At 38.9% G+C, this 60,948-nt stretch overlaps 2 protein-coding genes across 2 annotated transcripts; one reads left to right on the forward strand and one right to left on the reverse strand.

Annotated features, from left to right (window-relative positions):
• The first annotated feature begins 14,038 nt into the window (after positions 1–14,038).
• On the forward strand, positions 14,039–43,311 carry oxtra (oxytocin receptor a). The gene is made up of 2 exons (XM_057844805.1): positions 14,039–15,111; positions 39,293–43,311. The coding sequence occupies exons 1-2, from the start codon at positions 14,211–14,213 to the stop codon at positions 39,544–39,546; spliced, it is 1,155 nt and encodes a 384-aa protein (XP_057700788.1). The 5' UTR covers positions 14,039–14,210; the 3' UTR covers positions 39,547–43,311.
• Positions 43,312–51,198: 7,887 nt separating this feature from the next.
• cav3 (caveolin 3) lies at positions 51,199–58,202 on the reverse strand. Its single transcript, XM_057846503.1, has 2 exons — positions 57,930–58,202; positions 51,199–51,916 (listed from the first exon to the last, which is right to left on the reverse strand). The coding sequence occupies exons 1-2, from the start codon at positions 58,044–58,046 to the stop codon at positions 51,575–51,577; spliced, it is 459 nt and encodes a 152-aa protein (XP_057702486.1). The 5' UTR covers positions 58,047–58,202; the 3' UTR covers positions 51,199–51,574.
• Positions 58,203–60,948: the final 2,746 nt, after the last annotated feature.

Raw genomic sequence — 60,948 nt, forward strand, 5'->3', positions numbered from 1 at the left:
GGCTTTATGCAGGTAGTCAACAGGTGACGAACGAGTTCCATTCCTACGCTGGCGACGTAACATGAATTCCGCGTAAATCGGAATTACCCCTTTAGGTACTCGTAAATCTCAAAATATCTACCCCAAAAGCATGTATTATGTGTAATTATAATGTCCTCGCCAAGATTTTGGTGCCAAGTCCTAGCCAGACAGCGAACTAAACTGAAATCTCTTCCCTCTCTCTCACTTGGCTGCGCGACTTCTTCGTGGGAGCAAATGCGCTCTTCCTCATGTATACACATGCGCTCTTCTTTATGTGCGCAAACACGTTCTTCTTCGTGTGTACATGCGCTCCTACTCGTGTGCGGAAGTACTACCCGCTCTACGTTTCTTGCGCCAAAATAAAAGTATACACAAAAAAAAAATAAAAGTAAATACACATTTCGCCAAAGGTCGGAACAGTCATGTTAATAAAATCAAGTAAAAAAAAATGAGATACTGTGAAGTACAATAAGGTCTACGCGACTTAAAAAAAACAAAAAAAAACTAACAAACAACGACTGGAGACAAAATGGCAGACGAGACTCGGGCATCGTAAAGTCAATATTACTTCACGTAAGTCGGGTAAATCGTAACCAAGGGCGTAGGTTTGGTCTCAAGATTGGTAGGGACGATATAACAGCACTTTTTGCTCGGGATGGGACAATAATAAGACCAAACAGATTGGGTGATCGGGGGTCAGGGCTACATTTCTCACGAATATGAACCTAATTAATTGATATGTTAAATCAGGGGTGCTCATTACATCGATCATTAATTAATTATGATTATGTTGTGTTGTGTGAGCAACATAAGAGTTTATGCAGCACCCGTCTCTCTCTAAACAGCCTCCTACTCGAGTTTTGCAGGTTAGCAAGTTCACACAGTTTAATGTTATGCTAGCTCTGATGCAGGTTGGACTTTCAGTAGCAAAATTAGTGGTGTGTTTCCCACCTCCACAACATTGGCATCTTTTTGAATTACTCACAGTGTCTGCTACTGGCCCCAAAAAATCTTCGAGTATCCCTCCTCTTCGAAGAGGCTGGAGGACACGGCATGTTGTCGACACGTATTTCTGTCCGGGGTGTGTGCGTGTGAGCGTGCGTGTGTCGTGGGAGGGCCAAGTCATCAGCCAATCAAACGTACGTTTGAGGGGGGAAAAAAATGGACCGGCACATTCAGCAAGTGAAAAGGGGTAAATGTAAATTTGAACATAATGAAAATAATTCACTTAATATTAGTATGGTCAATTCTATCCTGACAACATATGGGAAGACGATCTAAATTACCTGTAAAACTAAAGTCCTTAGGTAATGCAAATAAGGTTGCTGAAAAGTTGGTGGGGACAATTTGAGCATCCTGAAAAGTTGGTAGGTTTATGTCCCTACTGTCCCTATGCAAAACTATGCCCTTGCCCTGGACTACTTGTATATGAAAATTTGGTGGGTGCAAAAATTACATATAGAAACAACCACTTACATTCTCAAGGACGATTTGGCGTTTTTAAATTAACCTAAGATGTTTCTGAAATGTCTGTGGAAGCCAGAGTACCCGAAGAAAACCCACACAGGCATTGAGATCATGCAAACTCCACACAGAAAGGTCAAATCTCGGATTCGAACCCACCACATATGTACTGTGAAGTAGAAACACTAATGATACCCAGTTAAATGATGTAAAAATAATATGCAAATAAAATCATAAAATTACAAGAAATACCGTTAAATCAACTTTGAGTCGTAATATTACAAAAATTCATACCCAAGAAAAATATTGAAATAATGCCAATATTTCAAATTCATCTTGACAATTCTCTAATCTTACTATGTTTTTATGGTTATAATATCCAAATTGTGCTTGTGCATATGAGGTCAAATGTTCACTATTCAACTTTTAAATATCATGTGGTAGAATGTAAACATGCCCAACAAAGCTCATGCAACCAAATAAGGACAACTAAAGTGTTCTAAAAGGATCGTAGTATGATGCAACTATGGCATTTAAGGTTGCACCAGGTAGTTAGTTTAATTGGAGTTAGGATCATGAAGTAATCCTTGGAAAATATCTTCCTCTGTCAAGGGTTCTGTGACCCAAACATGTTTTAGAAAGCACCTATTTGGAGCCCTACTCCGTTTTTTGAAATGTGGAAGGAAACTTGAGTACCTGCAGAAAACACACATACTGTATAAGAGCAAGGGGAAAAATACAAATTCCACAGGATGCCTGAACAAACATTGGATCTCAGAAGGTTTTAACTGTTTGACAGTCACACTTACTACTATTTCAGCAAACTGCATGGATAAATAACAACATTTAAAAAATATAAAATAAAAAGTTGACTTTGCCATTGAGATGAATAGGTGAAATGCAATTGATCTGTTCCAACCCCTCAAGAAATGCAACCATGTTTTTGTTTTGTGATTTTAATGAAGAAATACAGTATGATATGGTGTTGTAAAATGCAAAAGCAATATAGACAAGTGCTAGCAGCTTCCGTTTTAGAATTTTTCCATCCAAAACAACAGTGGAGCTGGAGTAACATTACTCATTAAAAAAATCCCTTAAAAAAGACCATTTATTTTTCAGACTATAAGTTGCAGTTTTTTTCATAGTTTGGCTGAGGGTGCGACTTATACTCGGGAGCGACTTATGTGTGAAATTATTAACTCATTATTATATCATTTAACATGTTATTTTGGTGTTTTGGAGTGACACTGATGGTTTGATAAACTTGTTAGCATATTCTTTATGCTATAGTTATCTGAATAACTCTTAATAGCTATGTTACGTTAACTTACCGCCCACCTCAGCGTTTCGTTGTTCATGCATCATGTAACATTATCATACAGTACACTTATTCAGCATGTTGTTCTCTATGGAAAGATAGAGAACAACATGCTGAATAAGTTGCTCTCTATTGTATTTTTGTTTTAAATTGCCTTTCAAGATGGCATATCTGTTCTATGTGTTGGATTTTATCAAGTAAATTTCCCCCGAAAATGCGACTTATACTCCGGTGCAATTTACCGTAATTTCCGGACTATTGGGCGCCCCTAATTACAAGCCTCACCCAGTACATTTTTAAATGAAAAAACATTTTGTACATACATAAGCCTCTCCTGCCTATAAGCCGCGTGTGCCCACTTAGTAACATGAGATATTGACAAAGAAATAGTTTTCAAAATTTTAATAACACAACTTGACTTTTCATTTCAAACAGCGCCAGCTAGCACGGCAGTTATATAGCAGCAGCACGGAAGTTACATAGCATCAGCACGGCGGTACAGCAGTAATTGGGCTGGTTATTAAAAACATAAAAGTCTGTGTTAGCCATCTTCATCTTCCTCCTGTGCACTCAAACCATGGAAGTCTTTACCCTCAGTGTCGGATATGAAGACGCTCAGATACACACACCACGCACCTAGTCAATCTCTTCTTCGCTGTCGCCTTCAATGTCTCCCATAATGAGGCAAATTCACTCCTGAGCCCGTACCATCCTTCTTGTCACGCAGCAAACTGGCCCCTCGAAACCTGTTGGTGATGGCGGACTTCTTTCTTTCACGCTGCCAGGCTACCCCAGCATACCTGTGCAATAGCTGCTCTCTGCATGAGGCGAGTCTTGGCAAACGATCTCTTGCCGCGAGTCATCAAAACTTCCCATACGACTCGGATGACCAATTTAATTTTTTCTAGCGTTTTCCATGATGCAGATCTGCCAATTCTACTCATGCACAAAGACGAGGGTCCACCACCTCTATTCTAGCACAACGTACAAAGTTAAACCACTAGTAATAGTGCAAACTAGCGTCTTCCTCGACACATATTCCACGTGTCTCACTCCCACATTCCATGCTCGAGCGCCCCTGGACGCCGTCAGAAAAATGCACAAATTGGCCGCATCATTGCACACGCTGCAGGATCCAAAATGAGGGAAAAAACTAGCGGATTGTAGTCCGGAAATTACGGAATATGTTGTTTTTTTGTCCACTTTGCGCATTTTTGGGCTGGTGCGACTTATACTCCGGTGCGACTTATAGTCCGAAAAATACGGTACCGCATCCATCTGCCATCATCACGACAGGGGAGGACAACATGATCATGAAGGCAGATGTGGAACCAAGCTTGTGCCATCACAAAGACCAGGTGTTTTTGTAGCCATGTTGCCGCTGTGTTATGGAAGGCATGTTCTTCCTATCCCTGCATTTTCATGTATCCAGTGCTAAAAAAATACTAAAGCTAAAATCTTGAAATGACTATTCGTCTTTGATATTGTTATTATGATGGTGATTGTAATTATGAAGATGTTTAATATTGTTAACTACAACTACTGTAATGCTGTGGCTTCAACAGATGCTATCTGCTGCTAGCCTGTTACTAATTAGTACGTGTAGGATGGCACATTTATGTACACACATAAATGCAAGTGTTACAAGTTTTTTGTTCATTTGGTTACAGGTAGAAAACGCTGTTAGGCAAGGGAAGACAAATTGATGTGGCTCACAACAACCTTACTGTACGTCGATGGACATATATAGACCCTACCCACCGACGTCACAAAACCACGTGCTCGCTGTGTGGTTCCGCCCACTTGTCCGTCATTTTGTCTCTGTATTGGCATTGTTTTCAATTGATCGAGGAATTTAAAATGCATTTCATGGAAGACCCGGTGCTTTCTGATGCCGTAAACTCACTGGATGTGTTGCATAAAAGGCGTTATGTGGAAAAGCTTCGTTCTATACAGTCGCCAGATCCATATTTGATGCCCAAATCGATGTTTTTCGACCCACTGTCTTCGCCCTGTCTGCCTGACATCTGCTACGCTGATATTTACAATTATCTTGTCCACACAAAATCAGCCTTTTCCCACGAAAATTTGAAAAACTTCAAGAGCTTGGAGGCTTATAAATACTTCGTTGCTGGTTGGGTGAAACAGGTCCTCGTTCGGCAGGAATCTATCTTCTGCTTGGAAAGGTGAGTTACGAAATTTTCAATTCAAAATCTTTTGTTATTGCTAACATCCACTGTCAAGTCTAATGTATTTCATGTCGTTTGTCAATGGAGTTAAGGCTTTTAATGTTTATATGGTTTAGCGATAGCACTCTCACTACATACATACGTGTATGTTGTCGGCGATTAGCCTAGCAATGATCTTAATTGTGGTTATTTGTCAGCCCCGTAGACGAGGCCAGTTTCTTTCACTTGGTACCAGCTAAATATTATTCAAAAAATTACGATGGTGGAAGAAAGGGAAGTCACAAACATCTTGAATTTGAAACTATGTCGTACTACGTCGTATGTTGTCGGCGATTAGCCTCGCAATGATCTTAATTGTGGTTATTTGTCAGCCCAAAACCCTCTAAGTATATATTAAATGCATCTTACCGGATATAAAATGACTACTACATAGTCTGTGGTGATTTTTTGGTGCCCAGTTTTCACGTCGAATTGCAGCCGTCCATTTCGCTCTCCTCTTTGGATCCCTCGGAATACGGTAAAACTTCAAGTCTCTCCTTCCATCTTCTCTGTTAGTGCAACCAACAGCCACACACGCCTTCACCATTTTGATTATTAATGTTAAGGAGCAGAAAAAAACGCCGTAAATAGGAGAAATGTACGTAGCCGTAACAGGTTAACACTATGTTTTGACGAACAAGTGGGCGGTACCATTCAGGAGAGCGGAGTTGTGACGTCACGTGGGTAGGGTCTATTGAGACTACGTTGGTTCTACTTTAATGAGGGAAGGCTCGATTTATGCTCCACCATCGTTAATACTTTTCTAATAATTTTATAAATTGTGATTTATTGACCTGTTTTGCACATGCACCAATCGATTTAATAAAATGTAAAATGCAATGTAATAAAATGTTGTCCGAATGTTCCATTGCGATCAATATCTGCAATAAAAAAGAATGATATACCAGTTTTGTTTATATGTACATATCTTGTAGTATTTCCTTTTAACAACAAAATCCATGTCAGCCCTTCTGCATTTGGCAAATTTAACATTATTTGTAATTTTACCTCATTTTGGTCAGTCATGTAGCCGGCGTATCAATCTATACCTCACGTCAACACAGGCTGACAGGTTGTTTTAATTTTCTCCACGAATGATCAACGAAGTGTTAAGAACAATCATACAATCTTTTAGGTATATCAATAGATTTACAGTAAATCACATCCTTAACTTCTTGTCTGCAGCTGGTTTCGTTTTAAGGCGTGTAGTGAGGTTAATCCACACTGGTGCTTTGAAGCTGAACACTACTCAAAACATTTCAATTCAAGCGACATATATAGGCGCTTCTAGGAGTTCAAGCACAGCACAGAACGTATTGGAGTGTCATCTATGTCGTGCTGAATCCCTTTTTGGAGATTCCGTGGGTTCCTCTGGTTTGATTTTGCAGTTTTAACTTTGTCAACACACTGCTTACTTCAACCGCAACTAATGATATTTTTTCTAAACCGGAAGTTCGGAGCAGACATTTCCCTCAGGAAACTTGTCTATACAGTTTATAATTTATTTAAATTATGATTTGTATGAATAGAAAGATTTGTTACTTAGTGACTTGTAAGACAAGGTACCATTGTGTATTTGTAGTATCACTGGGATGACTGCATTGTATCTGTTTCCTATCTTCCCAGGAGATGACCACAAGAATGTACCACACTTCATGATGTCAGTACTATACAGTATTTTCTTCACAAATTCCTTATTCTTTGGATTAGACACAATCAATCATTAACATTCTTTTCCCCTTGCCCTTTCACTTTCCAGGTAGCAATACATCAAAATCACTCTCAACATTACTACTCTCGATTTGCAGTCAATCCACTGTTTTCCAGACTCAAAGCCACAATGAAGGGGATCCGTAGGGAGTGATTTAATCTTGCTACTGGACTAGGTGTCTGAAAATGCATATTACTGGAATCGGCACATACAAATGATACTTTGGTAGCTTTTTTGTACTTCCTCCGAATACATCTGGTGTATTCTTTTATCAGTGTTTTGCAGTTGTTAACAACGTTCCTGTGTGAAGTTTGCACAGCTTGCAAGGGGATTCTTCATGTATTCTGGCTTTCTCCCAAATTCCGAACAATGCATGTCAACTTAATTGAAGAGTGAATTATCCTGAGGTGTGAATGCTAATGTGATTTGTTTGTTTGTCTGTATGTGCCTGGCAATTGACTGGCAAATAAATATGAAAAATGATTGGATGAATGGACGTACAAATTCTAAAGCTTTGTCTTTGACAACACAACAGTGCAATGCTAGCTTGTTGCCCAACGACAGCCCCAAAACATCACTGCTCTAGAGGAGATCTGCATGGAGGAATGGGCCAAAATACCAGCAACAGTGTATGAAAAGCTTGTGAAGAGTTACAGAAAAAGTTTGGCCTCTGTTATTGCCAACAAAGGGTACATAACAAAGTATTGAGATGAACTTTTGGTATTGACCAAATACTTAAAGTATTTTCCACCATGATCAGCAAAAAAATTCTTCAAAAATCATACAATGTGATTTTCTGTTTGTTTGTTTTTTCCACATTCTGTCTCTCATGGTTGAGGTTTACCCATGTTGACAATTACAGGCCTCTCTAATATTTTCAAGTGGGAGAACTTGCACAATTAGTGGTTGACCAAATACTTATTTGCCTCATTGTATACAATATAATAAAAGAAACAAACTAAATTATGTGATTTTGGGAAAGCTAAGAATTCCCCTTTTAATGTTGATTTAACCCTTTCATGCACAAATTATGATTTCTTCTTCTTTTTTTTTTTTACCCCTAAAATGGCACTCATTTAACTCATTGGCTGCCACTGACAGTGCTAGACATCCCATCCATTTTGACTGAGAGTGAATGAACGTGAAGTGAATGAACGCTCTCCCAGTCAAAATGGATTTGACCTCTATAGTGCTATCAATGGCACTGAAAGGTGAGCGTTCACAGCCTGTCCTCTCAGTTTGAATTGATTGGACTTGTATGGCCATCACTAGAATGCAATAAGTTAAATGCAGTGAAAAAATATTTTATTTAGTAAAATATTTTATTGTGTTACTTGCGGCCGGAACCAGGGTATATTTTTTACAGTGGTACCTCAACATCCAATTGCTTTGACACACGACATCCGAGTAAAATTTGACTCGCCATTTGTTTCTACATCTAACGACATGCTCGAAATGCGACGATTTATGACGCTGCCGTAGTTTTGTTGTGAGAGAAATCAACATGGGTTCCAAGAATGTTAGTGCAGGTGGTGAAAAAAAGGAAAAAGGTGATGCTTACCAATGAAATGAAGATGGAAATGATAGAAAACTATGAGCGTGCTGCACGCGTCCGTGAACTGGCTCCATAACAGGGGCGTTACCAGGGGGGGCAGGGGTGGGTAGTGCCCACCCACGGACATGCTCTGCCCACCCAAAGAAAACTGGATGTAGTACTAACTGCAATCTGGGCACCGCGTATCCCATTCAGATAGTACTGATGTGTTCTAAGTTTTAACCTTTGCGTTGTTACCTTCTCTTTCACCTTAAAACAAAAAAAAAATATAAAAATATAATTTATTTATATATATGAAATGTTTGTTTTTGTTCCTATGGGGCGCTACACACATTTACGCATATTTTGATTTTCTTTTCTTTTTTTTCACATTTTATCAAAGTTTTCACCAGTGTTCACCTGGCTGTTGAGTTTGGTGAGTTTTGAAGGATTCTGAGGGGGTCAAAGTAGGGCTCAAAAGCATCGGCGGGACAAGAATGACTGCTAGGGGACACTACATAGTGCATTTGGAATTTGTCTTTACAAGGTATCAAAGATTGTACCTGTCTTGACCTGCCTGCCACTTTTGGTGCATTTTGACGCATTCTAAGGGGGTCAAATTGAGCTCAGAGGTGCTGCAGAACAAAGAATAACTATAATAATAATAAAACTGAGGAACCACAATAGGCTGCCTAAAAAAACATTGTCACCAGCATGTCCATACTGTTCAGTTATGGATGTGTTCTAAGTCAAATAAAATCAAATCAACTTTTATTTTTTTAGACTAAATCACAACAACAGTTATCTCAAGGAGAAAACAAAACATGTTTTAAGGTGCAGTAGCCCTACGCTGGATTTCGACCTACTTGAGCATTGTAGCTTTTTTTTTTTTTCCCCTCCAAGTAAGACTAATGCCTACCCACACCCGGCATCCTGGTAACAGCACTGCTTGACAATAAAGCCATCGAATGTCTACGATCTCGATGGTCCTCCTCTGACCTCCGTTTGCCGGTCGTTATGAGTTAAGGTGACAATTAATATTGTGGTAACATCGCCAAAAATTGCCAGCTTCGTCAGGTTTTTCATAATTTATTTCAGAAATTGTGCAACAAAACATGCCGACTGTCCGCCGCAGCTGAACATGAAAGTGAACGTAAAAAGTCCTCTCTCACTCTGTCAAGTCAGCACGCGGTGCGTTCAGGTACACCACACAAAACACAACTGCCACATTAGAACCCGATTTGTTACATTATTACAGGTATTATTATTATGATTATTATTATGATATTATTATTCCAATTTTTAGTCATAATTGATTTGTTTTGCTCTGTGTAATTGCTATTTGCAATAGTACCAGCAGCATTTATTAAGGATTTCGTGTAGGTTTTCGGACTGTGGAATGAATTAACAGAATTATAACGTATTCTTAGTGGAAAATCCTGCTCAACATACGACCATTTTGACTTACAGACAAGGTCCTGGAAAGAATTTACATCATATGTAGAATGGTATGAGAATTTGAGAAAGTATCTGAACATTTTGGAATTTCCCACATTTCTGCATAAAATCTCCACCAAATGTGATCTGATCTTTGTCAAAATCACACAGATGAAAATACAGTATCTGCTTTAACTAAAACCACCCAAATATTTATAGGTTTTTATGTTTTAATGAGGATAGCATGCAGACAATGACAGAAGGGGGAAAAATAAGTAAGTGAACCCTCTGCCTAAGGAGACTTAAGAGCAATTGAAACCAATTTTTACCAAATATTTTAAGTCAGGTGTGTGCCCAATCACTGATGAGTGGTTTAAAGCTACCCTACCAGCTATATAACATACCCCTGGTAAAAAAAATGTCCTGATGAGAAGCATTGTATGATGTGCATCATGGCTTGGTCAAAACAGCTGTCTGAAGACCTGCGATCAAGGATTGTTAATTTGTATAAAGCTTGGAAAGGATACAAAACCATCTCTAAAAGTCTGGATGTTCATCAATCGACAGTCAGAGAGGTTGTCTACAAATGAAGAGAGTTTGGCACTGTTGCCTCTCTCCCAAGGAGTGGCCATCCACCAAAGATGACACCAAGAGTTCAGCGCAGAATACTCAGAGAGGTTTAAAAAAGAACCCTAGAGTGTCTGCTAAAAACTTACAGAAATCACTGTCACAGTCCAATATCTCTGTGCACACATCAACTATATGTAAAACTTTGACCAAAAATGGTGTTCATGGGAGGACTCCACGGAGGAAGCCACTGCTGTCTAAAAAAACATTGTTTCTCGTTTAATGTTTGAAAAAAGGCACCTGGACACTCCACAGAAGTTTTGGCAAAATATTTTGTGGACTGATGAAACCAAAGTTGAATTATTTGGGAGTAACACACAACGTCATGTGAGGAGAAAAAAATGGAGCAGCTCACTGACATCAACAACCTCATCCCCACCGTGAAGCATGGTGGAGTGAGCATCATGATTTGGGGCTGTTTTGCTGCCTCAGGGCCTGGAGAACTTACAATCATTAATGGAAGAATGAATTCAAAGGTTTATCAGGATGTTTAACAGGAAAACCTGAGGCCGTCTGTCAGACAGTTGAAGCTAAAAAAAAAAGGATGGATGCTGCAACAAGACAATGATCCAAAACACAGAAGTAAATCAACTTCAGAATAGTTTCAGATGAACAAAATAGACGTTCTGGAGTGGCCAAGTCGAAGACCAGACTTGAACCCCTTTGAGATGCTGTGGCATGAAGCAGTGCTTCTCAATTATTTTCTGTTACGCCCCCCCACAGGAAGACGTAAACGTTCCGCGCCCCCCCCAACTCTCTGCCGCCACTGTAAATATACTTTAGTTTCATTTGTTTACAAAATTCTTATTATTGTAATAGAAGTACACCTCTGCATAACATTGTGTCCTTTTTAATATTAAAGAAGAACAAAAAATAGTGAAGAACACATCCATACTGTAAAAATAGACTCAAGATACATTTTTGACCGTATGATACTGAAAAAAAATAATATTAAAATTTTAAAAATAATCTTAAAGTCAAATTCATTAGCAACATTTACTCAAGAGGAAAGTATGCCAAACTATTAAACTGAAAAACAAAAATTAATAGAACAAAAACGACAGTGTCATTGGACAGAGAGACAATTTTTATTTTTGCTGCAGGCAGTATCAGCTCCTTTGCTGTGGTGTTGGGTTATTTTGGATTGAGCAACTTGGTATGGCACCTTATGTGATGCTCACAGTGCTCGCTGGTTTACTGATGTAACACTAAAAAAGCGGGACGATTGTTGGCAATATTCGGCACCTTTTCGCTGAAAAAAAAAATTCCTGCTGTCTGCTGCTAACATCTTTTGGCAAAGTAAACAGACTGGTCTTTCCTCGTCTACCACTGTACTAAAAGTCAAAAGCCAAATGCTACATACGCTTCGTCATATTTCTTTGTCTTAACTTTTCATATGTCCAGTGCTCTTTGCTGTGTGCTCTTGTTTGGTTAAAAAATAAAAATACTGCGCACATGCTGAAAACTGAGAGCGCCACTGCCGCCCACTCAGCAGATGTGCAATAACACTTTATTCTCCGCCCCACTATTTGAGAAGTACTGACCTAAAGACAGCGATTCATGCCAGATATCCCAGGAATCTGACTGAACTACAGCAGTTTTGTAGAGAACAATGGGCCAAGATTAGTCCTGATCGATGTCCAAGATTGATCTGCGGCTACAATAAGCGTCTGGTTGAAGTTATTGCTGCCAAAGGGGTGGCCACAAAATATTAAATGTTATGGTTCACTTTTTCCCCTTATGTCATTTTTTGCATACTATCCTCTTTAAAATATGAAAACTAGGGTTGTTCCGATCATGTTTTTTTGCTCCCGATCCGATCCCGATCATTTTAGTTTGAGTATCTGCCGATCCCGATATTTCCCGATCCGATTGCTTTTTTTTGCTCCCGATTCAATTCCAATCATTCCCGATTTTTCCCAATCACATACATTTTGGCAATGCATAAAAAAATGAATAAAACTCAGACGAATATATACATTCAACATACAGTACATACATACATACATACATACATACATACATACATACATACATACATACATACATACATACATACATACATACATACATACATACATACAAGTACTGTATTTGTTTATTATGACAATAAATCCTCAAGATGGCATTTACATTAATTAACATTCTTTCTGTGAGAGGGATCCACGGATAGAAAGACTTGTGACTTTGTATATTGTGACTAAATATTGCCATCTAGTGTATTTGTTGAGCTTTCAGTAAATGATACTGTAGCCATGCCCAAATGCATAATGGGTGGATGTGACACGCCTTTAGCAACCATGACTGTGCGTAGTGCTAACAATTGATATATCTTCTCTGCGTTGGGAAAAAACATAGGGTGTCAAGAAAAAGATCAATTGCTATCTTGCTTCCCCACATTGCTTCCCACAAAATTTCTAATCGTAGGGAGAGGGATTGTAAGGCTTTAGCCAATTAAAAAAAGGCTCCTAAGGCTGCCAAAATTCACTCTACTCATTTTACGCTGTCTTTTAGCTCTCTATATAGATAAAACGGCGGCATTACAGATTGAGCGCGACAATGCGTGAGTTGGTCGTGCAGCGCATGCATTAATTGCATTAAATATTTCAACGTGATACATTTTTTAAAAAATTAATTACTGCCTTTATTGGGATAAATTTGATAACCTTACCTTAAGCCTAAAGACTCTGAATGAGTGTAACATATTATGTCTGTAACGTTAAATACAATTAGAAAACGATTTAATTAAAAAATATATATATATTAAAAAAAGGCATGTCCAATATTTCTTTGCCGATTCCGATACTTTGAAAATGACACGATCGGACCCGATCAATCGGGAATATTTGGGTGATTTTAGTTAAAGCAGACACTATTTTTTCATCTGTGTGATTTTTAAAAAGATCAGATCATTTGATGGTGATTTTATGCAGAAATGTGAGAGATTCCAAAAGGTTCAGATATTTTTGATACCACTGTAGAGGTTCCACTGTATTCATTCAATTTTCAATTTAAATTCAATTAATTTAGCTTTTATTCACATTGTATTAATATAAAAATGTATTTATAAATATATAACATTCATATTAATAATACAGCAATGATTAATAATTAAAAACAACAACAATACCAACTGCTAATATTTAAGATTTGTTTTAATGACCAAAAATAGTCACTTGCCCTATGAAGGGTTAACGGTCTTAAGTGTCCCCAAAAAAAGCTTTTCTCAATGATCAGAAATAGTCACCTGCCCATGTAGGGCTAAAGGTCTCTTGTGTCAACTTTTAAATAGGTGTCCACTGTCCCTTAAGAGTTAATAAAGATCATTATTGATATTATTATTATTTAAGAGGTCTATCTTTATACGCATCGCAGCACTTTATTTCTATTAATAGCTATCTTTAATACTACACAGAAGGTTACTGTTTTCAGACTTGATGACGGCATTTGTGTGGGTGTGGTGCGCGCAATAGACCGTGAGCGAGCACACACGCACAACTGGTGCGCGGCGTCCCCTGGTGGCTGTGACGTTGAAGTCTGCTTAGTGGGACGCGTCGTTGGCTCCTACACAAAAGCACACATAGGCTGTTGCGCTGCTCCTCTACTGCCCATTGCCAGTCTTAGCGAGCCGGATGTTAGAGCTCCTTTTTTTTTGCAGCACTTTCACCCACTTTTTTCTCCCCTCTGTTAGGATTTCTGCTTGACATTGATGAGGAGGATTTGATTTGAACGACAAGTGCGTTTTTAATTGTTTTGGTTAACTGTTATAGTGGAAAACCGAGTTTGGTACTGATTGGACCAATGCATCTGAATTGCATTTATTTGCCAAGGATGTTTGGAGGTTTTTTGGTTTGACGCACATATTCGCCAATGGAGAGCTATTATTTGAACCAAAGTGACTTGTTGCCGCTGAACGAGTCGTGGTCGTCCGAGCCCAACCAGACAAATCCCCTGAAGAGGAATGAGGAGGTGGCCAAGGTGGAGGTGACCGTCCTGGCACTGATTCTCTTCCTGGCGCTCACCGGTAACCTGTGCGTCCTGGCGGCCATCCACAGCGCCAAGCACAGCCAGTCGCGCATGTACTACTTCATGAAGCACCTGAGTATCGCCGACCTGGTAGTGGCCGTCTTCCAGGTCCTGCCTCAACTCATCTGGGACATCACCTTCCGCTTCTACGGGCCGGATCTGGTGTGCAGGTTGGTCAAGTACCTGCAAGTGGTGGGCATGTTCGCCTCCACCTATATGCTGGTGCTCATGTCGGTAGACAGGTGCCTGGCTATCTGCCAGCCTCTGCGCTCCCTGCACAGGAGGAAGGACCGCTTCTACGTGGTGCTCTCCTGGAGCTTGAGCATGCTCTTCAGCGTGCCGCAATTGTTCATCTTCTCCCTCCGGGAGATTGGCTCCGGGGTGCACGACTGCTGGGCCGACTTTATCAAGCCGTGGGGTGCCAAGGCGTACATTACGTGGATCAGCCTGACTATTTATATTATCCCGGTGGGAATTCTGAGCGTCTGCTACGGCCTGATCAGCTTCAAGATATGGCAAAACTTTAAGCTGAAGACCCGGCGGGAGCAGTGCATCAGCCTGACGCCCAAGAGCGGAAAAGGAGGCAGCACGTTGGCGCGCGTTAGCAGCGTCAAGCTCATCTCCAAAGCCAAGATGACCACCGTCAAAATGACTTTTGTGATCGTGCTGGCCTACATCGTGTGCTGGACCCCCTTCTTCTCCGTGCAGATGTGGTCCGCCTGGGACCCCGCCGCTCCACGCGAGGGTGAGTGCAAATCAGTATTTCACTTATATTCTCTCCAATCTGCACGCAGACTATATCGTGTTCCCCTTATACCCCTTAGCCCCCAATTTCACGATACCGCCAGACAATCTCACTGTGCATATACGTAAAGAGAGATGAACATTTCTTTTTCCCTAAGCAATCACTTTCTGACCAACTGAATGAAATTGGATGATTAATGCACAGTTGAAAGTGGCACCCACGTCATGCAGCTTGCCAGTTCCAAATTTTAGGTTTTCTTGGATTCAATGTTTTTTTTTTTTTTTTGGTTTGGTTTTTTTTTCATTTTTATTGTGGGTTCATTACAGACTAACTGTTGAATTTTAACGTGACTAATTGTTTGTCTACCTTCTGATTGTTGGCATGGTGTAGCCTATTTTTTGCACATAGTCAGTGAGGAAAAGCTCCAGCTCACCTCATTGTGAGGACAATTAATATAATGGGATGGATAAACAATTCATTATTTTATTTTATTTTATTTTATTTTTTTTTAAGTAAAACAACTCAGTATCTACTTTCTTTCCCCTTTATATGCACATTGTGCATTCTTCCTAGGCTCCTTTCCTTATAGTCAAGTTTTTAATTATGCATAATATATAGTTATTTTCAGGCCTGTGCTGTTTGTGGTCATAAAATAATAATGTTAATTAATCAATTAATTAATTTATTAATTAATAAAATATAAAACTGCATCTCCGGACTTGATTGAAAACACCAATAGGTGTGATTGACCACGACAATGCTACAATCAGAAAACAGAAATGAGCCACAGAAATGGAGACATATTCTAAGTTAGGTCATTTGACATGTATTACAACAGTACAAGTACTTCTCTATTAGTATATTTCAAGTGATCTGCAAAATAGTCACTGAATTAATTGTTCGAACTGTGCATAATGTGATGACTTTCTTTTTCATCTGCAACACTACATTTGCTAAATACAGTTCTGGTATATAACTGTTAAACACAAAGTATCTGCATTTATTCTTTTTAAAACTGTTTGTTCTTAAACATTTATGTATTTAGTTATATTTTAATTGACTTATAAGTGCACTACATTTTCTTTAAATCATTGTAGAAGGTTTTTTTTTTTTCCAATTGTAAAAACTTGCTGTGATTCCCCATTCTGGGCCAAGTTGTTGTGATAGATCTGCAGGTGTGCAACAGGACATTACAATTTAATTCTTATGTATACAGTCAGAGTAATGAATCATTGTTATCTATCAGTGTAAATGATGGCTGGTGACAAGCAAAACAATTAAATGTTATTCCACTCAACACCATATGGTACATTGAAACTGCCAAACTGTTGCTATTGAGGCCAAATTTGTTGAAATTCCTTCTTCCTAAACATATTTTCAGAAACAGGCAGGTTAATTGGTTGTCTAATTTTGTACAAATGGGTGGGCAACACATTAAATAGTTGTGGAGCTTACACATTTGTTATTTGGGATATCGGAAAGTGATTGATTGGTTTTGGGAGTATGTTGAGACAAGACCATCCTGATTTTTATTTCATTTATTTATTTTTTTACTATTTTTGTTGGTATGCCATAACAGTTTTCAAATGTAAAGCAGATGTATGCGCCTTGGCTCAGTAATGGCAGGAAAAAATGGTAAACTATAACTTGTACTAATAACTACAGTATATCACTTCATAAGAAACGACTCCACAATTTGATATGATCCAATGTACAAGCTGTCATGAATCACAATTGGGAGCGAGCTGTGTCCCAGTACATAAAGCGAGGTCGACAAAGGCAAGCTTGGACGACTTTTATCGCATCTGTCTGGCTGTCTACACACACATTTAAATATATTTGTTTTGGTTTCCAAAATGCACTGAGTGTTCGTTTTAGAATGCACAAGACATGCTTCCCCATGTGTCCTGTGTCACCCATTGCGCTGCACAGTGTCAGACAGCTAATCATTCATCAAGTTAGTGTGCACGACCGCACACTCACAAGCTTTACGTGTGCCCTGTGGGGCTACATTAGATCACCTCGTTGACATTTAACAGCAATAAGCTGTGAAGCATGACATCCAGCATACAGTCCCAGCGGTCATGGTTGTGTTGGACATAGGCCCTCCCTGTGCTGCCGCATTAACAGTCTTCTTATTTGCATATTGAGCTTGTCCCTTGTTTTATTTATGCAGACAGTGTCAACTTTAGACTTTATGTCAACTTTACACAGCGTTGTTGTCTGGAAATTGGGAATATCCATGGCAGGTCTCTCAAAGACCTGCTTCTACCAACACTAATGAAAAACAAAACTCCTAGAGCAGGCAGTCTTGCAATGCTAGGGAAAGTCTTTCTGGCAAGGGCGTAGGTTTGCATAGGGACGGTAACGACATAACACTATCAACTTTTCACGATGCTCAAATTGTCCCCACCAACATTTAAGCAACCTTATTTACATTATATAATGAATTCAGGCAATCCATCCATCCATTTTCTCTCCACCCCTTTATTCTTTGGGGATCCCAAGCCGTTCCACGCCCAGCCGGGAGACAGTCTCACCAGCTTGTCCTGGGTCGTCCCCATGGCCTCCTTTTAGTGGGACATGCCCGGAACACCTCACCAGGGAGGCGCCCTGGAGGCATCCTAATCAGATGCCCGAGCCACCTCATTTGCCTCCTTTTGATGCGGAGGAGTAGCGGCTCTACTCCGAACCCATCCAAGATGACCAAGTTTCTGACCTTATTTCTAAGGAACAGCCCGGACACCCTGCGGAGGAAACTCATTTTGGCCGCTAGTATCGGGGAACTTATTCTTTCGTTCACGACCCACAGCTCTTGACCAAAGGTGAGAGTAGGAACGTAGATCGACCGGTAAATAGAGAGCTTTGCCTTTTGGCTCAGCTCCCTCTTCACCACGACGGACTGATGCAGAGTCCGCATCACTGCAGACGTGGCACCGATCCGCCTGTCGATTTTCCGTTCCCCTTTTCCGTCACTCGTGAACAAGACCCCCAGATAGTTGAACTCTTCCACTTGGGAAAGAACCTCATCCCTGACCCGGAGAGGGCATTCCACCTTTTCCTGACCGAGGATCATGGTCTCGGAATTGGGAAGTGCTGACTCTCATCCCGACTGCTTCACACTCGGCTGCGAACCGCTCCAGTGAGAGTTGAAGGTCACGGCTTGATGAAACCAACAACACTACATAATCTGCAAAAAGCAGAGATGCAATAGTGAGGCCACCGCTTAGATATTCTGTCCATAAAAGTTATGAACAGAACCGGTGACAAAGGGCAGCCTTAGCGGAGTCCAACCCTCACTGGAAATGGATCCGACTTACAACCGGCTACACGGACCAAACTTTGACACCGGTCATACAGGGACCAGCCACTCCATATCAGGGATTCCGACATCCCATACTCCCAGAGCACCCGCCACAGGACTCCCCCGGGGACCATGTCGAATGCCTTGTCCGAGTCCACAAAACACATGTAACGTGATTAGGCGAGCTCTCATGACCCCTCCCCCCCAAGAACCCTGCTGAGGGTATAGACCTGATCCACTGTTCTGCGGCCCAGACGAAAATCATACTGCTCGTCCTGAATCTGAGATTCCACTTCGCGACGGACCCTCCTCTCCAAGACCCCTGAGTAAACCGTCCCAGGCAGGCTGAGGAGTGCGATCCCCCTACAATTGGAATACAACCTCCGGTCCCCCTTTAAAAAAAAAAAAAAAAGAGGGACCACCACCCAGGTCTGTCAATCCAGAGGCACTGTCCACGATGTCCATGCTATGTTGTAGAGGCATGTCAACCAAGACAACCCCACAACTACCAGTGTCTTTAGAAACTCCAGGCGTATCTCATCCAGCCCTGGGGCCTTGCCACCGAGGAGCTTTTTAACCACCTCAGTGACTTCAACCCCAGAGATAGGAGGCGTCCCCAGGCTCTGCTTCCTCATGGGAAGGCGTGTCGGTGGAGTTGAGGTCTTTAAATTATTTGGCCCACCGACTCACAACATCCCAGGTCGAGGTCAGCAGCACCCCATCCATAATATACACAGTGTTGGTGGTGCACTGCTTTCCCCTCCTGAGACGTCGGATGGTGGACCAGAATTTCTTTGAAGCCGTCCGGTAGTCGTTCTCCATGGCTCCTCCATGCCCGTGTTTTTGCCTCAGTTACCATGAAAGCCGCGTGTTGCTTGGACAGCCGGTACTTGACAGCTGCCTCTGCGGTCCCACATGCCAGAGAGGCACGATAGGACGACTTCCATAGGTTGACGGCATCCATCATCACTGGTGTCCACCAGCGGGTTCTGGGGTTGCCGCCACGACAGGCACTGACGTCCTTGCGGCCGCAGCTTCAGTCGCCGCCTCAGCAATAGAGACGCGGAACATGCTCCACTCGAACTCAATATCCCCCGCCTTTCCCTGGATATGGGCGAAGCTCTGATGGAGATGTGAGTTGAAAGTCTTCCAGACAGGGGACTCTGCCAAGCGTTCCTAGCAAACCCTCACAAAACGTTTGGGTCTGCCAGGCTGGACCGGTATCTTCCCTCACCATCGAAGCCAACTCCCCACCAGGTTGTGATTGGTTAACAGGTCCCCTCCTCTCTTCACGTGAGTGTCCAAGACATGCGGCTGCAAGTCCGATGACACAACTACAAAGTCAATCATCGAACTGCACCCTAGGGTGTCCTGGTGCCAAGTGCACATATGGACACCCTTATTTTTGAACATACTTTTCATTATTGACAATCTGTGACGGACGCAGAAATCTAACAATAGAACACCCCTCAGGTTCTGATCGGGGGGGGGGGTATTTTTCCCAATCACACCCCTCCAGGTCTCAGTGTCATTGCCCACTTGAGCATTAAAGTCCCCCAGTAGAACTGGGGAGTCACCAGAAGGAGCACTCTCCAGCACCCCCTCCAAGAAACTCCAAAAAGGGTGAGTACTGTGAACTGCTATTTGGTGCATAAGCACAAACAACAGTCATGACCTCCCCGAAGGCGGAGGGAGGCTACACTCTCGTCTACTGGGTTGAACCACAATGTACAGGCGGCGAGTCGGGGGGCAATAAGTATGCCCACACCTGCTCGTCGCCTCTCACCGTGGGTAACTCTAGAGTGGAAGAGTGTCCAACCGCCCTCGAGAGGACTGGTACCACAGCCCGAGCCATGTGTGGAGGTGAGCCCGACTACATTGAGTCCAAACTTGTCAACCTCTTGCCTCTAGCTGGGGTGCCTTCTCAACCAGAGAGATGACATTTCACATCTTAAGAGCCAGCTTCTGCAGCCGGGAATCGGACCGCCAAGGACCCCTCCTTTGGCTGCCACCCACCTGCCTGCGCACCCATCCTCCTTGGCCCTCCCACAGGTGGTGAACCCATGGGAAGGAGAGTCCACGTTACCTCTTCGGGCTGCTCTGGCCAGACCCCACGGGTGCAGGCCTGGCCACACGTTCTTTTGGTTATAAATAATAAGCCTGTGGCATACAACTACTATGCCTCGAAGTTGGTCCAAATAATTTGCCCCTCCTGTTTAGCTGAGTAATAAAACATGTTCTGTATGTCTCATGGATCTTTTTTTTTTTTTTTTTTTAATGCAAATATAGAATATTCTTCTCCATATTTTTTTTCTTTTTCTATAACCGCTTAATTGGCTAAAATAGGGGTTTGAATAATCTCTAGTCAGACCAAACAAAAGAATCGGGAAATATTGTGGCTAGGAAAGTGTAAACATACTGTGAGGGAGAAAATTATTCTCCATTTCTCTTGTTTGGTCTCTCCTCTTGCTGTAAAAGGTTCAAAGTGACCGATTGTATATGCCATCTTTGAGTCTCGAGCCACATTATTTACTCAGGACCTAAGCAGTCACTTCAATGCAGTGTGCTGCATTTTAAAGGACCAACTTGGCAAAAAGCATGCTCCCCCTACCCTACTTTTTTATTCGTTTTTCTACATCTGTGCAGAAAGGCGGTTGATGGCTTTTGTCCACGTGAAGAACCCTCAGAAAGGCCACAATCGTCTGATCCACGTGTCGGTGTTTGTGTACCATAGATAGGCCTGAGTGCCTGCTGCTTGCGTGAAGATCACTTTCCATTAGACCAGACATGTCCAAAGTCAGGCCCGGGGGCCAAATGTGGCCCATGGACAAATTTCATCCGGCCCCCAGCCTCTGTCATAAAATCAATAACGTCTGGCCCACACACAGACTTAATAAATTGGTCAGCAGCACTGCTACCAGCATATGAAGTAGCTTACACACTAAATGCTGCTCCTCATTTACCCACTAAAAGGCAGCGGCACTCCACGCAACATTACCCCGTGTGACCCTTTACTCGCAATTTTCTAAAATGGCGACAATCAACAAAAAAAAGAAAGTTGATTGCGATGGCCGATGCTTCAAGGATGTTAGGTTTTGTGTTGGTTTCTCCTAGTGTGACTTGTCCCTGTGATTACCCATTGCGCTCACCTGTGTGTGTTTTCCCAGTGTCTCCCGCAATCTGCATCCACCTGTGTTACCCAGCTGTTCCTCGTCTCGTTACCCCTTGTCTGCGTATATAATGACCCAGTTTCTTGTCACTCCTTGTTGTGTCATTGTCTATGTCTGTCCTTGCCAAAGTCAAGACCCGTCCAAACCCTCGCGTACCTGTCCATCCATTTACGTAAGTTTTGTTGATCCATAGTCCTTTTGTTTAAACTTTGTGAGTTTTGTTAGTTATTATTAAAACGTTTTTTTGAGTTCACTGCCTCCTGCCTTACATTTTTGTTTCACTGCTTTTGGGTCCACACAACCTGCCTTCCCGCGCATTCCCTGACAAAGGATAGGTGGAAATTGGACTATTTCTTCTCTAAAATACGCAACAACTGTGTCTGCCATATTTGCAAAGAGACAGTCGCTGCTTTTGAAGAGTTCAATGTGAGGCGATATTACCAAACAAGACAGGCTGACATGTATGACGAGATTACAGGGAAGATACATAGCGATAAACTGAAGCAACTTGACGCTAGTTTAATTTCACGGCAGCAGTATTTCGCAAGAGCCCGAGATTTGAAAGAGTAAGCCACAAAGGCTGGTTGCGAGATTGCTGAAATTATTAATTCAAAAAAATAATAAAGCAAATGTGACACACACAATGGCTTGCTAAAATTTGCTAAATATATTGTTCTACGTAAAGGACGTCAGCCAAGGTCGGCCCCCCACATTTTTAACACACCAAATCTGGCCCCCTTTGCAAAAAGTTTGGACACCCCTGCATTAGACTGACACTAATGTCAACTCAGACAGGCAACAGACAGCATTGAATAGAAAACAGAAGATATCCTATTAAGGTACATTGCATGTATTAGTAGATTGTGGAAAAGTTTTATTTCCGTCATTCAATTTGATAAATTAATATATACAGTACATAGTTTAGAATCTCAATTATTCTGTATTTATGATAAAAATGGTATACATTCTTTAAATATTTAAATTTCTGCAAATTGTGAAGGTTTTGTTTTCCCATTATAATTACAAACAAAAAATAAATAACGAAATATTAATTTATTATTTATTAATCTATAAAATATGTGAATTTGTCTTTGAATTGAACAACTATAATTGCTTAAATATGTCGTCATATTTATTTATTTATTTTTTATCAAGGTGAAATTGACTTTTATATATTTATTCATTTATTTATTATTTATAGGACAACAAATAGCTTGTAAGATTAAATGGCACTTCCATTGTTATAACATTGTTTTATCTTGAATTGTAGTGGGACTTTCAAGTAGGATCAACTATGGGTATTGTGAAGATGGTTAAACTTGAATTTGTTGACTTTCCAAACAAAATTTCACATTAAAAAATGCACATTGAATAATTAATTTTTGACTATGGAATAGTGTAGTGGCTTATTCATATGCCATTGTATAATACATTCCTGCCTTTTATTTATCTTGAACCATGTTTGTCTTTGTTGTAAAGCACTTTGAGGACCTTTTGTGTTTTGTAAAGAGCTATATAATATAATTGTATTGTATAATATAATTATATAATTGATTGATTGATTGATTGATTGATTGATTGATTGATTGATTGATTGATTGATTGATTGATTGATTGATTGATTGATTGACATTAGCGTGCACAGCATGAGGAACACTTCTACTCATCTATGTATTTCCAAACTTTTTTGTGAGATAAGGACAAAAATATGGTGCTGAATTTGCCTAGTTCAGTGTACTCAAAAACGTCCATAGTGATAATCCAATGTGAAATTGGTCCTGTTTAAGTAAAGATTGAAAGCTGAAATACTACCAACAGGTACAAGTTAATTGTACTTCCTGCCATCGAGTAAGGAAGATCATTTCATTCATCCTTTACACGTCACTGGTATACAGTAGATAAATAAAATAAAATAGATCAAATTTGGAAACCTGACCCAGATGAATCTTAAAGAAATTGGAAGGATGGATAATCCAATAGCTTGCATCAGAAATCAGTGAGAAATCAAAAAGCAAGACAGAAAAAAGCTAAAAGAGCACTGTTTATACAGTGCTTCTTGTCAGTAATCACAAAGTGAAGAATTAAAATGTGAGCCAATCCAAGGAAAAAGTCACTTAAGCACCATGGGACAAAAATCACATTTTCCACTGTCCTTATTTTGCTTTCAATGATCTTTCCAAAACAGCAAAGATATTTGAAATAATTGCATTTTTCATCTTCAAATTTGAGAAAATCTAAAATGGTAAAACCCTACATAATGGCCAAACACGCTACAAGGCATGTTCCCACATTTGAAGTCATCAGTACACATGTTTTATTTTGAAGGAATGGACTTCTGACCCTCATTGTGATCATTTATGGAAAATTTGGCACCACCATCTTTTTTGCCTGTATCTGTAGTCTTGTGAGTACAGTGATCCCCCGTTGTTGCTATAAGTAAAAAAAAAAACGCGATATAAATAAATTAATCCCTTATGTAACATTTATTCATTCATTCATTCATTTTCCATGCCGCTTTTCCTCACGAGGGTCGCGGAGAATATATTAATTAATATGAGTTAATGCATTAATTTAATGCATTAGGCAATGCATTTTAAGACAATAACTAATGTTTAAATAACATAATAATAATTTATATAATCCCGTATTTAATATTTAGTAATATATTAATTAACATTAGTTAATGCATTAGTTTACGCATAACCAGGCAGTACCCAATAGTTTGGTAAAATTAAAAATATATATAGGCCAATATAGGGTTAGGGTTTAGGGTTAGGGTGTGTTAACTTCAGCATTTATAATTTCTTAGTTAAGGGACACATGTGCTACACTTTACAATAAGGGTCCAAAAACATTCAGTAATGGTTAATTAAGGTTAAGTAATACTTATGAGGTACGTTCACGTGAAATAATGCCATACTTAAGGTTATGTTATAATATGTAATATACTATATAATACATTACTTAACATTAATTCACATATACATTAGTATGTTAATAAATAGTTATTAATGTATACTGGTACTAGTAAGTGATTATTTTATTTTAAAATGAGAAACATTGCTCTGTGACATTAATTCACATATACATTAGTATGTTAATAAATAGTTATTAATGTATACTGGTACTAATAAGTGATTATTTTATTTTAAAATGAGAAACATTGCTCTGTGAGTCCTTGGATGCTGCTAACTTAACCTTAAGTATGGTATTATTTCACGTGAACGTACCTCATAAGTATTACTTAACCTTCATTAACTATTACTGAATGTTTTTGGACCCTTATTGTAAAGTGTAGCAAATGTGACCCTTAACTAAGAAATTATAAATGCTTAAGTCACCCCCCCTTAACCTTTATTAACCATTACTGAATGCTTTTTGACCCTTATTGTAAAGTGTAGCACATGTGTTCCTTAACTAAGAAATTATAAATGCTTAAATTATCAAACCCTAACCCTAAACCCTAACCTTATATAGGCCTTTTTTAAATTTTTTATTTTATCAAACCATTAGTTATTGTCATGTTATGCATTAACTAATGCATTAACTAATGCTTTAACTCATGTTAATTAATACATTAATAAATGTTAGATAAGCAATTATGTTAATTATTGTAATGTTACTTAAACATTAGTTATTGTCTAAAAATGCATTAAATAATGTTAATTAAGGGACCCCTATTGTAAAGTGTTATCATTAAACGTACTTAAAATTTAGTAAATGCACTTCAAATGTAATATTTAAAAGTTTTAAACACATTACTGTGCAACCGAATTATTTTTTTAAAACAAGAATAACGTAGAAAAATGCTTGTTTTTATTAAATGCTTTATTGAGCGAGTCCACTCAAATCCACTCACGCTACTCACTTACACACAATGAGTTGCCACAGCAAATGCTTAACAAGCTAAACAATGATTGACACACGCGGCGCCTTGAAGTTTTGGCTTCCAAGTTTCTTTTCTTTTATTTATGTATTTATTGGAAAGAAAATTCTGTGATGGACTGAGGGTGCAAAGTTTGAAACTCGAAGTAGCAAGGGACTACTAAAAAAGAAAAAAATCTGTTATTTTCACTAGGCACAAAAGCACACTCAAACATAACTTTAGGATTGATTTACACTTACAGTGCCTTGCAAAAGTATTCGGCCCCCTTGAACCTTGCAACCTTTCGCCACATTTCAGGCTTCAAACATAAAGATATAAAATTTTAATTTTTTGTCAAGAATCAACAACAAGTGGGACACAATCGTGAAGTGGAACAAAATTTATTGGATAATTTAAACTTTTTTAACAGATAAAAAACTGAAAAGTGGGGCGTGCAATATTCTTCGGCCCCCTTGCGTTAATACTTTGTAGCGCCACCTTTTGCTCCAATTACAGCTGCAAGTCGCTTGGGGTATGTTTCTATCAGTTTTGCACATCGAGAGACTGACATTCTTACCCATTCTTCCTTGCAAAACAGCTCGAGCTCAGTGAGGTTGGATGGAGAGTGTTTGTGAACAGCAGTCTTCAGCTCTTTCCACAGATTCTCGATTGGATTCAGGTCTGGACTTTGACTTGGCCATTCTAACACCTGGATACGTTTATTTTTGAACCATTGCATTGTAGATTTGGCTTTATGTTTTGGATCATTGTCCTGTTGGAAGATAAATCTCCGTCCCAGTCTCAGGTCTTGTGCAGATACCAACAGGTTTTCTTCCAGAATGTTCCTGTATTTGGCTGCATCCATCTTCCCGTCAATTTTAACCATCTTCCCTGTCCCTGCTGAAGAAAAGCAGGCCCAAACCATGATGCTGCCACCACCATGTTTGACAGTGGGCATGGTGTGTTCAGGGTGATGAGCTGTGTTGCTTTTACGCCAAACATATCGTTTTGCATTGTGGCCAAAAAGTTCAATTTTGGTTTCATCTGACCAGAGCACCTTCTTCCACATGTTTGGTGTGTCTCCCAGGTGGCTTGTGGCAAACTTTAAACGAGACTTTTTATGGATATCTTTGAGAAATGGCTTTCTTCTTGCCACTCTTCCATAAAGGCCAGATTTGTGCAGTGTACGACTGATTGTTGTCCTATGGACAGACTCTCCCACCTCAGCTGTAGATCTCTGCAGTTCATCCAGAGTGATCATGGGCCTCTTGGCTGCATCTCTGATCAGTTTTCTCCTTGTTTGAGAAGAAAGTTTGGAAGGACGGCCGGGTCTTGGTAGATTTGCAGTGGTCTGATGCTCCTTCCATTTCAATATGATGGCTTGCACAGTGCTCCTTGAGATGTTTAAAGCTTGGGAAATCTTTTTGTATCCAAATCCGGCTTTAAACTTCTCCACAACAGTATCTCGGACCTGCCTGGTGTGTTCCTTGGTTTTCATAATGCTCTCTGCGCTTTAAACAGAACCCTGAGACTATCACAGAGCAGGTGCATTTATACGGAGACTTGATTACACACAAGTGGATTCTATTTATCATCATCGGTCATTTAGGACAACATTGGATCATTCAGAGATCCTCACTGAACTTCTGGAGTGAGTTTGCTGCACTGAAAGTAAAGGGGCCGAATAATATTGCACGCCCCACTTTTCAGTTTTTTATTTGTTAAAAAAGTTTAAATGATCCAATAAATGTTGTTCCACTTCACGATTGTGTCCCACTTGTTGTTGATTCTTGACAAAAAAATTAAATTTCATATCTTTATGTTTGAAGCCTGAAATGTGGCGAAAGGTTGCAAGATTCAAGGGGGCCGAATACTTTTGCAAGGCACTGTACCTCCCCACCCGTGTACAAGGTCTATAAAATTAATATTTAGATAACTTTGGTGTGGAAGAATTTGAGGCACACATTTGGAATGAACTATAACAGGGAGAGTCCACAAACGTACATCTGCTTTACAGCTGTGAAGGGGGAGCAGCTTCTTATTTTCATCTCCACGTTTCACCTCCCGCTGGCGTAACGACACGGTACCCCAATACTTTTTTATTTGGCATTAGAATTGCATCCAGCTGGCAAGCAACATGGTGCGTTTCATGATCTATTTCACTAAGTGACTCTTGACTCACTTTTGTAGTATCCTCTTTCATTTTGTCCTACTGTTAAGTGCTGAAATGGGGAGCGAAAATGGCCTCTCACCGTCATATGTCGTCTGTATTCATCTCTTGGCTTCCATGCCGGAACAAAAAAAATTCTGAAAATGATCAGCAGGCCATAATTGCAACCGCAAAAGCGCACCATTAGCGGACACCTGTGATTTCACATTTAGTTTGCATGGCTTGCTTTTCATCGCAACAGAGAAGCGCTTGAATACACGCAATCTGTAACTTATTGCCATTCAAAAAAGGCCCCCCTTCCCCTATAAGAATGCTGACTCTCTCTGGCTGTGCTATTGATTTGTAATCAGCACTTAATGGCCATAAATCCCATGTAGTTTGAAATTGCAAGACTTGTGAAAGGTCAACTCTTTTATTTCATTTTTTTACGCTTTCATTCTATCAACACACTGGTCCCCAACCTTTTGGCAGCACTGGCTGGTTTAATGTAGGCATTATTTTCATGGACTGGCATTTAACGAATGACAGAAAATGCTTCCATTCATTCCTTTTATGTGCTGTTTTTCCTCACAAGGATGGTGGAGGCGTTAGACCTTAACCCAGCTGCCTATAGGCAGGAGTGGACACTTTGAACGGATTGCAAGCCAGTCGCAGGCCATTTATAGACAAATAAGCTATCAAGGGATGTGAGAGGAAACCAGAGTACCCGAAGAAAAGCCACACAAGCAATGGGGAGAACATGCAGACTCCACACAGGAAGGCGGAGCCCAAAAACGTGAGGCATTGTGGTAACTCTCATGGGGGAGACATTTTCATTTGCCTTTCAGTTAATCCCAACCTGTGAGATCGTTTAATGAGAGTGTGATTTATTCAAATGGGATGTTGTTGACGCCATGCATTTGTATTTCCAGATTTAGTTCACCAATTGCATTTTCATATATTAAAAAAAAAACACTCAGACAGATACAAATTTTTCAGAATTAAACAACCATAGCAGTTGAAGTCAAATGTTCATCACCCTCCAGTGGCAGCAGACTAGAGCAACTATAGACTAATCCGATCTTGCTCAATGATGTAGCACTAGCCTCTAAGGCTTCCTAGCTGCTCTCAATGATTTTTCTGCACCTACTGCAATGCTTTGCTGTTTTGCTATGCGTTACTACACAGTCGAAATAATATAAACACATAAACACTAGAAAGATGTATTTTGAGGGGTTGTAACTCAGATAAAATCGAAGTTATTATGAATGAGTCAGAATAGCCACCGGTGACGCTTAGCCCTTATATGGTGGGATGGGTGGGCCGGAATCCCTTATAGGCCTGATTAGGTACGCCCCCCCCCCCCCCCCCCCAACACACACACACACCTGGCATCCGGAAAAAGTAAAAATTCAAAAAAATACATTGCTACGACTCAGCAATCAAGCAATTAATTGTTCAGAGTCTTGGCACATGTTTTCAGTCCTTGTCTTCAAACAAATTCCATATACTGTACATGGAACAAGGCCGTAGGTTTGCATAGGGACAATAGGGACATAACACTACCAACTTTTCAGAATGTTCAAATTGTCCCCACCAATTTTTAAGCAACCTGATTTGCATTAAATAATGAGTTCAGTTATATAGGTCATTTAGATTGTCTTCCCATATGTTATAAATGTGACGGTCCATTTTTTTCCCCTCAAACACACGTTGGATTGGCTAATGAGTTGACACCACCCCGCCACACAGACACACACGCGCACTCACTTGAAGAGGAGGGATATTAGAAATTTTTGGGGGGCCAGCAGCAGCCACTATAAGTAATATAAAAAGATGTCAATGTTGTGGAGGTAGGGGAAACACCATTAGTTTTGCTACTGAAAGTCCGACCTGCATCAGAGTTAGCATAACATTAAAATTAGAACTTGCTAAACTGCAAACCTACTGCGGTCAGGCCAACCTCCACAAGGAATAACGAAATCAAGCAAGCCGTTATCCCAAATCAAATTTATTTCTATAGCCCTTTACAAAAACCCGAAAGGTCCACACTGTGCTTGACAACAACAATATAGTTCAGAATAAATAAAAGGCAGGAAAGTATGGAATGGGTCCACTTCAGGGGGACACTGACATGAACATGAAAATGAACTGAGATGAAAAAAAAATCTGAAATTAAATCAGTCATCAGAATTTCATGAGAGTACTTTGGTTCGAGTCTTGCGGTAGTCTAGTGTGCCTCAGATGTAGATTGGTCTGTGGATATCACAATTTATTTTTAATTTCATTTTTTCCAAATCACTGTTATACTGTATTACAATACTTCAGTTTTAGTCTCGGGATGCTCCAGTGTCCCTCCCAAGTCGACCCATTTTAGGATAGCTCTCCATTTTTTTAAATAAAGGGACTTGTACTTCAAAAATTTTCTTTAGTAGTTTTTTTTTTTTTTAAATAAAGGTTTGAATCAAACGTTGTATTGCCTGAACCAATGCACATGAAAGTATAAGTCAATACAGATTTATTTTGCATTGATCATTTAGCCTATCAATTAATTAGGTTCATATTCGTGAGAAATGTAGCCCTGTCCCCCATTCAATAATCTTTTTGGTCTTATTAATGTCCTGTCCAGACGGTCCCAATCAAAAGGTGTACATGCAGATAACTGTTATATCATCCCTACCAATTTTGAGACCAAACCTACGCTCTTGATTTGAAAAGAAAACAATGATTTTACAGGACCTTTAAAAACAGATTACAAGACAATTAAGACATTGTGAACACATTTGTAAAATACCATGTGAGGGACAGAATTGACACAGTGTAAATGTCATCATATGACACAACACATATGAACATTTACTGTATTTATTTTATATCTGCATTAATTATGTATAGTCTAAGGGTCTGTTTCTTTTGACGTTCCATTTTTCTTCTGGGTTCCTCTACTTCAAGGTCATGGATATTTTTGGAGCTAAAGTATATAAACATGCATTTACACATATATTGATCCAGTATGGCAGATCAGAATAACAACAATGATTAGAGGTTTCTTCCATCATTTTCCTCCATAATTAGCCAGGGTATAGAACAATTACGGAAGAAAAAAAAATTAAATTGAAGATAAGAGCTTTTCCACATACGTAATTGTTTCCTAGCTCTCTCATAGATCGGCAGTTTTCAGTGTAGACTACACAAAATTGGATTTTTTTTTTTGAATATAAAAGCCTTTCATGCATGATTTAAAAAAAAATAAAAAAATAAAACTCTTACAGGGAACTCATTAAACTCATTGGCTGCCATTGACGGTGCTAGATGAGGCAAAATACATCAGTCAAAATGGATTTGATGTCTAGCGCCGTCAGTGGAACTGAAACATGAGCATTCACAGCCATTGAACATCTATTGGAATCAGTGGCATGCAACAAGATAAATATTATGAAAAAAAAAAAAAAAAAAACAGCATTATGTATTTCTGTTTTTATTCATTTTTATGTCAATAATTTAGTTTTATTTGCATTATTAATTATAATATTATAGTATTATTGTATATTATATCATTGTGTTATTATTATTATAATATAGTATTAATTTATAAATAATATCATACAAATAATTCATATATATATTCATAATATTTTACAAATGTTCATAATTATGAAAAAGAAAACGATAGAAAAATATTATAATGATTAATTATTCAAAAAATATATATAATCATAATTGCATATATATATATATATATATATATATATGGCAGAAAACACACTCTGAGACCCCTAATTTGGCCAAATTTCAAAATTGTCCTATATGCATGTGTGATACATCATTGGAAAGCTGCCTTAAAATCTCAATTTTCTGGGGGAAGAAAAATTTTGAACTGGGGGGGAATTAAAAAAAAAAAAAGAATTCAAACCCTTAAACTTAACTCGAGTTGAGAGCACGAAAAAGCATAATTAAAGACACCATGAATTAAACGAGATATTACCGCGTACTTACCTTGTTTCATCCAAAAACTCCATGTAGCATGTCTCACCGAGTGTCAAGACAGAGCTGCTAATGGCCACAGCCGGGGAATTTTATCGGTGAAACACAATAATATAACAAGGGTCGCAATGCAGAAATCGCAGACATCAAGCAGTGGTCGACATTTTATTTTTCAAATATTTATCCTTTTAAATGTTTTTTTTTTGTTTGGTTGGTTTTTTTTGGATCGATTATCTATCTTCTAAAATATCGGGGAAAATGCGACAGTAACAAACAAACAAAAAAAATACAATTAAGTGATAGTTATGAGGTAGATATCCGTGACCTATTTACAGACACTATCTTTTTCATTGTGACGTAATTTGTTTAAAAGTTTAAAATATGCAAATGAATAATTTTATAAAGTCGTTTTTTTTTTTTTTTTTTTTTTTTTTTAATCAATTACTGATTCAAAGCTAAAAATGACAGACATTTCTAATAATAAATATAAATACTTAATTTCTTTTACCGGCTGGGTTGAAACAAAAGTGGTCACGCGGTAACTGTAAACGGGTGTCTCAAGGGTAAAACGTAGAAATTAAAAATAGTTCAGGGGCTTAATGCGCCATGAAACTGCTATGGCAGTAAATAGACATACTGTTCTATCAAACACAACAGCAGAAACTGCTTTTTCAGCCATGTCTGTGTTTTTTATTTACTTTAAATGACCAAAAATAGTCACCTGCCCTATAAAGGGTTAATGGTCTTAAGTGTGAAATTTTGAATAGCTCTCCACTCTAGTGACCACAGTTTCTGAAGGGGTTGTCAATTCTCAATTGAAACAAGCCACCAATTTAAATTAATATTACTTAAAAATAACTATTAAATTATGTAAATTGGATTTAATAGAAAATTACTTTCACATTTAATTGGAGGGTATTCACATCCAAATTAGTTGCGTAGGAATTGCAGCAGTTTGGATATTTGCCTCACACATTTTGAGGGACCAAAATTAATCTGACAGATTATTATAATCAGGAATCAAATTTCCACCTTGTAATGCTTACTTGCAAATCATTAACAGTCACTTCCAGCCTGAAGTCTGGAACAATTAGACATCACCAGATGCTGGGTTTCATCCCCTGGTTTGCTCCACCATATGATATGATAGTGCTCTGCTGCAACAGTCATCGATTCATGTTTGTTCTTTGAGCATTTTCCCGATAATTTCTTTCCTCAGGTGAACTACATACTTGTTCAGATTCACGTCAAGTGACTGACTTGGGCATAGCATAATAATCCACTTCTTTGCCTGAAATACTCTTGAAGTGCTTTCACAATATGGTTCAGGTTGTTGTCCATCTGCACTGTGAAGTGCTGTCCAGTGGGTTCAGAAACCTTTGTCTGAAAATAAAAATAAAAATTTGCCTTAAACGCAGAAAAGCAGACAGTGAGCACAGCATTTGTTTGCAACAGAGGTGGGTAGAGTAGCCAAAAATTTTTATTCAAATAAGAGTAGCATTACTTCAAAATAATATTACTGAAGTATGAGTAATAGTTGTCATCCAAAAAAATGCACAAAACATCTTTTGTGAAAAGAATACAGTGTACCTTGACATACGATCGCATCAACATACGATTCTTTCAACATCCGACGTAAAATTTGACTCGACATTTGTTTCGACATATTACGCCTCATTAGAACTCGATTTGTTACATTATTATTATTTATATTATTATTATTATTATGATTTGTATTTATAATTTATTTGTATTAATTTGTGTAATAGCGGCACGGTGGCCGAGTGGTTAGCATGTCTGCCTCACAGTTCTGAGATCAAGGGTTCAATCCCGGGCTTCGGCCTTCCTGTGTGGAGTTTGCATGTTCTCCCCGTGCCTGCGTGGGTTTCCTCTGGGAACTCCGGTTTCCTCCCACATCCCAAAAACATGCATGGTAGGCTGATTGAGCACTCTAAATTGTCCGTAGGTATGAGTGTGTGTGTGAATGGTTGTATGTCTCCTTGTGCCCTGCGATTGGCCTACTGCCCGTAGTTAGCTGGGATAGGCTCCAGCACCTCCGCGACCCTCGTGAGGAAAAGCGGCATGGAAAATGAATGAATGAATGAATAATTTGTGTAATTGCTATTTGTATTTTTTCAGCATTATTTATGAAGGATTTAGCATAGGTTTTTGGGCTGTGGAACGAAGTAATCGAATTAAAATGTATTTTTATGGGAAAATCCCGCGAGACATACAACCATTTCGACTTACAAAGCAGGTCCTGGAATGAATTAAATCCGTATGTAGAGGTACCATTGTACTCAAGTAATGAGTAACAATGGGAGTAACAGCTTACGATGTTTGATTTTTTTTTTTTTTTTTGAAACAGTGGTATTTTTTTTTCTCAGCACAAAGTTATTCATATAAACTGTTATTATCATAAGGTACCATACCCTACCGCATTCAGGCAAAGAAATACAAAAAAAAAAAAAAAAAATAAATCATTGTATTCCAGCAAGAGAAAAACAATCTGCAAAAACCAAAGCATCATTCGTCCAAAGATCATGAGTGCCCTGTGGTGGAGAAAACAGTTCCTCGTTTGAATAGTTGAATAGTGAATAGTTCCTTCATAATTCATGTTGTTAAATTAAAAGGATTGTAGCCCCGGTTTTCCGCGGTCAATTGGTGCCAAATAAAAACAGGGCAATAGGTTAAAATCCGCGCATTGGTGTCATGTTGAGGGTAGCGCTCTATGCCAAATACTTCATTCTTACGGCGCTTTAAAGATGCCACATGATTGAACAGGCTGCCGTGATCATAGAAAGGCAAGCTTGAGTCTGATTGGTATAATGGAGTCATGTGATAATGGCTGTGACATCTCATTGGTGAAACTGGTAGAGTTACTGTTGGCATCACTGGAAAAAAAAAAAAAAGTAAAATCTTATATGTAGAATAAAGAGGGAAAATGTAACGAATAGTGTAGCCCAAAGTAGCAGATTAAGAGTAGCATTTCTTCTTCACAAATACAGTGGGGCAAATACGTATTTAGTCAACCACAAATTGTAATTAGTTTTTTGCAATTAAAAGTTCTTCCACTTGAAAATATTACAGAGGCCTGTAATTGTCAACATGGGTAAACCTCAACCATGAGACAGAATGTGGAAAAAAACAAACAAAAAAAACAGAAAATCACATTGTTTGATTTTTAAAGAATTTATTTGCAACTCATGGTGGAAAATAAGTATTTCTTCAATACCAAAAGTTAATCTCAATACTTTGTTATGTACCCTTTCTTGGCAATAACGGAGGCCAAACGTTTTCTGTAACTCACAAGCTTTTCACACACTGTTGCTGGTATTTTGGCCCATCCCTCCATGCAGATCTCCTTTAGAGCAGTGATGTTTTGGGGCTGTCGTTGGGCAACATGGACTTTCAACTCCCTGCTCACCCAGAGGCATCAAAATGATAACAAGAACAGTGAGCAAAAATCCCAGAACCACACGGGGGGACCTAGTGAATGACCTACAGAGAGCAGAGAACCTACAATGCTCCGCCAGGGACTCAAATCCTGCTCTGCCAGACGTGTCCTGCTGCTAAAGAAAGTACACGTCCAGGCCCGTCTGCGGTGTGCTAGAGAGCATTTGGATGATCCAGAAAAGGACTGGGAGAATGTGTTATGGTCAGATGAAAACAAAATAGAACTTTTTGGTAAAAACACAGTTTCTCGTGTTTGGAGGAAAAAGAATACTGAATTGCACCATACCCACTGTGAAGCATGGGGGTGGAAACATGATGCTTTGGGGCTGTTTTTCTGCAAGGGGACCAGGACGACTGATCTGTGTAAAGGAAAGAATGAATGGGGGCCATGTATCGAGAGATTTTGAGTGAAAATCTCCTTCCATCAGCAAGGGCATTGAAGATGAGATGTGGCTGGCTCTTTCAGCATGACAATGATCCCAAGCACACAGCCAGGGCAACAAAGGAGTGGGTTCGTAAGAAGCATTTCAAGGTACTGAAGTGGCCTAGCCAGTCTCCAGATCTCAACCCCATAGAAAATCTGTGGAGGGAATTGAAAGTTCGTGTTGCCCAACAACAGCCCCAAAACATCACTGCTCTAGAGGAGATCTACATGGAGGAATGGGCCAAAATACCAGCAACAGTGTGTGAAAAGCTTATGAAGAGTTACAGAAAACGTTTGGCCTCCGTTATTGCCAACAAAGGGTACATAACAAAGTATTGAGAAGAACTTTTGGTATTGACCAAATACTTATTTTCCAACATGATTTGCAAATAAATTCTTTAAAAATCAAACAATGTGATTTTCAGTTTTTTTTCCCCCCCACATTCTGTCTCTCATGGTTGAGGTTTACGCATGTTGACAATTACAGGCCTCTCTAATATTTTCAAGTGGGATAACTTGCACAACTAGTGGTTGACTAAATACATATTTGGCCCACTGTATATTCAAGTAAAAGTAATTAGTATGGCTTCGTAAAACGACTCTGAGAAGGTCATTTTCTCAAAAAGTTACTCAAGTAAATGTAACGCGTAGGCCTGTCACGATAACAAATTTTAGTGGGCGATAAATTATCTCATAAATTATTGCGATATGCGATATTATTGCGACCCCCCCCCAAAATACATTTTTTGAGCGTTTATTTATTTATTGTCATCATCATCGGTATCATTGACAGTTGCAAGATGTGATATGAGCCACCCGAAAAAAACGAAGAAAAGACAAGGGCTGCAGGAGAAGCATATGCTTATCAAGTCCCGTCCCCTTTTAACCGATTAACAATAACACAGTGAGAATACAGTATATATTAATAGATCAAGTACACCCATTTAAACGCAATAAATGTTTACTTTTAAATTATTAAAAAATACCTTTTAAGAAATCACAACTAAAAACAATAGACCATGCCTCTTTCAAGTAAAACTCAACAATATTAATAGAAAAATATAATAAATGTCTTTTTCAAGAAAAAATAAAATTGCACTTAATAACTGAACCATTTAGGCACATACAGTGGGAAGAACAAGTATTTGATACTTGATCAAATACTTGTTCTCCCCAGTGTAGGTATAAAGTTGCAGTAACAGTAATTGCACTTCAACAACAACAGAGAAAAATAGACTAATTAAGTAGCAGTAACAAAAATTTGGCTCCCAAAGGTATCAAATATCATTAAAGGTAAAACGGTCTCATTTCCTCAACAATGCAGCAGACTTCACTTTCCGTGGGGGAACGCTATTTTGCGCTGTGTCGTCTGTATATATATATATATATATATATTTTTTTTTTAACAAACTTTATTTACACAAAAACAAATACACATAATGGGCGAACAATTCACAAACAATCAACAGATTTACAACAACAACAAAATAATAAATAAAATGGTCGGAGTCATGTGTCGTCTGTGTTTCTCACATCAAGCGAGTGCCTCTAATTGTCAATTGACGTAACGAGGAGGTTCCGCTTGTTGCGATGCAGTTTTCTTACTTAGCAGTGAAAACTGTAGAGGATGATAGTGTTTCAAATGAGCATGTAGATTTATTCTGTTCGTCATCTTTGTTGAAACAACCTCCAGAAACATTTTGCAGACTGGTTCGTTCTCTTCCTCATTTTGCTCACTCATTGCTGTGCGCCGACAGTGCGTAAAGTGCTTCCATTTAAATGACGGTCACTCAAACTCAAATGTAAAAAACTAACATACCCAGAAGTCAATGAAACAGAGTGGCACAAGGAAGCTGAACTTTAAACAGCGCTGCTAAGCACGTCTGCCACACATCTGCCGCAAGCGCGTGCGTCACGCGCGCGTACGCACGCACGTGTCAAACACACACACGCACGCACGTGCACACGAGGCGATAAATCGCAGCAGGAAATTTACCGTCTTTACCGATAAATGGAATTATTGCATATTGCGACAGGCTTAGTAACGCGTTACTACCCACCTCCGGTTTGCAGTGTGGCATTCAGGCGCTAAAGCAATGAAATCACATTTACTTACCTAATACCAAGGGTGTTGGTTTGCATAGGGACGGTAGAGACATAACACTACCAACTTTTCAGTAAGCTCAAATTGTCCCCACCAACTTTTAAGTGACCTTATTTGAATTTTACAATGAATTCAGCTATAAAGGTAATTTAGATTGTCTTCCCTTGTGTTGTTAGGATAGAATTGACCCTACCATTATTAAGTGAATTACTTTTATTATGTTCAGACTTATGTTCACCCCTTTTCACTTGCTGAATGTGCCACTCCATTTTTTCCCCTCAAAACCACGTTTGATTGGCGTATGACTAGAACCCCCACTTTCACACAATCTAGACAGAAATACTTGTCAATATGCCGCCTCCTCCGCCCCCTTTGAAGAGGAGGGATATTAGAAGTTTTTTTTTTTTTTTTTTTTTTTTTTTTACAGCAGCAGCCACTGTAAGTAATGTAAAAATATGTCAATATTGTGGAGGTGGGGAACATGCCACTAATTTTGCTACTGAAAGTCCGACCTGCATTAGAGTTAGCATAGCATTAAACTGTGAACTTGCTAACTTGTGAAACGCGAGTAGAAAGCTGCTTAGAGGTGTCTTCCTGTATGTTTTCTACTGTCAACTTTAATTCAACTGTGCATTTATTCATTAATTAAAATGTATTTATTTTCAACTTCATTTTTTTTTAAAAAGTATATTTGCAACCTATGCCCATTTTAACCCCCCCCCCCAAAAAAAAAAAAAACCAGAAAAACACAACCACTGTAAGTAATGTAAAAATATGTCAATATTGTGGAGGTGGGGAACATGCCACTAATTTTGCTACTGAAAGTCCGACCTGCATTAGAGTTAGCATAGCATTAAACTGTGAACTTGCTAACTTGTGAAACGCGAGTAGAAAGCTGCTTAGAGGTGTCTTCCTGTATGTTTTCTACTGTCAACTTTAATTCAACTGTGCATTTATTCATTAATTAAAATGTATTTATTTTCAACTTCATTTTAAAAAAAAAAGTATATTTGCAGCCTATGCACATTTTTAACCCCCCCCCCCCCCCCCCAAAAAAAACAGAAAAACACAACCACTGTAAATTTCCTTGAAATGAAGGAAGCATTTTGAAAAATGATTTTCTCCCCATGAAAATAATTTAAACTTTTTTTTTTTCATTTTTATGTAGTAACCAGTTATTTTTGAGAAATCAATCTGTTTGGTATTATTAATGTCCCGTCCCCAGCAATAAGTGCACATGCAGGTGAATGTGGAAACTTGTGAATGTAGCCTCTATAAGGGAATATTATCTGATGGTACAGCTAAAGCGCTAAGCACAAATGCACTCCATTCACCGTTTATTTATACCAAATTAGATTTTGTATTTTCTCTCCATGCAATACTTCTTTTTATTTTACTTTATTTTTTACTAATCTGTTATTTATGAGTGGACATTCTTTTTGTGAAACAGGATTGATGAATGTTGTTGCCGTGAAAATTAAATGCCTTAAGGAGTAGCATTGTTTATGTTGGCCTGCTTGTCTTCTTCTTCCCTGGTATGTTGTTCTTTGAATTGGTTAATCTGTCAACAGGCCTTTCTCATTTTTTGGCAAGTCGATTGATTTGGTTGGTCGATCTGTTGCATCTCAAATTTTTTCTGCCGTTCTTGATCACTCTCTTTCATTCAGTTTTCCAATCGGTCTTTTTCCTCTCGACTGATTGCTCCTTTCTTGTTCTTCTCTGCAGCCATGCCCTTCATCATCTCAATGCTGCTGGCCAGCCTGAATAGCTGCTGCAACCCATGGATCTACATGTGCTTCGCGGGTCACCTCTTCCACGACCTGCGGCAAAACTTCCTGTGCTGCTCGGCGCGTTACCTCAAGTCATCGCAGTGCCGCTGTGAGCTTGACTTGGACTCCAGCCACAAGAGCATCTCGTCCACCTTTGTTATTAAGAGCACCAGCAGTCAGAGGAGCATCACGCAGACGTCCAGCACGTGAGTGCTCAGCTGTAAAATATGCAAAAAACCCTTAAGACTCTTTTTGACCCAGAAGGACATTCATGAAAAGGAAATATTTATGATTGTATTGACACTATAGCCATCTATGGTGTAAATAGAGAATTAAATATGGCCGAGCAGAATATTTGAGTACAATGAATATTTCCAAAACAATTATGGACTAAGCCATGCTTATTATTATTTGTTTTAATCTTGTTTTTTTTTTTTTTTTTTAAACTTGTCCTAATGAGCTGCTTAGACACAGATAATGGTAAATCTGGATGTCTTTAAAGGCTGGAGCCTTTTAATGTGCCACATGGGAGATTAGTGTGCCCTTTGTATTTGTTTATATTGTGTTCTTTATTCAAAGAATGCAGCAGGACAGAAAAGGGTTTTGCGGACAGAAAGAAAGGAAGAGCAGAGAGAATAGTGATACAAATAACATGATTGTATATATATGCTACCTACTATACAGTAAGTAGCATTACTATCTTATTATGACTACTTTTACCAAGGAGATACCATTTGGAGAGGGGACACACCAGAAGAATAAGAAGAGGGAAGATAGGTCAGATTTGAGCGTGATTGGGCACAAGCAATGTTAGTGAGTGTAGTTGGGAACACAGTTTTTGAATAAATCCCCTGTGAGCATTAATAACTCAACATCATCCTTGTCACTATGTAATTACTATTCCTGGGACCAAGATTATTTTTTTTTATACTGGTTTGTGTCTAGTTGCACCTAGTCATGCGTGTACCCATTCAGAAGTGTTTGTTACTCACACTGAGACTGAAATTGCTACATGGAAGCCATCGGCCTTGTGCTCCTGGCATCCCAGGAAGAAGCGGGCTCTCTGTGTACCTCCCCAACCTCTGCCTTAGCCGATGGAACACTGTCATGCTTATTTTTGTTTGTTTGTTTGTTTTATCCTGGGATGCATAGTAAAGCACACATGCACATATGGCAACACGTTCAAGATCTTCACCACCTCCTGCCTATAGTTAGAGAGGATGAGCTCCAGCACTCTGGCGACCCTCATGAGGATGACAAGACAGACAATAAATGAACTACTATAAGGTGTGTAACAATTTATTTTAACAACGGTTTTAATTGAATCACAATTTATGGTTGTTGATTCAATTCAGTTTGTTTGCAACCAGCCAATCCTAATCATTTGAGTGCCGAGAAAACAATTCAGTAACCTTTAGCCCAAAATTCGACCAGTATGATTGTGAACTAAATACCTGGATCCTGGACAGTACATGTGAAGAGTTCTGATTTCTTGGTTGTTACTTGTAAGGAACTCTGGTTAAATTAATTACAGATGTAATAAATAAACAAATAATAATATTAATTCCCAAAGAATACTTTATTAAAAAAAAAAAAAAGTGCAACGAACATCAATTTTACCTTGGTCTAACAGTCAATTTACCTGATATTTCTCCTGTTGTTCGTCAACATATAAGTAAAACAAATACAAAAATAAAACCCACACTGTTTCAGGTTGGTAGTCATGTGGGTTACACAAATACTATGTTACTGTTGCAGGGATCCAATTTGACTCGAAACGGGGTCATTTTGTTAATAATATTTGAAACACTGCAAGTAGATGTTTCCTCTAGTCGTTCCTGTGCAATCAGTAAATTATCACATTTTGTTGTTATTGTATTTTTATTTATTTTTTAAAAATATTTTTGGTCACTTTTTCACCACACTTAAAACCAGTTATTGGTGATTGCACAGTAAAGTACAGTTGTTAATTACTAATATAGGAGAAAATTACAGTAATTACGGTAAATATTTACTTTGAGGGTCAATTTATATTGCGTAGCCCTAAAACTTCAAGTTTGTTGTTACTATGTTCCTGTAAAAAAAAAAAAAACAGTTAATGTAGAGTCCAGTTTTTGTAATATTTGAGGAAATAATCTGCAAGAAAAAGTGTCTCGTTGCGGGGGCATCAATAAAACAGAAGGAAGAAAATAGATGAAAACAAGTGCAGAGTTGTAGATGCAGTGTGTCATATTTAATTTTGTGTGCTGACTAGAAAATAAATGGTATAAGGAGAGGACATTTTAGTACTAATTTCTACACCAATACATTGCTTTACATTAAATCATTGAAGTCCACATTTACACTTTAGGGTTATATCTCTTCCCGAGGACACTTCGACAGTGGGGAGTTGAAGCCAGATTTGAACTGCTGACACGTGGTTTACTGGACAATCTGCTGCACCACGACTGCCCCAGGCTTAGCACAATATATTAAAACTGTGTCTTGGAATTACAGTGGTACCTCGACACAAAATCGCTTCGGCATACTATTGTATCGACATCTGATGTAAAATTTGATTTGTTCGGCATATGATGACATGCTCAAAATATGACGATTTATGACAGCGTCACAAGTTTGTTACTTTCCCGCAAGACGGACGCAGGGTGGATTTTTATGTGAGAGAACTCAACATGAGTCCCAAAAGGTTAGTTGCAGATGGTGAAAAAAGGTGACGCTTACCATTGAAATTAAGAAGGAAATATGAGCGTAGTGTGCACATCAGTGAACTGACTTGACAATACGGCCGGAATATGTCTATGATCTCGGGAACGGCTCTCATTATTATTATTATTATTATTATATTATTATTATTATTTTATTATTGTTATTGTTGTTGTAACATTGGCAAGAAAGTCACCAGGTTCGTCAGGTTTTTAATAAATTATTTCAAACTTGTGCAACACAACATGACTAATGTCCGCATTAGCCGACGGCAACAACAACAGAACATGAAAAGAGAAGGTAAACTCTTCACACTCTAACGCACCTTTCTCACTCTCGCGTCAGACACATGGTGCGTTCAGGATCAGCATGCAAAACACAACTGCGCCATTAGAACCCAGTTCATTTCATTATTATTATTATACAGTGGTACCTCAACATATGATCGCTTCGACACACGATCTTTTCGACATCCAACGTAAAATTTGACTCGCTGTTTATTTCTGCATCTGACGATACGTACGAAGATTTATAATAGCGCCGCAGTTTCTTTGTTTTCCCGCAAGGCGGACGCAAGACTGATTTTCTTGTGAGAGAAATCAACATAGGTTCCAACAATGTTAGTGCAGGTGGTGAAAAAAAAGGAAAAAGTTGAGGCTTACCATTGAAATGAAGACGGAAATTGTGGAAAAATATGAGCCTGCTGTGCGCGTCCGTGAGCTGGCTCGACAATAGAGCCGTAAAATTTCTACCATCTCGGCGGTCCACCTCCGTTCACCTGTCTTTATAAGTTAAGGTGACAATTATTATTGTGGTAAAATAGCCAAAGAAATCGCCAGCTTTGTCAGGTTTTTAATCATTTATTTCAGACGTTGTGCAACACAACATGCCTACTGTCAGCCGCAGCTGACGCCTTCGACAGAACATGAAAAGTGAAAGTAAAAAGTCCTCTCTCTCTCTGTCAAGTCAGCCACGCGGTGCGTTCAGGTACACAACGCAAATACATCCCCCACATTAGAACCCAATTCGTTATATTATTACAGGTATAATTATTATTATTATTATTATTATTACTACAGATGTCCCGATCGATCCCGATCGATTGGGTCCCATCACGTCATTTTCAAAGTATTGGAATCGGCAAAAAAATATCGGACATGCCTTTTTTAAATATATATACCGTATATTTTTTAATTAAATCAATTTCTAATTGTTTTTAACGTTACAGACATAATATGTTACACTCATCCAGAGTCTTTAGTTTAGGCTTAAGGTAGGGTTATCAAATTATCCCGTTAACAACGGTAATTAATTATAAAAAATGTTTTATCACATTAAAATATTTAACGCATGCGCTGCACGACCCACTCACACATTGTCGCGTTCAATCTGCAATGGCACTGTTTTACCTAGTATATATATAGAGCCAAAAGGCAACGTAAAATGAGTACAGTGAATTTTGGAAGCCTTTGGAGCAATTTTTTTGATTGGCTAAAGCCTTACAATCCCCCTCCCTACAATTAGAAATATCGTGGGAAGCAATGTGGGGAAGAAAGATAGTAATTGATCTTTTTCTTAACACCCTATGTTATTTCCCAACGCAGAGAAGATATATCAATTGGTACCACTACGCACAGTCATGGTTGCACTTCCCATCATGCATTTGGGCAGAACAGTTAAATGGCTACAGTATCATTTACTGAAAGCTCAACAAATACACTAGATGGCAATATTTAGTCACAATATACAAAGTCACATTTATCCTTTAAGAATTACAAGTCTTTCTATCCATGGATCCCTCTCACAGAAAGAATGTTAATAATGTAAATGCCCTCTTGAGGATATATTGTCATAATAAACAAATACAGTACTTATGTACTGTATGTTGAATGTATATATATTATCCGAGTTTTATTCATTTTTTCTTAATGCATTGCCAAAATGTATATGATCGGGAAAAATTATTGGGAATGATTGGAATTGAATCGGGAGCAAAAAAAAGCAATCGGATCGGGAAATATCGGGATCCGCAGATACTCAAACTAAAACGATCGGGATCGGATCGGGAGCAAAAAAACATGATCGGAACAACCCTAATTATTACTATTATTATATTGTTAGTCTGATTTTTATTCATATTTTATTTGTTTTGCTCTGTGTAATTAGTATTTGTTAAGGATTTAGTGTAGGGTTTTGGGCTGTAGAAAGAATTAATGGAATGATAATGTATTCTTATGGGAAAATCCTACTCGACATAAGACCATTTCGACTTACAAACATCCTGGAACGAATTAACTTCGTATGTAGAGGTACCACAGTATTATTATTCCGATTTGTATTGATAATTTATTTTTTTTGTTATGTGTAATTGCTATTTGTAATTGTACCTGCAGTATTTATTAAGGATTTAGCGTAGATTTTTGGGCTGTAGAACGAATTAATCGAGTTGTAATGTGTTCCTATGGGAAAATCTCACTCGACATATCGCATATGACCATTTCGACTACAAACTTGGCCAGGTACCAACAAAGCAGGTCCTGGAACAAATTAAATTTGTATGTAGAGCTAGCACTCGACAACATTTAAACACTTCTACATGAACTTTGATGAGTTTAAATCCATAATTTCTGTTGTCTTCTATTGTTGATAGAATGAATTAATGTCCTTTTGTAAGAATTTTACATTAAAGGTGCACAATGTAGGATATGCACTTAAACAATTCACGAAATGGCTATAATATTTCAGTAGACATTAAAGAAACATGATTTTTGCAAATACCGTATTGGACCGAATATAGACCGGCCCTGATTATAAGACGACCCCTTCTTTTTCAAGACTCAAGTTTGAAAAAAGACGTTTTGAACACCAAATTAATTTTTATACAGAAAATAATTACAGTACATCTGAAACAAATGACTATAACAATAAAATAATAATATAAATATGTGTTTAAGAAGAATCATTAAAGCCCTAATATACAGTTTGTATTTGTACACTATGTATTTAAACACACAGAGACACACATGCACTCACGCATTCACAAGATGTCGTTAAGTTTCATGTTTTAAAACAAAATAATTGTCAGTTTTTATTATCATCGTGATAGAACAACTAATTTGAGATCATTTTCATTTAAAGTGATTCAGAGCACTGTAAATCAAATTTATATGCAAAACGTGCAAACCTTTCAATAAGGAAAATAGTTGCTTGTAATCTTTGTACTGTTCAATTTGAATTGTCCTTGCTTTTGTTATTTCATTGCTGCTCAACTTGCCATTCTAAAGTTCTTGCACCTGAGATTGAATCATTTTGAGTGTCATGTGTTTTCAATATTTGATTCCCTCATTTATTGATAAAAGTGAAAAGGAAATATTGAAAACACTTATCACTGTGATGCTGTGGAATTCTACATCCACAATAAATGGTTGCATTTTATACTAATGTAATATGTGCCCATGTATATGCTGTAGATACTTGGTGTTTGGCCTATGTAAAAGCAACTGCAGCTGGGACCTGTGTGAGCATGCACAAGCATGTGTGCCATGTTGTCGTTCACGTTGGTGCATCAGCAGTTGATTACATAATTGTCAAATATTTACAAACTGTATTGAGAGATGTGAAAACTGTCATTTGTAAATGCTCATGTAAAAACAATAAAATGCGAAAAGGGCAGTGCGTGTTTGCTTACACTATTAGACTTTGAACCACTGAGCTCTGAAGAAAAGTCCTCACCAAGGTGTGCTGGAAGCTAGCCTAAAAGATGATTCACCAATGTCATCACTCAGTTTCTATTCTATAATTTTTTGCAGGTGCACAGCTGGACTTAAAAAAAAAACACAAGTCAGGTAAACTACATCCATTTTCTGCTCAGTGCTGAAGGGACCAGGAGTCTATTTAAATGATTTTTACATGCTGGACTGTTCGCCAGTCAATCTCAGGGACATATAGAGGCAGATGACCATTTGCCCTCACATTCATAGAGTAACTGAGTGAGAACTGAGCACACTCAGGTCTAGCGAGTGACTCACTAAATATCAGTAGCATCAGGTATACACCAATTATTGTATTCCTTGCATATGCCTTTCAGGCTCATTTTTAGCATTTTCATTCGCAACAGTTTTTAACTTGTTGATTGCTGTTGGCGGCAAGAGCTGTCCAATCTATTTTGACTGGGCGGGTGGCAGTGCTAATGCACTGCAAGCCTCTCCCAGTTTAAATAGATTGGGTGTCATGTCACTGAAACATGATCATTCGCTACCCCCCCAACACCATTTCAAATGGATTGGACACCTATCGCTGTCGATGGCACTTAATGAGTTCATCACTGCCCATTGATTATTTCTACCATTCAGAAAGAAAGATCGGAATGAAAACTAAATAAAACACTGCAAAAGATCCCTTAAGGGTATTTCTGTTATCGGTCACATTAAATATTTAACCAACATGTATGCATTATACACTACTATATATACAGCAATCATTATAAATCTCAGTCAGCTGCTGCAAAGCTTTCCCCGAAGACCACACATTATAGCTAAACTCTCAAACCTTGCAAGAGTGCACTCCCATCTGAAAATAACGATGTTTTGTGGCCGAGAGAAGGCATAATTTCGTGTACAGAAGAATCAAGTTTATACAGTATAGCCTTCTCCCCATGGTCATAATGAGTGACTGACAAGTTTTAAAAAGGTCTTGGCATTAGACAAGTAGTAACAAGACTCAATATAACAATCACAATTAAAACATTTGTGCTTTGGCTTTTTTAATACAGCAGAAAAGCGGTATTTGTGGTACAAGTAATAAAAAAGGAAAAGATCTTAACCTTTTCATGTACTGTAGTCACTAAAGTGAACATCAATTCAAAAATGAGAACTGAAGACTTTAACCCCTTTATACAAAAAATGTGACTATTTTTGGTCATTTTACTTATTTGTTTGCTTGTTTATTTTGATTATTTATTAAGCATAATTTTATGTTTTACGGTTGTAAATACATTAATTAATGAATAAAATCTTAATAGAAACTACATTACCGTAATTAAAAAAAAAAAAAAAAAAACGAAAGGCCGAAAAATACACATGCATATCATTATTAATGCCATGTTTTGATTACATCATCACAAGAGGACTACGGTTCTTTATACTATGCAATTTTAGCTACAGTGGGGCAAATAAGCATTTAGTCAAATGCCAATTGTGCAAGTTCTCCTACTTGAAAATATTAGAGAGGCCTGTAATTGTCAACATGGGTAAACCTCAACCATGAGAGACAGAATGTGGAAATCCAAAACAGAAAATCACATTGTTTGATTTTTAAAGAATTTATTTGCAAATCATGGTGGAAAATAAGTATTTGGTCAATACCAAAAGTTTCTCTTAATACTTTGTTATGTACCTTTTGTTGGCAATAACGAAGGCCAAACGTTTTCTGTAACTCTTCACAAGCTTTTCACACACTGTTGCTGATATTTTGGCCCCTTCCTCCATGCAGATCTCCTCTAGAGCAGTGATATTTTGGCGCTGTCATTGGGCAACACGGACTTTCAACTCCCTCCGCAGATTTTCTATGGGTTGAGATCTGGAGACTGGCTAGGCCACTCCAGGACCTTAACAACTCCTTTGTTGCCTTGGTTGTGTGTTTGGGATCATTGTCATGCTGTAAGACCCAGCCACGTCTCATCTTCAATGCCCTTGCTGATGGAAGGAGATTTTCACTCACAATCTCTCGATACATGACCCTATTCATTCTTTCCTTTACACAGATCAGTCGTCCTGGTCCCTTTGCAGAAAAAACAGCCCCAAAGCATCATGTTTCCACCCCCATTCTTCACAGTGGGTATGGTGCAATTCAGTATTCTTTTTCCTCCAAACAAGAGAACCTGTGTTTCTACCAAAAAGTTTTATTTTGGTTTCATCTGACCATAACACATTCTCCCAGTCCTCTTCTGGATCATCCAAATGCTTTCTAGTGAACCGCAGACGGGCCTGGACGTGTACTGGCTTCAGCAGGGTGACACGTCTGGCAGTGCAGGATTTGAGTCCCTGGCGGCGCATTGTGTGGTCCCAGCTCTCTGTAGGTCATTCACTCGGTCCCCCTCGTGTGGTTCTGGGATTTTTGCTTACCGTTCTTGTTATCATTTTGACGCCACGGGGTGAGATCTTGCATGGAGCCCCAGATCGAGGGAGATTATCAGTGGTCTTGTATGTCTTCCATTTTCTAATAATTGCTCCCACAGTTGATTTCTTTACACCAAGCGTTTTAACTATTGCAGATTCATTCTTCCCAGCCTGGTGCAGGTCTACAATTTTGTCTCTGGTGTCCTTCGACAGCTCTTTGGTCTTGGCCATAGTGGACTTTGGAGTTTGGCTGACTGAGATTGTGGACAGGTGTCTTTTATACCGATAATGAGGTAAAACAGGTGCCATTAATACAGTTAATGAGTGGAGCCTCGTTAGACCCCGTTAGACCTCGTTAGAAGAAGTTAGACCTCTTTGACAGCCAGAAATCTTGCTTGTTTGTAGGTGACCAAATACTTATTTTCCACCCTAATTTGGAAATAAATTCTTTAAAAATCAAACAGTGTGATTTTCTGTTTTGTTTTTTTTCCACATTCTGTCTCTCATGGTTGAGGTTTACCCATGTTGACAATTACAGGCTTCTCTAATCTTTTCAAGTAGGAGAACTTGCACAATTGGTGGTTGACAAAGTACTTATTTTCCCCACTCTATTTTTGGCCGAAAGTTTTTGGCACGAATTTTAGGTCACATCTCAATAAAAAAAGAGAAGTAAACACTGGTTACTGCCCCAAGAAACGCTCTATTTTATTTTATTTTATTTTTACGAAGTATTTATCTCATTGCACACCATTGGTAATGTTAGACATCCAATTAATTTGGAGTGGGAAGACTGGCGGTGGTTTCAGTGCCATTGATGGCCATAGACGTCCAATCCATTTAGACTGGGAGGGGGTAATGAACGAATTTTTCAATGTAGTGTCGTCAAAGCCAGCCAATGAGTTAAATGCTCATTAGTGTTAATCAACTTAAATGTTAAGTGCCCTTAAAGGGATCCACGGATAGAAAGACTTGTAGATCTTAAAAGATAAATGTTATTATGAGTTAAAATAATTTGATATTGAAACCCCTCTTGATGTTTTCGTTTTTATAAAATTTGTAAAATTAGTTTAATTAGTAGGTCCCCATTGTTGTTGATGTCGCAGGGCGGTGACATCACATGGTTACGCTGCCGGTCTTCCAGAGTATGACGCTAACGACATAAACTTCTCATCTGGTCAACCCTTTCAATTTGAACCCGAGAGGAACATTAATGAGCATGACAGCACTGTCACAAAACGAGCAGCAAAATTCAAAATGAACAGGAAAGACAGGACGAGACGAGAGTAGTGGGGGAAAAAAATGCTGTTCTGCCAAAATGTGCTACATCCGTGAAAAGTGGAGAATTTGACACCCAAAGTACTACCGTGCGCTTTCAGCTTGTTTTGTTTAGATGCATACAGACAGATTATACTAAAGATGCCTTAAGAAAATACTACTCGTACAAGAGAACAGTTATTGCTTATTAAAGCCAACACGTCATTAAGTCCGAGGCTCCATTTAAGGATTTAAAAAGTCATAATTTGTGCATGAAATGGTTAATTATTTCAATGTGTGCATTACTATATTTTGCCTATTTAGAAATATTATCATCAGTGTATTGTAATTTATCATTACAGTCTTCTTGCCTTTTACAAACATCAGCAAACAAGTGAATTGGACTGCCTGACAATTTCATATATTTGTGCTCTGGGGGAAAATCTTTGTGAATTAATCATTTGACAGCAATATGCGCTAAAATCTTTCGAGACTCAGAATTTCCCAAGCATAAATGTTTCTTCACTGTTGCTCACAGTCTGCTGGACCTCTATATAACTTTGGTGTGAGGGGGAAACTAATCAAATTCATGCAGATCATTAATCATAATGATATTTTGCCATTTTCATAATACAACTTTCTGCTCTGTCCACAACGTGAAAGGAAACTATAACGTACTGACTCAAATTAAGTGACTGTGGAGTGGGGAATATTTTCCCTTCATGAAGTGATTGCCAACCCTGTGCCGAGGCACATGAGCATGATGCGAGGCAAGGCATCATTAGTGTGCAGGAAATTACCCAATTTCATTTAATTGGCTGCAAAATTATTATTTACTGCAAATATTGTATCTTCATTCAGCCATCTGTGCCAGTTATGTATAGTTACAGGCAGAAACAAATTCAATGCTCAGCTCCTTGTCTGAAAGTAAAAAGTAATGAAACTAACAACAGTTGGACATTTGCATTCAAAGGTTTCAAATCAAGTTTGCATGTATTTGCATGCATTTTACGTTCATCCTGGAATTCCCTTTGAAAGCAAAATTCCCATAACTTTTATTGAGTATTAGTTTGCTCAAGCAGGTTGGGAAACATGCTCGTACAGTTAAAAAAAAAAATATATATATTATTGCGCAACAGCAGCCTCTTGTGGGCGCAGTGACTATTAACAGCACAGGTTAGTTTGAATAGGCAAAGTAAAAAAGTCTGACCCATATTTCATGTTGTCTAAATTTTATAATTCAACATGTGGTGAAATATACAAATCCAGTCTCAATAGATTCTATGGAACATTTGTCCACATTTGATTTAATCCACATTTGATTATTAAAACAAGCAAATCTAATCAGGATTTGTATCAACAAGTGTAATATTGATAAAGGGAAACAGTTGTCACCATAAAATAATTTTACATTTTCCAGTCGGAAAAGCATATGAGACAGTTGAACAGGTGTCACGCATGCATGCACGTTTTTATTTTGACACCGGCAGTGAAGAGCAATTCACACCACTTCATGTGAATTATTTAGATACATCCCTGTGGACCTCACCGACCCTAACTGATCAAATATACGAAATCCCAGAGCTTCCACAAATGCAGCCTCTTCCAGCTCTCTCTGGGCTTCTGTGATCAATGCACAATGTGCATGAAGCCCGTTTTTCCCAGAAAAGGAAAAAATAAAACGAAACAACACACAAAATGATTGACCCCCCCCCCCCCCCCCCCAAAAAAAAGACTGCTAAATTGCTATTTCTATGTTTTGTTTGTCATTTCTAAACATTTTCACCCAGTGACAAGTCTTACTAAATACTGGAAATGACAGTAAGGTGGGGGGCAGCAACCTGTTGCAAATATGTCAATTTTCTACAAATAACTGGACTTATATGTACAAAATCGTTTTAAAGTCTCATAATAATGGACCCTCAGCAGCAAGGTTGAGCAAATGTTCAACTTATAACAGTAGTTTTTCTTCAAAATATTACTAAAGTTTGGTGACATGGGCCCCAAAAGTGGCGTAACAATATCATTTTTTTACTGTGCTATTTTGCGTGTGTAAAATATCCGATAATCTCATGATACCAGACCCTTCTACGATGAGACAGGTGAACAGTGTAGTTGCATTGTAAGGTGGCGAGGCGATGTAGAAAAAGATTCCAGGTAAGTTTTTAGACTTCCTTGCGCAGTGCCACACGCACACTGCTGAAGATCTTGCCCAAGGCTTCGAACAAAGGATCGCAGAAGGTCTGAATGCACAGCAAGTAAATGCGGCTAACACACTGTGACTCAATCAGACAGCTCTTGATGCAAGGCATCACCGCCCAGATGTGGCAGAAGGAGATACAGGCGAACAGGAACCCCCAGATCAGAGCTACGGGGATACCGAAGAGGGCGGACAGAATCCGGTAACACCAGTACTTAGACACAGTGAAGGTGGTGTAGCTCAGCTTCCATACGCCGTCCAGACTGTGTGTGCCGTCTGGCTCTGCGATGACATCCTCAAATTCCACCTGATGAATAATTAAAATAGGCAAATTAATGCTAAATTAGTCATTGACTAAAATCAAATAGCAGATAATGCAAATTGGAAATTGGATTGGAAATTGGACTATTTCTTAACTAAAATACACAACAACTGTGTCTGCCTCATTTGCAAAGAGACAGTCGCTGTTTTTAAAGAGTTCAATGTGATGCGATATTACCAAACAGGACACGCTAACATGTACGACAAGATTACAGGGAAGATACGAAGTGAGAAATTGAAGCAACTTAAAGCTAGTTATATCTCAGAGCAGCAGTATTTCGCAAGAGCCCGTGTCAAAAGATAACGCCACAAAGGCTAGTTGCGAGATTGTTGAAATTATTAATTAAAAAAATAAATAAAGCAAATGTGACACACAGAACTGCTTGCTAAAATTTGCTCTACGTAAAGGACGTCAGCCAAGGTCGGCCCCCCACATTTTTACCACACCAAATCTGGCCCCCTTTGCAAAAAGTTTGGACACCGCTGGTGTACGGGGATGTATTTTTGGTGTTTTTTATGTATGTATGAATATATGCATGTATGTATGCATATACAGAGATTGTAGGGAGGCAGGCGGTGCACTCAACTCCCCTAGTGGCTAAAAAATGTAATTGCATGTAACTGACTTTCCTGTATTCATTCATTCATATTAATTTAAAATAAACACATAACTTACAACTTTTATAAATAACAGTTTATCAGCTATATTAGAAACTAAAATTAAATGAACAAGAATCCTACAAAGTCTTTCATAATGAGTTAAAATTATTTTGCGAACAGATCATGTGACTAGCAACTTAGAGATGGTCCTTTGCTTTGCTTGGCCAAAACTACACCTGAGGAAGCAAGATAGATTTTCGGAATTTATCTAAACCTAAGCTTTCAAAAGCTTCAACAACAACTGAGTTTGAACCGGTTATTGAAGTTAATTTTATTGCTGACACTGCGTTTCGGGGTCATCGACATGTTTTGCACCCTCCCTCACAAAAGTCAAACTCCACCTATGCATGTATGTATTTATTCATTTATTTATTTTTATACAATAAATCAATATTCCAGAATAAATATTGTTTGGCCTTACCCTGTTCGTGTATGTAAATAAGTAGACGTTGATGTGACAAACAAACCATTGTTTCAATTGTTAGCTCAAAGCAACACTTTTTAGCTTTTCAGTTTGGTCAATTTTAGCGACGCCGTTGGACAAAAGCAGTAGTGTTTTGCCATAAGGAAGACTGCGTTTCCCATTAGGACCAACGCCGCGTTTGCCATGAGGACCAGCGCACACCCAAACAGTGTCAGTAAAGCATCACTGAATCAAAAATCAATCTCCCGGATTAAACAATATTTCTGTTTCCAGCGGCTGTGTGAAGGATAAGGTAATAAATCCAGTTGTGGAAATACAAACAAATAGCATTTGACGGTTAGCAACTGTGTGACTCAGTGTGGCTAACCCCCCACCCGAACTCGTTAGTTGAGGGGGTGAAACCGTAGCGGGTGAAAGCAGGGCCAATGTTTATTCTGTATATCCTGGTAGCCTACCTTTTATTCCCTCCTCAGACAAAACTTTTTGTCTCTTGTTGCTCTGCCATCTTTGCTGCATTCGCGCGAGAGCGTTCGCATCGACTTCAGTCTTTATAATGAATGGGGTAGTGGGAAGTGACATATGCCGTAAAGCAGTCAGCACAATTGTAGGGTTTTTTTTTTTTGTATGGCTGGGTTCCTGCCACCAGGGGTCGCGTTAACTGAATATTTTCCGTCGTTGACCGTTTTTTTAAAACGGTGACGGAAAAAACTGAAGTCCATCTGTCATTTTGACAGGTTGCAATTCACACCCCAGACCATAGGATGGCGAGTGAGCATATTAATAAGCTATTGTCTCTCTTGATGCATGACGTCGCTGGCCTTACTCGGAAAAATGTCCGAACTAGCATTCAGGTGTAGCAAACACGGAAACATTAGGAAGCTTTGGAGAGCATTGTCTAAGGCTACGTTCATTCTACAGGTCTTAATGCACGAATCCAATTTTTTCGTGTTTTTCCGACTCGAGTCAGGCATTAACTTGACGGTCTGAACGGGACAAGTCGCATAGAAGTGGACCATTTCAAATCCGATCTGGGTCATTTTTTTATGTGGTTCAAATCCGATCTGGGCCACATTTTTCCAGACTGTCGCGGCGGTCTGTACCGTCCAGTGTCCCAAATCCGATTTCAGTTGTGCGTTATTAGCGCCTAGCTTGCAGTGAACACGGCTTTTGGGGAAGGGCCGGGCTTGACAACAGTCATGAAAAAATAAAAATGGGTTGAGGATAAGCATGAGAATGATCGGTTTTCTCTCTGCTCTATGTGAGCTATATTTCAACATTTCCTACACGGTCGAGAGTCGGGAGAGGGGTCTGGCTGTAGCCCGTCTTGGAGAGTCAGGGCAAACTGCCCGTATGTGTGTGTGACATGCACGGACAGTGCGTGCATGCTATCGATCCATATAAACTGTGAATATAAGCCTAAACGGGGATTATTTATGTCTGTTATTTGTGTCCTCCTTTTGAAAAGCAAAATATGATAGCCCTGGAACAACGGATGACTTGTCATTTGTTTTGATGCTTCTGCGCACCGGCGGGTGTCGGACTGCGAATTAGAGCGCATGCGTAATACTTGAATGGTCTCAATGGACAAAGGCAGTCTGAACGGGCACGGCAAAAAAACCGATATGATAAAAAATCGGATTTGTGCATTAAGACCTGTAATATGAACGTAGCCTAATTGAATGAGCAGGGACAAACAGCTTGGAGTCAGAAGTACGTGCGTTATTCTCAAACCTGAACGCACCCCGAGTCTTGGATGACAAATCAACAGAGCAAAGAGTAGACACAACATGGCTGGTAGTTTCTTCAATTTATTCAGAGTTGAGTACGTAACGCAACACTTTTGACCAACACCGCTATTGAATATGTCATTATTATCATTTAAAAAATTTAAGTGACGGGTAAAAATAGATTATGACCGGATTTTTATGACCCTGTTAGTCAAAATGACAGACAACGAAAAAGTCTAGCGCAACCTCTGCCTGCCACCCTCCTCAAAGTTAATTAGCACTGGTGAAAGCGATACAGGCCCCCTCAAGATATAAAAGAGGTGTCATTCAACTAGTTGTCAGTCAATATATTATCACAAATAGAGCTGGGAATCTTTGGGCACCTAACAATTCAATTACGATTACGATTCGATTATAAAACGATTATTGATGCACCCCCCTCCTTTTTTTTCTTTTTTTCTTTTTTTTTTTTAATGTTTTGTACATTAGTTCCAAAAATGTTCAAAAATACTCTCAGGCTAAACCACACTACTATTTCAGTATCAAGTTAACATATAGCAGTAAACAAATATTAAAAAATAACATTAAATAAAAAACTCCAGTCCCCATTCTGTATCAGCAGCTTTAAACTACATTCAATTAATTTAATGTTGTGAATCAACCGTTAAATTTGTTAAAATTGCTCCCGTTATTCCATAATTTTCCTTTTGTCTACTTTCGACATGTGAAAGTTTTAAAACTATTTTAAAGATAGATTCAAGTCAATATTTTACCGATTTAGGAGTATTTTAGATAAAAAGTTAATTTGGTTTGCTTGGAAGGTTCGCTACAACAGCCTTGCAGGGAAGTGTACTGCTTTAAGATGGCGGCCGTTTATAACGCCAGCATCTAGCTTTTTGTAGATGTGCTGCTAACACTACCAAATCTATATTGCATCTAGTCCTATATAAATGAGATCCAACGTAACATGTTTATATGGATGTACTTTGTAGTAGCTTTTCGGCAGCAGTCAGGTATGTTGTTGTGTTTTTTTATCTCGTTGCATGAGTTGAGCTAGAGCCGTGAGTTGAGCATTGGCATTACCCGAAGGGCCGGGTAATGGGAAGCATGATGTTTAGCTACTCTCGCTCCATTCCTCCCGAAGACCGCGCGGCGCGCTGAGTGTTGTGTACTTCCGCTTTACGTCGCATATTTCAATAATTCAATGATTTGGATGTTTGTGAATCGTTCTCGAATCTTCCACGGCCGAATCGCGAATAATCTAAGAATCGGAAATTTTGCACACCTCTAATCGGTACGCTTGCAAAGATAAAGCATGGGCAAAACTTCTCCCATAGGAGCAATGGCATAGTGTAAATTTAAAACAAAACAGTTAGGTCTCTGATTCAAAACTTCTAATTTCTAATGTTTTTGATAATGAAACGAATGACATGCATGAAGCACGCCTCTGTACATCCAAGGCTTGACTGAAGCGTGCATGACATTCAGTTAATGATTTATCACAGTAAAATTGCAATTTATATTCACACGGACATGTTCCACTTTGATGGTGTGATGAACAAATCCATCGTAAATGTATTGACTTTGACTTGTTTCGGCCTTGTCTTCTATCTTCTACATTTAAACTTTTTTAAGGTGTTGTTTGACTTATCTACAGTACATGTAAATTATAGGACGGTCAGATGAACAAGCCCAGTCTGGCTTGTTACGGTAGATACTATACGTTGACTGATCTGTTTTGGTTATGTGATTGAGGTGCATGCATAGGCCTCTGTAAAGTTCCGATAAAACAAATACAGTATGTTCTAATCCAACTGGTAGCCATGTGGGAGTACGGTGGGTGCCGCTCTTTTGGTTAGCAGCTCGAATGGCTCCATAATTTACTCTGAGTTTATGAACTGAAGTAACGAAGGTTGCCATGTCAGTGGGCTATATTGGTGTGCACAATAGTAGAGTATGGCACATGTGGGCAAGGTTACAGTGCGATCCGCCAGTTGGTCTATTGGAAAATCAGCCTGCATTCTCAGCTGAGACTCAAACAGAATGTTAATGAACTTTTCAGACACGCAGGCAGCAGACGCCCCGCACAGCATTTGTCTTTGTCTTCCAAACCAGCAGACAGGATCCGCTTGGGCTGATTGTTCACAGTAAACAGTCCGGATTTATCCTCAGAATGAATTGTTTTACACTTTGTCAAGTCCTGATTGTGGATTGTGGAGAGTGGATTGCCTGCTCTCTCCAAAGTTCTCCAAAATAACATAAGTTGTCATAAAAGAAAATTGCATCAAGCAAAAGTGTGAAAACCCATTGTTCATGTTTTGCCTCCTTCACGACACAATTCATCAAAAGTCAATTCCAAATCATTCACCTGACAGTTAATCATCAGTCAATGATTCCCATCCTGATTCTGAACAAATATTGATTCAACACCACAAAACCGCAATCGTATTTTTGAATTTCTGTAATACCTCCCTGATGCTTTCAAAACTGACATCATTCAGCACTTCATCATGCCTCATGTGGTAGAGTGGGTGTCTCTCTACTTAAAGGTATGTACAGTATAGTGAATGTGTTCAACCCTCAGCCCTGGTGACCATATGAAACTGTCCTTAAATGATCTTTGATTGTAGTTAAATTTGGCACATATTGTATTTGACTCATATTTAAGTAAACCTTGATTCTACTGTGTTATTGAAACAATGAATATCTGAATTTTTTTAAAAATTTGAATGATTAGCATTGTTTGAAATACAAAAATATTTACTTGAAGAATCATTGCATTCAGTTTCATGAAACCATCTTGAGTTGAAAAAAACTCAGCAGGTTTTGATGGGTTCTCGGAAGCTTCCGTTCTTATGACAAAGTCTAATCTCTGTGTTTACATTCAATTTTGCACTAAACTCAAATGAGTCCAAGCGATCCCGCTAACAATCAAAGAATAAACAGTTGTCAGATCGAAATAAAACATGATCGCGCTGGGCATCAGTTACACACTCCATGATTCCCTAAATAAACACCATGTTCCGGACAGGCAGCAGGAATAGTTTTTTGCTCTATTCAAGGAGGTTCAGCCAGTTGTTATCCCTGCAACAACGTTTTGCATTTCCTGCCCATGCATATACACATTCTACCAGGAATTGTTCATTATTTCCTTTTCAGCAAGGCAAGGGTCTCAATGCAGAACAAACCTTAACCACGTCTTCATTGATCTGTTTGGGGTCTCTGTTGATAAGATCAATCTCCTTGGTGTTGCTGTCCTTCATGATCTTTTCCTCATTGGTGTTGTAATCGTACTGGTCCGCCATGCTTGGGGCTGCAGGTGCTTGATGAGAAAGAGAGTGAGGGGAGAGCCGTCAAAGCTGAAGGCACAGCGAATCACTTCTGAACCCCTGTGTACTGCGCTGACGCTCCCGTTGACATGCCAGTGGACAGCTGCTGCATGCCCTGGTAAATTTGGAGGCCTGACCTCCCAACTTGCACACGCACACAGTCTCAACACACACAAACACACTTACAATGAGTGAAGTTATGCCTTAAAGGAGAACCCACTTTTGTGTCACATTTCACATGGGCTTGCGGGAGGCCGACTGGGCAGGGTTTGCACTGTGGCACCAACTTCCACCACACACTGACATATAAACACACCCTCCTGCAGAGGTGTGAAAATTAATTACTGTGCCACATTCTGTAACTCTTGTCATGAGTGAATTTACCCTAGTATTTATGTTTCACAGCAGTCATTAACTGATGCCTCTACAGTTAAATCAGAATCCCTTTATTGCCATTTAGACAGCAGAGCAACTCATGTGGACAGTGCAGACAAAAAAGCTGCGTAGGTCAATGCACAATAAATACATGTAATTTATTTATTTAATAATTTATTGTAACATACTGTATATAAATAAAAAGGTGAAGAGTCGAATTGCTTTTTGGGTGTGCTGGTGCCGTTGTGTTTTATAGTTCAATGTTGGTTCAGGGCAATGACAGCTCTTGGTCAGAAACTAGAGAATGTATTGCCCCTAAACCTTCCCCTAAAGGAAAGAGTTGGACAGGTGGTGTCTGGAGTGTGAGCAGTCCTTGATGATGATGCTGCGGGCTCTCCTGTAGATGTTCTCCAGCAGTGTTGTTTTCCTCAACAATAATGAAAATATTTCGTCAACGAGCACTTTTTTCTTGACAATGACGAGACGATAACCAGTTAAAAACTTGTTTTGAGAGATTAAAACATAACGAGCCTACTGCCAGTTTTCGTCTGACGAGTCGAGAACGAAAATACGCAATAGTGTCCGTCACATGTTCACATTGCATGATATTTTATGTGTCATTAGCCTGCAGGAGCAGTGTCTGGTTGTGTCCCTCATGTGATGTGCTGTGCCCCCAAGCTCACCAGTGCAGTGTCCTGTCCAGTCTTAAGGCTTGCACACACGGTAAGATTTATTTTCTTATCTTGGTCCGATAGAATATGTAATGTTGCTTTAGCCTTTAAAGCTCTGTGCTGAGTGATCATCGAAGAGTAAATGTAACTCATAGCGTTAGCACAGCATTTGCTTAAGCATTAGACTAATCCTCTTAAACTCACAGACAGCTTTTTTTTTTACATACAGTTTGTGGCGTCCAGGTGGGTATAATTAACTGAAAATAATGTACTGTTTTCCTAGTACATAGTGTGTGTTATCACCAAGTTGGCTTTGTCCTTGTAGATGCTCAGACGCTCTGTCAATGTTCATTCGAAATAGTTGGAAAACTTTATTTACTTATTCTATTCTATCTATTCCATCTATTTTTGGCGTAATTTAAAAAAAAAAATTACAGGCAAAACATTTTTAGTATACCTCGACTAAAACTACACAAAATTAGTCTTGAGTTTTCGTCAAAAAAAAACTAGACGAAGACAAACACATTTTGAAATGACTAAAATGTGACTAAGACTAATAAGTATTATCCTCCAAATGACTAGGACTAAGACAAAAATTAAAAGGGCTGCCAAAAACAACTCTGTTCCCCAGAGATGGAAGAGGGCAGCTAGTCAGTCTAAGCGCAGTGTGAATGACCCTATGGAGCTGCTTCCTCTCGGTCGCAGAGCAACTGGAGAAATACAGCGAGATGCCATAGCTCAGCACCGACTACAGCTAGATGAGGTAGAAAGACCTCAGGAGCTAAATCTTATGTTACTATATACTTCTTGCCCAGGAAGCTAAAATTTGGCATCATCTTTACCTTGTCTGTTATTGAAAAGAACACTGTGATAATCTAGTTTATAAAGATAAAAGATAGAATATCTTGTCATATAATAGAGAATAGAACATACAGTAATTAAAGCAGCTTGTGCATGTTACAATTCTCTCAAGTCATTATGCTGCTCTTTCTTGAATGTATTCACATTTCTGGGAGAAGATAGATAATAAAGTATGAATATAGAAAGGTTATACTCTGGACTGGTTGCCAGTCAGTCACTTAGTAAAAATAATTTGAAATCATAATTGGGAAGTCTTGATGAGTGTATTAGGACTACAGTATCATTGAGTAAACTAAGCCTAGTATTAGTTATAATGAATGATTATATGAAGTCAAATTCATTACAGTCAGTTCCTTCTTCGTTGCTACTATCCTCAAGCGCCCACCAACGCACTTAACTGCAAGCAACATCAGTGACAGCTGATCGATGAGTCTCATGTCATCATCTTTCTCTTATCACATTTTATACCCAATTTCCGACACAATTAAAGCTATTGCAGCATGGAGGAAGTAATGAGAAATAACAGGCAGACAAACTGTACTTGGTAAAATGCATGATAAGTTCAAGTTGATGTAAATACAATTCGCCTTTTGATTAGCTTCAATGGAGATGACACCGTCTGCAGAAAAATATGACGCTCGTCCGTTTCTGGAAAAAAAATGGAATGCGCTTTAATAGAAATGAGTAGTTATTGGTTATGATTATTGGTTTTGCAGCATTGCAAAACACAACATGGAATGGTGCTACACATTTGCGCTTGAACTCGTCAAGTGTTCCCCAAGCGGTACTTTGTATCGTATTGTATTCAACATTTTTTCTAGTGTGAAAGTCCCCTCCTCAATATCAAAGAAATAATTATATATAAAATTTACTGTGTATATATAGATATTGTCATGGTTTAAGTTTGGTTCTGTGCCCTAGTGTGTCTTGTCCAAGTGATTACCCATTGATTTCACCTGTTCCTTGTGTGT

The sequence above is a fragment of the Corythoichthys intestinalis genome, chromosome 9, assembly GCF_030265065.1.
Source record: "Corythoichthys intestinalis isolate RoL2023-P3 chromosome 9, ASM3026506v1, whole genome shotgun sequence".
NCBI lineage: Eukaryota > Metazoa > Chordata > Actinopteri > Syngnathiformes > Syngnathidae > Corythoichthys > Corythoichthys intestinalis.

Bases quoted from the DNA above. Each gene is read 5' to 3' on its own strand.
- oxtra (XM_057844805.1), top strand. From the start codon at position 14,211: ATGGAGAGCTATTATTTGAACCAAAGTGACTTGTTGCCGCTGAACGAG. The intron at 15,112-39,292 runs GTGAGTGCAAAT...TCTTCTCTGCAG, and splicing joins CCCCGCCGCTCCACGCGAGG to CCATGCCCTTCATCATCTCA.
- cav3 (XM_057846503.1), bottom strand. From the start codon at position 58,046: ATGGCGGACCAGTACGATTACAACACCAATGAGGAAAAGATCATGAAG. The intron at 51,917-57,929 runs GTTTGTTCTGCA...ATTATTCATCAG, and splicing joins TCAATGAAGACGTGGTTAAG to GTGGAATTTGAGGATGTCAT.